The sequence below is a fragment of the Cebus imitator genome, unplaced genomic scaffold (assembly GCF_001604975.1).
Source record: "Cebus imitator isolate Cc_AM_T3 unplaced genomic scaffold, Cebus_imitator-1.0 Scaffold20, whole genome shotgun sequence".
Classification (NCBI taxonomy): Eukaryota; Metazoa; Chordata; class Mammalia; order Primates; family Cebidae; genus Cebus; species Cebus imitator.
The window spans coordinates 8,153,418-8,224,481 of NW_016107335.1; the positions used below are offsets into that span (position 1 = coordinate 8,153,418).

The following is a 71,064-nucleotide window of genomic DNA, read 5'->3' on the forward strand; positions in this document are numbered from 1 at the left end:
AGAGTTTGATTATTAAATGCCTTGAGGTAGTCTTCTTTGGGTTAAATGTGCTTGGTGTTCTATAACCTTCTTGTACTCAGATCTTGATATTTTTCTCTAGTTTTGGGAAGTTCTCTGTTACTATCCCTTTGAATAAACTGTCTACCCCATCTCTTTCTCAACTTCCTCTTTGAGGCTAATAACTCTTAGATCTGCCCTTTTGAGGCTATTTTCTAGATCCTGTAGATATGCGTCATTCTTTTTTATTTTTTGTCTCTTCTGACTATGTGTTTTCAAATAGCCTATCTATTCTTACTAGTTCTTTCTTCTGCTTGAGCAATTCTGCTGTTAAGAGACTCTGATGCATTCTTCAGTATGTCAGTTGAAACTTTCAACTCCAGAATTTGTTTGATTCTTTTTAATTATTTCAATCTCTGTTAAATTTATCTGACAGGATTCTGAATTCTTTCTCTGTGTTATCTTGAATTTCTTTGCGTATCCTCAAAACAGCTATTTTTTTTTTTTGAGATGGAGTCTCACTCTGTTGCCCAGGCTGGAATGCAGTGGTACAATCTTGGCTCACTGCAACCCCCGTCTCCCAGGTTCAGCAATTCTCCTGCCTTAGTCTCTGGAGTAGCTGGGATTACAGGTATGTGCCACCACGCCTGGTTAACTTTTTTGTATTTTAGTAGAGATGGGGTTTCACCATGTTGGCCAGGCTGGTTTCCAACTCCTGACCTCGTGATCCGCCTGCCTCGGCCTCCCAAAGTGCTGGGATTACAGGTGTGAGCCACTGCACCCGGCCAAAACAGCTATTTTGAATTCTTTGTCTGAAAGGTCACGTATCTCTGTTTCTCCAGGTTGGTCCCTGGTGCCTTACTTAGTTCATTTGATGAGGTCTTGTTTTCCTGGATGGTTTTGATGTTTGTGGATGTTTGTCAGTGTTTGAGCATTGAAGAGTTAGGTATTTATTGTAGTGCTTGCAGTCTGGGTTTGTTTGTGCCTGCCCTCCTTGGGAACACTTTCCAGCCTGGGCAACAGAGCGAGACTCTGTCTCAAAACAACAACAACAACAAACAACACCAAAGACTGCAATTTCCCTCAAGATAGAGCAATCAGCCTCTTGTCAGCACCTAACTGGCTTTGAAGCTCTTGTTGTAATTCCTAAATAGCTCTGGATTTCTCTCTAGCCTCACAATCTATACTCTCCAGGTATTCAAAAGGACTTGGGTGCTATGATCTAAGCTGTATCTGTTTTAGTGGGCACCCCAAGCCCAGTAACACTGTGGTTCTTGCACAATTGTAGACGTACCACCTTGGTGGTCTTTGATAAGATCTGGAAGAGTTCTCTGGATTACCAAGCAAAGACACTTTTTTATTCCCTTACTTTCTCCCAAACAAATGGAGTCTCTCTCTTTCCCTGCGTTGAGCTGTCTGGAGCCAGAGGTAGAGTAACACAAGCACCCCTGTGGCCACCGCCACTGGGACCGCGCTGGATCAGATATGGAGTCCACACAGCACTGGGTCTTGCCCAAGGCCTGCTGTAACCACTACCTGGCTACTGTCTATTTGTTCAAGGCGCTAGGGCTCTACAATCAGCAGATGGTGAAGCCAGCCAGGCTTGAGTTCTTCCCTTCAGGTTGATGAGTTCCCCTAGGTCCTGGGCAGGTCCAGAGATGCCATCTGGAGCTACGGATGGAAGTCTAAAACCTTAGAAATCTATCTGCTTCTATTCTACTGCACCTGAGCTGGCATTCAAACCACAAGATGCAGTCCTTCTCATTCTTACCTCCCCTTCCTGCAGGCAGAGGAGCCTTACCAGGCCCATGGGGAGTACTGCTTGTCTACCACTGATGTTCCATTAAGGACCAAAGGAACTTCAGTCAGCTTAAAGTGAATGTTGCCAGGCATAGGAACTCATCCTTCAAGGCAGTGGGCTCCCTTGTGGCCCGTGATGTGTCCAGAAATGTTGTCCAGGAGCTAGAACCTGGAATGGGGGCCTCACAGCCCTTATCAGTGCCCTAGCATACTGTGGCTGAGCTGGTATCCAAAATCAAGACCAAGTCCTTTTTACTCTTTCCACTCCTCTCCTCAAGCAGAAGGAAGAGGTCCCTTTTGGAGCTGTGTGCTGTGCTGCCTGAGATTGGTGGGAAGTGGCGCAAGCACTTCCTTAGACACCACAGCTGGAGTCTCCTGTGCCCCACCAGTTCACTAACTCCAATCCCAGCTCAGCACTAGGACTTGTCTAAGAATTGCAGTCCTTGTGGCCTGGACTGCTCCTCAAGTTCACACAGTGTCCCAAAGCACTCTAGCCGGTAGGGCGAGGCTTACTGGAACTCATGTTCTGATTGCTGGGCTGGGTGAGTCCTCTCTGGCCAGGACTTGTCCAAATGTTCCCCCTGTGGGTGGATGTCAGCTCATTTTTGTTTTCTGCTGTGACAGAGCAGCACTGAGTTCAATGCAAAGCCTCACAATCATTGCACTGTCCCCCTCCCAAGTGTATATAGATTCTCTGTGCCATGTGGCCACTGCCAGGGGATGGGAGAGGGGTGGCATCAGCAATTCAAGACTCTCCTTCTCACCCTCGAGTGCCTCTTTCAGCAGTATGAAGTCAAAACCAGACACAGTGAGTGCTCACTTGATTTTTGGTTCCTATGAAAGTGTTCCTTTTGTGTCGATAGTTGTCAGACTTGGTGTTCTTGCTTGGGGGTGGGGATATTTGGTAGAGTCCTTTATTCTGCCATCTTGCCCTGCCCCTAGGGTAAAGAAGTTATTTTTTTTAAACCTCAGTTTTCTCATTGCATAATAATAGATGATGAAGGTGTGACAAAATTACTGGGATCAGATGAGGTAAAAGGTATGCAAAGCACCTAACTAATGTTTCTGACACATAGAAATCACTCAATAAATGCTAGCTATGATGATGATGATGGTTACAGTTGGCAAAGTGTGAATGTGGGTAATATAGAGGACTCCAGGGGCCCTGAGATGCAGCACGTCTGTGTGAGGGCTCCTTGACTTTTCTCCTTCCCCTGCTCCATAAGATCAGAGATTCATTTAGTTCACATCTGTCTTAGTAACAAACCAGTTTCCCTAAAGCCTTCTCATTCACCCCCATCTCTTTTCAAAGCTCTTATTTTTCTTTCCAAGTGTTCTTTTCCTTCTACATGTGAGTGAGTTGTTGGCCATCTCAGGAATCAAAGCTTCCAGAACCAGCTGGGTTTGTAGCCAGCCCTGGGCTTGGACCTGGTCACTCACCAAGCTGGTACCCTTCAGCTCCCTGTACTGATAAGGTGGCCCTGTCAATCTTCAATTTATCACAGGTACCACTGGTAAGAAATTAACCCAAAAGCATAATGAACCTGGGAGGTCAAAGCGGAAGTGAGCTGTGATGGTCCCACTATACTCCAGCCTGGGCAACAGAGTAAGACCCCGTCTCAAAACAACAACAAACAACACCAAAGACTGCAATTTCCTTCAAGATAGAGCAATTGGCCTCTTGTCAGCATCTAACTGGCTTTGAAGCTCTTTCTTTTCTAATTCCTAAATAGCTCTGGATTTCTCTCCAGCCTCACAATCTTTATTATCATTGTCTACATCAAGGATTTTCCACCTTGGCACCATTCATAGTTTGAGCCTGACCATGCATATGGGCTTGTCCTGTGTGTGGCAGGACATCTAATAGCATCTCTGGCCTCAACCTGCTAGAGGCCAGAAGCAGCCACTTGTCCCTTCGGGACAACCAAAATTGTCTTCAGACATCATTAGTCATTTCCCGGGAGGCAAAACTGCTGCCCCGTTAAGAACTTCCAGTCTACATTTAAGCCCTTGTGATTTGACCTGGAAACTGCAATTGCCTCCAGACTCCCTAACTCTCTTCCCAAGCACCTCCAATCTGTCCTTCATGCTTTTGCTGGAATATAGATCTGACCATCTCCCCTTCCTCCCTCTGGTGGGGTCTAGTTGCCTATTGGATAAAATATAAACTATTCAGTTTGGCATCAAAACCCTTTTACAGCCTAGCTCCAATTTTCCTTTTGTTCTTGGTACACTAACACCCTCTCACCCTATGATTAGCCATTTCCAATCATGCCAGGTTCACTGGGGGCACCTGGCCTTTGCCGGCTTTGTTCCCTTCTCTGCAAGGCTCTCTGTCTTCTTATTCTGGGAACAAGCTCTTGCTTCAAGACTCAGCACCAACTACTCCCTACCTCTGTTGTCCCAACCCTCTTCACATCTTCCACATAGCTGTCTTGTCCTCTCTGGTTCCAGGGCCCTTGCCCGTCTCCCTTATTGCACGCACCATATGGCTTTGTAATTATCTGTTCACAAGTCTGTCTCTTCTATTGCTTCCTTGAGGTCAGGGATTCTATCTTAATTTATTCAAAACCAGAGACCAACACAGTGCCTGGCATACAGTGGGTGCTCATTTTTGGTTTTTGGAGTGAATGAATAAACAGGTGACATGGACAAGGAAGATGGAAGAGGTGTTAGGTACCTAAATGTCAGATGTTTTAATTTCCATGTGCCATTTTACGAAAAAAACATGCTAGGTAACCTGGTTTCAAAGGATGCTGTTAACTCTCAACTCAAGGGAAGAGGTTTTTTTTTTTGAGATGGAGCCTTGCTCTGTCTATCAGGCTGGAGTGCAGTGGTGCAGTTTCAACTCGCTGTAACCTCTGCCTGCTGGGTTCAAGCGATTCTTCTGCCTCATCCTCCCGAGTAGCTGGGACTACAAGCACCTGCCACCATGCCCAGCTAATTTTTGTATTTTTAGTAGAGATGGGGTGTCACCATATTGACCAGGCTGGTCTCGAACTCCTGACCTTGTGATCTACCTCTCTCGGCCTCCCAATGTGCTGGGATTACAGGCATGAGCCACCGCACCTGGCCAAGGGAAGAGTTTATACAACATCGCAGTCTCCATAGGCCTTGGGAGTGGTTTGAGTCAGCATCAGCTCCTGGCCATGCGGCTGTGCAGTCTCCCAGGGTCTCAGTCTCAGAAGGGCTCTCTACTTTGCTTAATGCCCTGCTGCTCTTTAGAGTCTTAACTTTTGAACAAGGGGCCCAACATTTTCACTTTATACTGGGCTTTGCAATTTATGTAGCTGGTCTTGGCTTGGGTTGAGAAGCTGGGGGAGGGGGAACAGGGCAGTGGGCAGTGAGACTAGCCATTGCAGGGAATGAAGTTAGATGAATAGGTTGATAGGATGAGAGCTGCCAGGCCAGTTATCAGCAGGCATCAGGAAGAGAGGCACCAGGCAGAATGGTGGCGGGAGTAAAAATGTAACAGGTAATTGAGGCCAAAGTCTCAGATGGCTGGTTCTGAGCTTAACCCTTGCTGGCTCCAGTTCCTTCTGGTTATGATTTTCTCTTTTAGCCCCATTCCTCCTCTACAACTTCCTACTGGCAGAAGGAATGAGTGCTAGATGGGGGCTAGTTTCTTTAAAAGCAAATACCTCTTTGCAGTGACACTGCACCTGGGTCTGGAGAGAGGTTGAGGACTGCAGAAACAAAATTGAAGAGGCTGGTTGACATTTGCATCTATGTGAGCACTAGAGGAAGCGCTGAGGCTATTTTAAAATCTACCTCCAGGCTGCAAGTAGCACCATGAAAAATTAGGAGAGCCTGGCAGCTTCTTATCACTGGAATGGTGCCCCAGGGGCTCTTTCTCCAGTTTAGGGACTTAATTTTTTCATTAAAGGATGTAGGATTTTATAAATAGCAAGGAAAAAAACCACTGTATTACCATGCATCATCTACCAGAGTAGAGGGATGGATGGGGCCCAGGCAAGTAGTTAGGTCAGTAGCCAGCCACTGAATTGGGGTTTAGGGCGGGGAGGGGGTGGGCTTGGAGAACATCATGAGATGAAGCTTTGAGAGCTGCAAGCCAGGTTCCAACCTTGCTCTCCATTTGATTTGTGCCCTGCTAGGGTCTGGTAACATTTGGCTTTAGAAGTTTCAGTCTGTGTGAACTGTGCTGAGGAGAAGTGAGGTTGTGCCCTGTGTCCATGTTAACTGAAGGCAGGCTTTGCAGGCAGGTGACACTCAGGGGGACCTGTGGAGGCCGCTGGTCAGTTATTCTCTACAGTTAGGAGAGTCCTCTTCACATTAACTTGGGAAATTCTGGGTTTGGCTAAGGAATGACCAACAATGACCAAGCCTGCCATCCACTGATGGCCCTGATGCCCCTGTGCTGGGGACTTGTGCACACAATCTTGTTCAATCCTAGAGATGACTCTACATAGTTGGCATCGTGTCAGCTAGTTAGTGGCACAGCCAGGTCTCTCTGGCTCCCAAACCTACAGCAATATCACGAAGGACATTGCTTCCCTGTGGCAGGTGGTGCCAAGATGTACAAGGGGCATTTGTTTTAAGGGGTTGTGGGGGCAAATGAGAACTTTTCTCTGCCAATGAGTTATGTCCTGAGCCCTCAATTTTCTTTGTACCTTTCACTGGTGTAGGCAGCCCTTCGAGATCTGCTCCTGGAAAGGGGCTTTAGTGTCTATGCTAGGATGTGTGTTTGAGAAAAAAGACCCACTGTGCCAGGAATATGCCATGCTTATGTGTGTGTCCATGTAAATTTTTTTTTTTTTGAGATGGAGTCTGTCACCCAGGCTGGAGTGCAGCAGCACCATCTCAGCTCACTGCAACCTCTACTTCCTGGGCTCAAGCTATTCTCCTGCCTCAGCATCCTGAGTAACTGGAATTACAGGCGTGCACCACCATGCCCGGCTAATTTTTATATTTCACCATGTTGGCCAGGCTGGTCTCAAACTCCTGGCCTCAAGTGATCCTCCCACCTCAGCCTCCCAAAGTGTTGGGATTACAGGCGTGATCTACCACGCCCGGCCCATGTAAGTATTTTTACATAACTTAAAAAAATCTTCAAACAAATATTAGAAACTTTTACCATCTCAATGGCATTATAACTTATTCTAGAAGGCAGGGTTCAAGTATGATAAATTAGCTTTTAGTAGGGCTTAAAAATGTTTTGCGCCCCAAGAGTTGTGCTATCTCTGCTGTGAAGCCATTGGAATCTGTCCTGTATCAACCCCAATTCTATGCACTGGAAGTCTCTTCTTAAAGCCTAGACCCTTTCTACCCGGTGGCCCCATCAGGTGGGTTTGATGAGCCCTCAAGCCCTGGAGAAGTTTATTTGGTGAAGGGGCACCCCAGGCCCACTCTGAGCAACCTCAAAGCCCCAGAGAGAGGAAAACTGAGATAACGTCTCTGATAATACTTACGGAGCTCATATGGGGGCATGACTGTGACCACCAGGCCAACACAGACTCCACTGCTCATGACACAGACCCCATTTTAAGTGCTTTATGTGTGTTATCTCATTTCACCTTCCCAATAATCTTCTAAGAAAGGTGTTTTGCAAATGAGAAACCCATCCCTGAAACATGTAATTGTTTTTCGTCTGCACCAGATCCTGGGCCAGCCACACCCAGAGTCCCTGGAGAAGAACCCCGTTTTCTACAGCATAGGTGTCTTGACTAAGCCCTTGCTCCACCTCATTACTAAGTGATTTTCCAGCGCCCTGGGGATACAAGGACAATAAGGGCTCGAGCTATCTAAGACAGTGAGCCTTATGCCCAATTTGAGAAAGAAGAGGCTTTATTCTCTCAGCGGTAGGGTCCTGGGGTAGTGGAGCAGCTTGTGCTGTATCTGATCCCTATTTTGGATATGAGTCTTCAGCAGAAGAGCTTCTCAACACTGGAGGTTTAAAGGTGCACTGGAAGGAACCCCTGGTGGTTTTGGACACCAAGGAGTTTCCTTACTTAAGCTGGTCTGCTGGACTTCCACCAAGTCCCCTGAGGGACGACGCTGACTGCACAGTGCAGGAGGAGAATGGACACTGCCCAGCATGAGCATCCAAGTGCCTTGGCAGGTTGTCTTTGCTGTGGATGTGATTCAGGGCTTCTCCCGGGTGATAGAAGGAGCTGATGAGCTGGTGTTGGCTTAGGAGATTTGTGAGCACTCAGAGTAGGAGGGCCTCTGCCATGGGGCTCCAAAACTTTCCACAGAAGCAGGGCCTTGGCTAGGCTGTGCCTCTGGGTTATTAGGTTGGCTCATCCCACTTAGCTTCCTGTGTCACCAGTGTCCCCCTCAGTTGCTGATCACTGGCCTTTTCTGTTGCTCTAGGGATGGGCCATGATGCTGGTTCTCCTGGTTTTTCCTGTCTGTGACTGATGCCCTGAGGTTGCTCTGAGGTGTGAGCTCCACAATGTTCCTGGGTCTCACAAGCATCCAACTGCTTGCTTTGTCCTATAGGCCCTTCGCTGTGTCCCTGTTCTATATGGTGTTGGTTTGTAAGGGAGGCAGCCACAGCCTGGAAGCCCTTCTCCAGCTTTCACTGCCTGGGAGATGCTGACTGAAGGGAATCATGCAGATCCTAAGGAACCTCAGTAGAGGCCCTGTGGAGCCCCTGCAAAGCCCCCGTAGCCCCACGCCCTGGACCAGAGCCACCGTGGGCTGCTCTCCCCGCTGGCTGCATGTTGGAATCAATCAGGCAATGTTCCTAACTAATGATGCCCTGGGGTCCCACCTCCGGTTTCTGATTTAGTTAGGGGGACCTGGGCTTGTAGGTTTTTTTTTAAAAAGCTCCCCAGTTGATTCCAAGGTGCAGGCAAGACTCAGGGTAGCTGAGTCTTAGAGCAGCTCCACTGATAAAAAAGATCTCAAAGCAGGCACTGATAGTGCTTGGAGAAATCTGCTTTGCTTTTTTTTCGTCTTTTTTTTTTTTTAACTTGACATAACTTGTATGTTTTTATTGTGTATAACATGATGTTTTGATATACATATACATTGTAGAATGGTTAAGTCTAGCTAATTAACAAATGTATTACTTCACATAGTTATCACTTTTGTGGTAAGAGCACATAATATCCATTTTCTACATTTTCCAAAAAGAGAATATATCGTTATTCACTATAATCACCTTGCTATACAACAGATCTCTTGAAATGTATTTCTTCTAACTAGCTGTAATTATGTATCCTTTGACTGACATCTCCCCATATCCCAGTCTTTTCTAACCAATCTAGCTTCTACCTCTATGAGTATAGGGTTTTTTAGATTCCACATGAATCTTGATGAGTGGGATGATATGGTATTTATCTTTCTGTGCCTGGCTTATTTCACTTACAGAATGTCCTCCAAGTTCATCCTGTTATCACAAATGGCAGGATTTTTTTATGGCTGAGTAGCATTCCATATGTGTAAATACAACACATTTTCTTTATCATTTATCCTTTGATGGACATTTAGGTTGATACCATATTTTGGTTATTGTGCATAGTGCTGTGATAAATATGGGAGTGCAAATATCTCTTCAACATACTGATTTCAAATCCTTTGAATATATACCCAGTAGTGGGGTTGCTGGATCATACTGTAGTTCTATTTTAATTTTTTGATGAAACTTCATACTGGTTTCCATGATGGCTGTACTAATTTGCATTCCCACCAACAATATATAATTTCCCTTTTCTCCACAGCTTTTATGGCACTTGTTATCTTTTGCCTTTTTGATAATGGCCATTCTTTCTGGAGCGAGGTAATATCTCCTTGTGCTTTTTCTATTTGCATTTTCCTGATGATTAGTGATGTTGAGCATTTCTTCATACACCTGTTGGGCATTTGGGCATTCGTGTGTCTTCTTCTGCAAAATGTCTATCCAAGTTTTTTGCCAATTTTTCATTGGGTTATTTATTTATTTATTTTTTGCTATTGAGTTGTTTGGGTTCCTTATATATTTTGGATATTAACTGATTGTCAGAGGTACAGTTTGCAAATATTTTCTCCCATTCTTTGGGTTGTCTTTTTTGCTGTTGGTTGTTTCCTTTATTGTGCAGAAGCTTTTTAGTTTGATGTAATTTCATTTGGCTCTTTTTGCTTTTGTTGCCCATGCTTTTAAAGTTTTATATAGAAAAATTATTGCCCAGACCAATTTCATGGAGCTTTCCCCCATGACTTCTTCTAGTAGTTTAATAATTTTGGGTCTTGCATTTAAGTCTTTAATCTATTTTGAGTTGAATATGATAAGATATAAAGGTTTAATTTCGTTTTTCTGCTTGTGGATATCCAGTTTTTTTAACACCAGTTTATTGAAGAAATTGTCCTTTTTTCCTTGTGCTATCTTGGCACCTCTGTTGAAAATCAGTTGGCTGTGAATGTGTGGATTTATTTCTGGGCTCTCTATCCTGTTCCATTGGTTTATGTGTCTTTTTATGCCAGTACCATGCTGTTTTGGTTATTATTGCTTTGCAGTATACTTTGAGGCCAGGAAGTGTGGTGCCTGTACCTTTGTTCTTTTTGCTCAAGATTATTTCAGCCTTTAAAAAATTTTTTTTCTTTAAATTATGGGGTACATGTAGATCTTGCAGGATTGTTACATAGGTATACATGTGCCATGGTGGTTTGCTGCCTCCATCCTTCCATCACCTACATTAGGTATTTCTCCTAATGTTATCCCTCCCCAATCTCTCCATCCCCCACTACCCCTCCCCTAGCTCCCCACCCCACAACAGACCTCAGCATGTGATGTTCCCCTCCCTGTGTCCATGTGTTCTCATTGTTCAACACCCATTTATGAGTAAGAACATGTGGTGTTTGGTTTTCTCTTCTTGTATCAGTTTGCTGAGAATTATGGTTTTTAGATTCATCCATGTCCCTGCAAAGGACATGAACTCATCCTTTTTTTATGGATGCATAGTATTTCATGGTGTATATGTGCCATATTTTCTTTATCCAGTCTATCATTGATGGGTATTTGGGTTGGTTTCAAGTCTTTGCTATTGTAAATAGTGCCTCAGTGAACATATGTGTGCATGTGTGTTTATAATACAAAGATTTATAGTCATTTGGGTCTATATCCAGTAATGGGATTGCTGGGTCAAATGGAATTTCTATTTCTATATCCTTGAGGAATCGACACACTGTCTTATACAATGGTTGAACTAATTTACACTCCCACCAACAGTGTAAAAGCATTCCTATTTCTCCACATCCTCTCCAGCATCTGTTGTCTTCAGATTTTTTAAATGATCTCCATTCTAACCATGAAGATGGTATCTCAACGTGAGATGGTGTCTCAAGGTGGTTTTCATTTGCATTTCTCTAATGACCAGTGATGATGAGCAGTTTTTCATATGTTTTTTGGCCACATAAATGTCTTATTTTGAGTAGTGTCTGTTCATATCTTTCATGTGTGTGTTTCCATACAAATCCCAGGATTACTTTTGTTATGTTGGTGAAGGATGCAATTGGTGTTTTGATATTCCTTGCTTTTAAAAGTTAAACAGCAGATTCTCATTAAGTTTTAAAGATTTTTCATCTTTAAAACACTTGATTATAAGGAGCTGAAATTTCCACTTGTTTCCAGCTGGAATTTCCACTTCCAAGCTGAAGTAAGTGGAAATTTCAGCTTGACCTCCACACCCAGGTCAAGATCAAGTATCAGCAGCTAGCAAAGCACTGTCATGGGCTGAATTGCATCCCCCCAATTTTTTATGTTGAAGCCATACCCCTACTACCTCAGAATGTGACTATATTTGGAAATAGGGTCTATAAAGAAGTAATTAAGTTAAAATGAGGTCATTAGGGTGAGTGTTAATCCAATATATCTGGTGTCTTTATGAGAAGGGGTAATTAGAACACAAACATGCACAGAGGGATGATCATGTGATGAGGAGAACACAGGGAGAACACAGGCATCTGCGAGCCAAGGAGAGGTCTCAGAGGGAACTAACCTCGCAGATGCCTTGGGCTCAGGCTTCTAGTATCCAGACTGTGAGAAATAAACGTGTGCTTTTTTTAGCCTTCCAGTTGTGGTACTTTGCTACGGCAGTTCTAGCAAATGAATACAGGCACCAACCAAATAACCCACTATCATAGTCACATGGAATCAAGGCTCAGATGAAAGGACCTGACAGGGATCTAGGAGGACTGGGAAGGGGGAGCAGGTAGGTCTTACCTGAATCTCTGCATCCCATACCACGTTGGCCAGTCCAATGCCTGGGCTTTGGTTTGTAAATCACCATCTCTGGAGTTATGTTTGCTGCCTTTGCTGCCTCTGAGGGTTAAGCAAAACTTACCTAGGCAGGATAAGCAGGTGAAGAATGAGGGTCCACGTGATCACCCAGTCTGGACTCTTGGGAACCTTCTCAGTTGGTAGGTCCAGAAGTTTTCTTCAATATAGCTTTTCCTTCAGTCCACCTTGGTCACACCATAGCCTGTAAAAAACTAGGCTTTTGGCTGGGCATGGTGGCTCATGCCTGCAATCCCAGCAATTTGGGAGGATGAAGCAGGTGGATCATGAGGTCAGGAGTTCAAGACCAGCCTGACCAACATAGTGAAACCCCACCTCTATTAAAAATACAAAAATTATCTGGGTGTGGTGGTGTGCACCTGTAATCCCAGCTACTCAGGAGTCTGAGACAGGAGAATTGCTTGAACCTGGGAGGCGGAGGTTGCAGTGAGCTGAGTTCATGCCAGTGCACTCCAGCTGGGAAGACAGAGTGAGACTCAATCTCAAACAAAAAAACAAAAACAAAAACAAAACAAAACTAGGCTTGTTGGACCAAGCAATCTAATTATTGGTATTTTTCCACTTGTGGAAAAAATGTGCATAATGCATTTGTATGTCAGTCTGTTTGTTTATCTATCTATCTATCTATCACTAGTGAAAAGATCATACAAAAATATTAACAATGATTATCTCTGTGGTATGAAATTATGGGTAATTTTTTGTCTTTTTGTTGTACTTTTCCATATTTCCCACTTTCCTCCAATGGGCATGTATTTATTTTTATAATCACAAAAAAGCAATAAAAAAGTCTATAACAAAAATATGATGTTCAAGAATCCCAAGTTCTTGACAAAAAAAGGTATCTAGTACATGGCAAAGATAGGGAGAAATTACTTCAAAATAGTCTTCTTAGTTGTTGCTGGATTGTTAACTTCTTTAGGCTCTAGATTAGCTCAGAATGAGAAAATTTAGAAACCTCAAGACCTATGTTTTGAGCTAGTTTCACAGTGCAGTCATAACCCTGACCCCAGGGCACAGCATAATCTTTGTGGTGAGAGGGAAACAATGGCACATATGTCCCAGAGAAAGAGATAGCTCATAATTCTTTTCCCTGGCAGCCTATTAAAGCTTCTCAGACATTGGACTAAATTCTGTCCTTCCTTCAAGAAGAAGTGGACTTCCGTGTCCTTGAACAAAACCCAAAATAAGTTATGGAGATAAGCCAGCAGCTCTTCTCACAGAGCCATGCATCACTACTTGTCTGTCCTCCACACCCAGGTCTGTTTTCAGAACAAAGCAGATTTCTCACTCCAACTGGAATGCAAAGAAACTAAGGCTTTGCTGGCCAAAGGCCATTGTGTCATTATTTAACAAATTCCTTCATCCATTTATGGCCCAATTGAACCAGATGCAGATTCTGTGCCCAGCACTGTGCTAAGTGCTTCACGTGTATACTTTATTCACTCCTCACAATGACCCTATGAGAGTCATCAGGTTACAGATAAAGAAGTGAGAACCAAGACCTCAACCCACTCTGGCAGTGGTTCCAGAGCTGCACAGCTCTACCACACTATACTGCCCTTGCTGTGGAGACACAGATACGAAAAGCCCTGGCTCTGCCATGGGGGACATGAACCTGAGTGAGGAGAGTAAGATCTTCTCAAGTAAGGGTCAAGTAAACAAGTAAGGGTCATTGAAAGCCAAGTGCAAAGAGCAAGGTATATACAGGGCATGGAGGAGGGAGTGATCCACTCACCCGGGGTGGGGCAGTGGTTTACGAAATGTTTCCCAGAGCAGGTGACCTTTGTACTGGGTCTAATGAGGCTGACAAGGGCAGCTATGTGTGAGGGGAATAGATGCTAGGGGTGAGGTTATTACAGGCCAAAGGTGCAATGTCAGCAGCAGGTTCGAAAGCACAAACATTAACCCCCACTCTCAGCATTGGACAAGTGTCATCTACACAGAAAATCAACAGAGACATTAGATTTAAACTCCACTATAGACCAAATGGACCTAACAATTTGCAGAACATTCTATCCAACACTGTAGAATATACATTCTTCTTATTGGCACATGGAGCATTCTCCAGGATAGACCATATGCTAGGCTTCAAAATAAGTCTCAACAAATTTCTAAAAATCATATCAATTATCTTCTTAGAGCACGATGGAATAAAATTATAAATCAATACAAAGGGAAAAACTGGAAACTATACAAATATGTGGAAATTAAACAACATGCTCCTGAATGACCACAGGATCAATAAGAAATTAAAATGGAAATTTGAAAAATTCCGTGAAAGAAATGAAAATGGAAACACAACATGCCAAAACCCGTGAAATACAGTAAAAGCTATGCTAAGAGGGAAATTTAGAGAAATAAATGCTTCCATCAAAAGGTAGAAACATTAAAATTAACAATCTAACAATGCACCTCGAGGAACTAGAAAAGCAAGAACAAACCAACCCAAAAGTAGTAGAAGAAAATAAATAATAAAGATCAGAGGAGAACTAAATGAAATAGACATTAAAAAACAATACAAAGCATTAATGAAACAAAAAGTTGTTTCTTTGAAAAGATAAACAAAATTGAAAAATTGCTAGCTAGATTAACCAAGGAGAGAGATGACCCAAATAAACAAAATCAGAAATGAAAAATGACATATTACAGCAGATATCACAGAAATACAAAAGATTATCAGAGGCTATTATGAACAACCATAGTCTTATAAATTGGAAAACCTAGAGGAAATGGATAAATCACTGGAAACATACAGGCTACTGAGTCAGGGAGAAACAGAAAACCTGAAAAGACCAATAAGTATTGAGACTGATTTGTTAATAAAAGGTATCCTAATAAAGCAAGATCCAGGACTGAATGGATTCACAGCTGGTTTTACCAAATGTGCAAAGAAGAACTAATGTCAACTGTCCTGAAATTATTCCAAAAAATTGAAGAGAAGGGACTTCTCTGGAACTCATTCTGTGAGGCTAGCATCACTCTGATACCAAAACCAGAACACAAAAACAAGAACAAAAAGAAAACTATAGGACAGTTTCCTTGATATAGACACAAAAATAGACATAGACACAAAAATTCTCAACAAAATACTAGGAAACCAAACCCAACAGCACATCAAAAATATAACATACCATATCAAGTGAGATTTATGCCAGGTATGCAACACAAATCAATAAATGTGATACATTACATCAGCAGAATGAAGAACAAAACCATATGATCATCTCTATAGATGCAGAAACAGTATTTGATAAAATTCAATATTTTTTTAGGATAAAAAACTCTCAACAAACTACGTATAGAAGGAACTTACTTAAAATAATAAAAACCAGCCGGGCGCGGTAACTGTAATCCCAGCACTTCAGGAGGCCGAGGAGGGCGGATCGTGAGGTCAGCAGTTTGAGACCAGCCTGGCCAATATGGTGAAACCCTGTGTCTACTAAAAATACAAAAATTATCTGGGTGTGGTGGTGTGCACCTGTAGTCCCAGCTATTTGGGAGGCTGAGGCAAAAGAATCCCTTGAACCTGGGAGACGGAGATTGAAGTGAGCAGAGATCGTGCCACTGTACTCCAGCCTGGGCAACAAAGCAAGACTCCATCTCAAAAATAATAATAATAATAAAGACCATACATGACAAACCTGTGTGAATGAAATCATGTCATTTGCAGCAACATGGATGGAACTAGAGGCCATTATCTTAAGTGAGATAAGTCAGGCACAAAAAGGCAAATATCACACATTCTCACTTATACGTGGGAGCCAAAAAATTTGATCATATGGAGGCTGAGAGTGGAAAGATGGAGAACAGAGACTGGGAAGTGTGATTCAGGGGAAATGGGGAGGATGAAGATAAGGCAGGCTAGGTAGTCGAGGAAGTAATTATGTCCTTGGGACTTTGCAATCTTGGTGACCTCAGGGTCAACACAATAAGCCCCAGCATTCACATTGCAGTAAAACTCATTCAAACAAAACTGTCTCCAGTAGAAAAGTTCCCCTGTAGAGGGCATGCACATTTTGATTTTATCTGGCCTCAGACTGACCCTTTGCTCACTATAATAATAAAAGACACCCCTGGTTGGAGATTTAAGATGGTAATGAGATATGGAATGTATGAACAAGCATGCACAGCCACTGCGCATGTGCACCCAGAGAACCAGCCAGAACATGCTTCCTAGCAACACTGTTTCCCACAACCTCATGAAAAATCAGGTAAGACTTCCATAAAGGGAATCTCCCTCAAGCGGGTCTTTACTGTCTCACCCTCATGGAAGCCCACCCCGACTCCTCTCGGGGTGTTCTGTCTATTCTGCAACTAAGTTTCTTCCTCTTTGCAATTGCTCTATGCTGCTGTGTCTCTTGTCTAAATTCTTTTAAACTAAGAAGACAAGAACTGGGTTCACAGCAACCATCAGCAAAGAGAAGTTGGTTAAAGCATATAAATATACAGTTAGATAGAAGAAATAAATTCAATTTTTGATAGCAGAGTAGGTGACTATACTTGAGTATAAATGTACAAGTATAAAATGTATTGTACTTGGGTGATGGACACTCGGAATACCCTGACTTGATCACAATACATTATACATAAGTAACAAGTTTTTTCAGGTTTACCCCATAGATTTGTACAAAAACAAAAAGCACAAAAACTGGAAGCAGCCTGGAGTCTGTCAAGAGGAGAATGGATGAATAAGGTAACTATCTGATTGTGACCTATTTATTGGATGAAATTATTACTCTGCAATAAAAAGGAACAGACTGCTCACACCTGTAATCCCAGCACTTTGGGAGGCCAAGGTGGGCGAATCATGAGGTCAAGAGATCGAGACCTTCCTGTCCAACATGGTGAAACCCCCGTCTCTACTAAAAATACAAAAATTAGCGGGGCGTGGTGGCATGTGCCTCTGGTCCCAGCTACTTGGGAGGCTGAAGCGGAAGAATCGTTTGAACCCAGGAGGTGGAGGTTGCAGTGAGCTGAGATTGCGTGACTGCACTCCAGTCTGGCGACAGAGCAAGACTCTGTCTCAAAAAAAAAAAAAAAAAAAAAAAAAAAAAAAAAAAAAAAAAAAAAAGGAACAGGCTGATACTGATACATGCAGCATAGATGAGTCTTTATGACATTGTGTCAAGTAAGAGAAGCCAGATTCAAAAGACGAAGTCCTTTCCTGAGCATTTACTACATGCCGGGCACTATACCAGGTCCTTTCCCGAGCGCTTACTGCATGCCGGGCACTATACCAGGTCCTTTCCCGAGCGCTTACTGCATGCCGGGCACTATACCAGGTCCTTTCCCGAGCGCTTACTGCATGCCGGGCACTATACCAGGTCCTTTCCTGAGCACTTACTACAAGCCGACCACAAACCAGGTACTTTCCAGGATTACTCCAGCTATAGGAAGTTCTGAAGGGGCAAAAAACCAGTGGCTGCCTCTTGGAGGTGAGGGTGACAGTGGGAACAGACTGAAAGGGACATGAGCGTGTTCTGGGGGTGATGGTAACGCTATCTTGTTGGGAGTTTGGGTCACACAAATGTATGCATTTGTAAAAACTCATTAAATGTGCATGTGATAGGCTGAACAATGGTTCTCCAAGAGGGCCACATGCTGATTCCTGGAAGAAGTGAATATGTTGCTTCACATGTCAAAAAGGACTCTGCAGATGCGATTAAACTGAGGATCTTGAGATGGGAGATTATCCTGCATTATCCATGTGGAACTGATGGATACAAAGTCTTTATAAGAAGAAGGCAAGGGATCAGAGTGAGTAGGAGATGTAACCACGAAAGCAAGAGGTTGGTGCTGTGAGGAAGGGGTCATGAGCCAACGAATGCTTTGGAAGGTGAAAAAGGCAAGGAAACAGATTGTCCCTTCAGAGATACCAGAAGGAGCCAGCCCTGATTACACCTTGACTCTGGCCCAGCCAGGCTGAAACTTTGGACTTCCAAGAGAATAAATTTATGTCATTTAAAGACACTATGTATGTGATGACTTGTTACCATAGCAAGAATACTAATTCGTGGCCCCTAATATTTGTGCATTTCATTGTATGTTAATTTTACATACAATGGGAAAAATTTCATTCTGTATTAATTTTACATACAAAATAAAAAAAGAACTAGTAACACATCTGGAACTCTAGTTAATAATATGCATGTTGAAGCACTTTGAAATGCATAAAAACGGGATGGATAAATGAATTGATACACGATAAAGCAAACAGAGGACTGTATTGTAGTGTCTAGATAGACAGGTATTCGCTGGTAAATTTTTTAAAGTTTATTTTTGAAAATGTTCATAGTAAAATGTTGAGGGGAAAAAGGCAGAGGCTTGACCCTTTGTGGTGTTTAGGAATTGTGAGTAGTTCTGCACAGTTGGGTTGTCTGTGTTGGGGTAAGAGTTGTTGGCTCTGTCAATCAGAATGCGGAGGAATAGGGAAGAAGATGTGGAGGGAATTTGGACTTTATCCTGAAGGCAACGGGAGCCAGTGAAATGCTTTAAGCAGGAAGGTAGAGAACAGGATTTGCATTTTCAACTCTCACTGCACAAGTCACATCCCCGACTGAATTCTTTGAACAGCTGCTTACTTGATTTGAAATGCAGATCATTCGAAGAGAAGTTAGAGGTTAATTTAGCATTAGTCAAAGGAATTCCTGTCTCTGTTTGCCTCATCATTGGTAGTGAGGAACAAATCTGGCGGTTCTCTCAGCAACAAGTGCAGATCTGAAAGCTGACAATTTGTAGGAAAATGACAGTTAATTCTACTCTCATCTTTTAGGCTTAACTGTTCTTGGGGGTAAACTACATGAAGGAAAAAATATAAAACCTTTGTATAGAACAAGTAACTGAGGTGTTTATTCAGTGAAATGATGAAGAAAAGGCCCAGAATCAGAAGTCAGAGCATCTGGATTCAAATCTCAGTTATGACATTTTCTAGCTGTGTGCACTTGGGCAAATTCTAAACTTCTCTGAGCCTTAGTTTCCTAGTTAAAAAATGGGGACAACACTAGTCAGGGCCTCACAGGGTTGCTGTGAGGATTCTAATAAAGGAGATCAAAGTATTCACCATGAAGTACCTTGTATAGTGCCTAGCATGTAGCAAGTACTCAAGAAATGTTCAGCATTTTCATTATTGTTCACTCACCTACTTCTCAAAAAGCATGGAAGCAGAAGCTTAGCATACTCCTGGCTTGTACCATTCCTCCACTGTCATGAAAATGATGCTCGAATGCCTGCCTTTAGTCTAGAAAATTCTGAGCTTCAGACCCATATTCCCATTTTCCTCATGGGCATTATTTGCCTAGCCCACAGGTACCTCATGCTCAACAAACTCCAAGCCGAACGTATTAAACCCCCGGTTTCTGTGCCTGCCTTATCATACCCCTACAGGTTTCTGTGCCTCCATTTTCATGGGGAATGCTACCATCAACCCCCAAATGCTCTAGCCAGGCATCTGAGAGTCCTGCCAGACTCATATTTCTTCCCCTCCCAGTCACACCCAGTACCCCAGCAAGTTCTATTTCCTGAGAATTGCTTCCTCTATCTCCTGCACTCTATTGCCTCCTGTACTGTTTTGGATTGTGCTCTTCTTATGCTTTACCTAAATTCCTACAGTAGACCCCTACTGGCCTTCCTGCTCCCAAACTTGCCTCCTCCAAATATAGTCTGCCTCTGCTAGAATGACCTTTCCACAGTGGGAATCTGACCATTTGCTACCCTGCCCCAGGTCTCCAGAGGCCGCCCACTGGGATATGTTGGCTTGTGTTTGTACCTCTAGGGTCTGACCTCTCATCAATCCCAGCGATAACAGCCCACCTAAGCTCCTATCTCTGCACACGCCCCTTCCCTGGAACACTCTGCCCCTTCCAACCTTTGTCTGGCTGCTGCTGACTCTCTGATGTCTCCCTTGATCATCTTCCTCTCCCTGTTGTGTCCCCATCTGGTGCTGACCTCCATCATAGCCTTGGTCTCCCAAGATATCCATGGACTGTAACCTTTGCCTCTTATCTCTGAATGGCCAATGCTTAGCGCAGCAGCTGGCAACTATAGATACTCTATTGTAATAGAGTATTTTGATTCCAGGATCAAAGCGGAGTAAAGTCGAAGAAAAAGAAAAGTCAGAAAAGCCAGTTAGGGTCCTGCTAGAAAACCGAATGCTGAGAAGGAGTGATGAGTTTAAAGAAGGGACTATTTACCAAGATGAGGCAGGGGCAAAGACATTACCAGGGGAGGTGAAGCGCCCTAAGGCTCGGCGCAGTTGGAAGCCATTTTCACTTTTAGCTAAGTGAGAAGAGGCAAGGAGAGGGCATGGCTAATAGATAGGGGGAGACTTGCAGGACACAGCCACCCGAACAGATCGGTGGCTTTTGGCAGAACAGTGACAAGCCAGACTGTAATCCGGCACAGAGGAAGCCAGGGGAACAGACACTTTGATCTCATTCCTTTCTCTTGTTTTTTGTCTTCAGGGCTGGCCACATACTACTGTTGGGAAGAAGGCTCAAAAATGAATCCTCTCAGGCATACCCACTTTTCTTTCCACTCCTCTATCCTGAGAACCCAAGCTCAACCCATGTGTCCTCCCTTTAGGCAGAAAATGTCAGAATCATAGGGAAGACTAAGCTGAAGAAAGAATTCGGAGTTCCAAAGGAATTCTGTGCCACCTGCCATCCGGCAATTCCCCTTCCCAGGTAGGCAATGACATGACAGTAAAGCCGCACCCTGTTCTGAATAGGCAGATAACCGGACTTAGCTTGAGGACTTAGGTTGAGATGGGTAATATTCGAAAAGACCCATTTGCTAGGGCATCTCAGGCAAGGGACAGAGGCCTTTGCAGGCGAGGCTGCAGGGAGCGGCAAACAGTCCTGATTCCAAGGGGTTACAATTGGTTGAGGAGGCAAGGCAGCCACAAAGAGAGCGCGGTATGTTCGGGCCAGGTGGGTGCTTCCTTAGAGAGGACAGCACTGCCTATTTGGGAAACAGGTGTAGAAACAGATGGGACAATCCTTGTCCATCGAGACGGAGTCGGAGTGATTGCACAAAAGAGTAGCTACCCTGTTACCTTGGCTGCCATCACTTGCCCTCCTTCCATGCCCACCAGGGACGGCGGAGGAGCTTGTCCTTTCTGCAGCCTGACCCTGGAGAGTAGGTGAGGCAGAGGGCTCCCAGAGGCCGCACTTGGAGGTCCTAGTGCAGCCGGGTGACCGGTGCAGGAGAGCCCCGGGAGTGGGGTTGGGGAGGGCCACTGGGTGGAGGTGCCCCTCGAGGCTGAGTCTCGTGGCGCTGGCTCCAGTTCCACTTCGGCTCCCGACCCTCAATTCCTGTCTGTGGCCCGGGGCCGAGGCCTTCCCCTCAGCCACCCTGCTGTCGGGCCCTGTTGTCCCCAGGTCAAGTTAATGAACCAAAGTGTGTAGTCCTCCCAGTCAGGGAGCCGCCATATCCTGGTATCCAATGGACAACCTGCTTGCCGCTCACTCTCTAATAGCCAATGATGAGGGAGACTTTTGCTAAGCCCCGCCTCCCCGCTCCATGAATGCGAACAGCGCCACCTCGTGTTCTGGTAGCGCAGCTTCAGGGAGTTTGGAAACACTCCTGGTTTGGGATTCACTCAGCAAATATGTAATGCGCGTGTGCTGTGCGTAAATAAAATGCCAGGTGCTGTCTTCCTCTATGTGGCAGGGATAGACGTGTTCCTCAAGCTCACTGGGTATAACATCGCCTAAGTTATTCTCATCTGTTACCGGGCCTTCAAACCCAGTGGTCCTTTTTTTTTTTTTAGATGGAGTCTTGCTCTGTCGCCCAGGCTGGAGTGTAATGGCGCGATCTTGGCTCACGGCAGCCTCCACCTCCAAGATTCAAGCCATTCTCCTGCCTCACCTTCCCGAGTACTGGGACTACAGGCACGTGCCACCGCACCTGACTAATTTTTGTATTTTTAGTAGAGACGGAGTTTCACCATGTTAGCCAGGATGGTCTTGAACTCCTGACCTTGTGATCCGACCGCCTCGGCCTCCCCAGGTGCTGGGATTATAGGCGTGAGCCACCGTGCCAGGCCCTAGTGGTCCTTTATGAATTCGGCTGTGGTATGGGAGTTAATGCTCTCAAGGCCTTTCTATTATTGCATTTCTTCATTTCATTCAGTGCTTAAGTCCAGCCTCAGCTTCCTTTTCTGCGTTTCCCACTCTTTCTGGCTTCAAGCTGTTGAAGTCAGAATAAAAATGTAGAGACTGGGCTCTAAATTAAATTGTTTATTTGGGAAGAAAGGATTGCCATTTGGGACACACATGCACACCGGAAGAACAAAGAGAAGGCTGGAGGTTTTACCGAATGTTACCCATTGCTCTTTAAGGCTCTGGCAAGCTGGCAAGTTCCAGCTGGTGGGCAATGACACTGGGCAAAATTAGTCCTAGAGCAACAAGTTATCTGTTTTTGTTGGGTATGACAAAAATGACCCAATTCATTTGATCAACTTTCGCAAACATTTCTGGAACTAGTGGCATCCCTGATGTTGGGGTGTTTATGTTTATTATCCCTGATGTTTATTTTGTTCTCCTTGCAAGTGTTACTGGATGATGTCATGCAGTTCCAGCATTTTGGTTCCCGAACAAGGAATTGGGCAAGATACACTCAGATAGCAAAGGAGCAAAAGTGTATGAAGCACAGTATTACAGTTTTGGAGATGGGAGAGTGGACTGACCTCTGTGAAATGAGATCAGCGTCAGTTTGGTGTACTTTGATTGCTTTTTGTATTTTTTCTCTTCTCTGCCCAAGACTGCGTAATCTCTAGCCAGTGTCTGCCTTTTGATAGGCAGGTGGGTTGCTTAGCTATTTAATACTTTGGCATTCATGTGCTTGTGAGTCACCTTCATCCCATATAGACTGTATGATATGCAGTCTATATGCCCGAACCTTAAATAGCTAATTACCATACAGGAACATTTTAAGGATACTTGTTCTGTCTAATGTGCATGTCCATCTCTGAGGAGCTTCCGCTGTCTGGTTTGGTCTGGATCTAGCGGGCCTTGAGGGCTCCTTACTCACTTTTTAAAAATCTAAGTTTTCTTTCAGCTGCTCAACCCTGCTTCTTACCTCACTTCTTGCTCATTTGCCCCTTCACCTTGCTTCTGCTGTCATGCTCTCACTTGTTCTGCCTTGTATCCGGTCTCTGGTTCCCTCTACTATCTCCTTCCTCAAAAGGGCTTCTCAGCATACAATTTCTCTTTTTAAGTTGTGGTTCATGATATTGGGAAATGAGTTTCCATCTTGCTGAACTTCTTAACTAGAGAATACGGTTGGGATGTGTCTGTACTATGTGACACTAATGGGACCCCCTGAATCCTATTTAGAGTCTAAAAGAGGCACTTTGTTACCTAAAGGAGGTGGTCGTTTAGCTGTGTCTTTTAGATTTGGTTCATATAATTTCTGATTTTCAAGCCAGATTATAATTGTAAACTCCTACCCAGGTCACTGCACCGCTTTGATGGAATTTTCATTTCCTTTATTCTTAAGATTCGTCTAAAGATATTTGACTTTGACAGAAGTTTGAGTTCTTTAGTTTTCTTTTTATATAAAAAATATATATATATATACAAATGAACATTAAGCATATATAGTTGTATGACTAATTATAAACAAACTTAATGTATAACCAAATCAAGGAATAGCTCATTACCCCAGAAGCATCCCCAATCCCCTAATAACAGCCCCTCCCTTTCTCCCTCCCTGCAGAAATGAGCCATATAATGACTCTTGTGCAAATTGCTTTTTTGCTTTTCTCTAGATTTGTATCCTTTTATGTAGGCGTTCCGAAAGGATATAAGTTGGTTTTGTCTGTTTTGAACTTTCTATAAAAGTTTTTGAACTTTCTATAAACAGAGTCTTACTGAAGATAATTTTTTTTCTTGTATATTTTTCTCAATTTTATGTAGTTGTAGGTTGTTGATTACTGTGTAATTTTCTCCTCTGGGAATTTGCAACAATGGATATATCCATTCTACTGATGATGGATATTGGTCTTGTTTCTAGTTTGGAGATATTATAAATAATATATTTATAATCCTTTTTGCACATATGGCCTTGGGAATTTGTGTATCTGGGTACACACCTTGAAATGCAATGGTGGAGTCACAACTCATATATTTAAACTTTGCTAGTTCATGCCTGTTTTTCAAAATGGTTGTACCAGTTTACATTTCTGCCAGCAGTGTACAAACATGGCTCCACATCCTTACCAGCACTTGGTAGTGCCAGACTTTAATTTTTGTGGAATATGGTGGATTTAGTTCATGTTGTCTTATTGAGGTTTTAATTTGACTACCTGGTTATTAAGTTGAACACATTTCTGATATTTATTAGCCGTTTGGGCCAATACAGTGTCAGATCTTTGGCAGTTTTTTCTGTTGTGTTGTCTGCCTTAATGATTTATAAGAATTATTCATATGAAATTGCTGGCACTTGAACATTTTTGACCTACAAAGAATGGCAGTTTCATATGGTTCAACTTAATACCTTTCAGATATTGGTCCTTTGTTAATTATGTTTTAACTAATATTTTATCATGTTATGTGGCTTATTTTCATTTTCTTCCTTCATTTTTTGAGAATCAGAAAGTTTTAATATTAGTGGATTTGGACTTATCAGTCCTTTTCTTTATGCCTTGTGCTTTTTATGTCTTGCTTAAGAAATCCTTGTCTTTGGGGCTAAAGGTGACACATTGTGCTGGGGGATTGGGGCTGTGTTCTCAGGGCATTCTACTTTGGATCCTGGGTCACATTGCTTCTGCTGGGGAGGGGGCAGATTTCTCTGTGACCCTAGACTTGGCTGGGTGGGGGAGGGAGGAGAGGCCACTCCTGGGCTCCTTGTGGGGTGGCACTCATGTTTCCAGGAAGATCCTTTCCTGCAGATTGCTTCCACACCATTCTTTTTAGTGGAGAGGATCTTCCCAATGGATCGGCAGCCCTGCATCTCACTGGGCCAGGGTTGGGGCAGGACTAGGCCAGCATCACTGTGGTTGCTCAGGTAGGGTGGGCTGTGACAGGGGTTGACTCCAGCTCAGAACTGGAAAACCTGTTTCCTGAATTATGTGTCCTAGAGCCGATGAGGTGGGTCTAGGAGAAACTGGCTGGAGACAGTGGAGCAGTAGGAAAAACCCTGCCTACCCTGTAATTCTGGGCCTGGGATGGCATGGTGTGATTCTGACCAGTTGGCTGGAGCAGAGCAGGTGGCCTGGGGAGTACCAGACGGAGGAGGGGAAAAGGTCATGACTTCTTGGCCCGCACTCCTCAACGTCACTGTGGGTTGGGGGAGGCAGGGGACTATCCAACCTGTTCACAGTTCCCTTTCCATTGCTGACAGTGCCTGCCACATGAGAAGTATTAGTACATATTTGTTCAACGAATGAATGAATGAATGCTTTTCAAAGAAATGCCTGTAAGAGTTTATGTTTTCTATTTTTTTCCTGGGGAAAACTTTTTGTTGCCCCTAGGTGGCAGAGTTAATCACATCTAGCTGGCTTGTAAGAGGATTCCGGTATGGAACCAGGCGTTTGCACTTAAAATTAATCTTGTTTTAATTCTGTTTTGAACTTTAATCATTAAGGTGAGAAAACATTGTCCTAAGAAACATTGGTAGAGTAAAACTGAAATAAAGACCTGGTAAATTACTTTCTCAGGCTAAAGATGGTATGAGTTTTTCTTCTAAGTGCTTCTAAATCAGTCCTTTAATGGTTAGATTGGAGGTAAATTCTTACCAATCTTCGCTCACATAAATGAATGTCCACCCAGCTTTTCCCTCTGCTCAAAAAGGGTCTTTTACTCTCAGAAGCTGGCAACCTCCTTTGTGTCTTGTGTCTGGAGGATCAGAGTCTGGGAAAGCAGCTCCCCTCTGCCCCAATCCTCAGGCTCTCCCTCAGTTTCCCTGCTTCTCTCCCCACAGCCACCCTGTCCCCTCCCCAGCTGCCTTGGAAAATCCTGTGTCTCCGGTTTTCACTTCTGTAGGAAATCAGATGTCCTGCCACTGCAACCTTTCATCCAAAATAAAAATTCAAAAGCAATTTGTGTATTTGAAAACACATCTAAAGCCATAGGCTTAAAGTTCCTATCTTGATGGGGACATGAATATTTACATCTGGAAATAACTTTGGGATGTTGATAGAGACAGGCAAATTCATCTCAAACTCATTATTATTTTGGATTCTTATCATTATCACTTACCACTATAGCAGAGCTGACCTTTTTTTCTGTGTACACTTCTGTGGATTTCAACATATATACAGACTCATGTAACCAACACCATGATCAGGATAAGGAACAGTATCGTCACCCCCCAAATCTTCCTTGGGCTGCCCCCTTCTCAGTCGCACCCTCTTCGCAGCACTAACCACAGGGAACCATTGAGTTGTTCTCCATCACTATAGTTTTTACTTTTTGAGAGTATCATATCAGTGGAATCATGCAGTACGTAACCTTTGGGGACTGGCCTCTTTCCCTCAGCATAATGACATTAAGATTCATTCATGTGATTGTGTGTATCAATAGTTTGTTCCTTTTATTGCTAGTGGTATTCTAGTGTGTGAATGTTCCTACATTTTATCCATTCACCCATGCGGGGACATTTGTGTTGCTTCTAGTTTTTGGTAATTATGAATGGAGCTGCTATAAACATTCACATACAGATTTTTGTGTAAACATGAGCTTTCATTTTCTAGGGTAACTATCCTGGAGTGTGATCACTGAGTCATATCATGTAGGCTTAAATTTAGAAGAAGCTGCCAAAGTGTTTTCTAGGTGGCGGTACCATTTTGCATTCTGGTCAACATCTGGTATTGCCTGAATTTTCTATTTTACTGACTCTGATTTCTGTGTAGTGGCATCTGATCATGGTTTTAATTTGTATTTACCTAATGTCTGGTGGTGTTGATCATCTTTTATTTATTTATTTATTTATTTATTTATTTATTTATTTTTTTGAGACGGAGTTATGGTCTTATTACCCAGGCTGGAGTGCAATGGCATGATCTCGGCTCACTGCAACCTCTGCCTCCTGGGTTCAAGCAATTCTCCTGCCTCAGCCTCCCGAGTAGCTGGGACTACAGGCACACACCACCATGCCCAGCTAATTTTTGTGTTTTTAGCAGAGACAGGGTTTCACCATGTTGACCAGGATGGTCTCGATCTCTTGACCTTGTGATCCACCTGCCTCGGCCTCCCAAAGTGCTGGGATTATAGGCGTGAGCCACCGCCCCCATCCCTTTTACTTATTTTTTAAAATTTATTTTATTTTATTTTGAAACAGAGTCTTGATCTGCTGCTCAGGCTGGAGTGCAGTGGCGCCATCTTGGCTCACCACAACTGCCCCCTCCTGGGTTCAAGCGATTCTCCTGCCTCAGCCTCCAGAGTAGCTGGGACTACAGGCCTGTGCCACCATGCCTGGCTAATTTTTGTATTTTTGGTAGAGACAGGGTTTCACTATGTTGGCCAGGCTGGTCTGGAACTTCTGACCTCGTGATCAGCCCGCCTCAGCCTCCCAAAGTGCTGGGATTACAGGCATGAGCCTCCGCATCTGGCCTTGATCATCTTTTCATGTACTTATTTGTGATCCGTATCTCTTCTTTGATGAAGTGTCTAAGTCTTCTGCTCATTTCTAAAACTTGGATTTAGAAATGAGTTTAGAAACTTGGGTTTAGCTTTCTTTCTGTTGAGTTTTGAGAGTTCTTTATATATTTTGGTTACAAGTTCTTTATCAGATATATGGTTTGCAAAATTTTTTTCCTCTCATATAGTTTGTCTTTTTTTTTTTTTGAGATGGAGTCTTGCTCTGTCTCCAGGCTGGAGTGCAGTGGTGCAATCTCGGCTCACTGCAACCTCCGCCTCCTGGGTTCAAGCGATTCTTTGCCTCAGCCGAGTGGCTGGGGCCACAGGCTCGTGCCACCACGCCAGGCTAATTTTTTTGTATTTTTAGTAGAGACGGGGTTTCACCGTGTTGGCCAGGATGGTCTGGATCTCTTGACCTCGTGATCCGCCCGCCTTGGCCTCCCAAAGTGCTAGTTTGCCTTTTAATGAAGTATTTTGTAGACCAACAGTTATTAATTTTGATGAAGTCAAATTTATCACTTTTTAAATGTTGTGAACTGTATTTTAGTGTCATGTCTGAGAACTTTTTGCCTAACCTCAGGTCATGAAGATTTTTTTCCTGTGTTTTCTTCTACAAGTTTCATGGATTCATATTCTACATTTAGGTCTATTATGCCTTCTATGTTAATTTTTCCATAAGCTGTGAGAAAAGCTGGGCATCTTTTTTTTTTTTTTTCCGTAAGCTGTGAGAACAACTGGACATCTATATGCAAAAAGTCAACCTGGACATAAAGTTGTTCTAACACCATTAGTGTTGGTGTCTTTCCTCATCGGCTCCAGGACACACAATTCAGGAAACAGGTTTTCCGCTTCTGAGCTGGAGTCAACCCCTGTTCACGTTAGTTGAAAGGACTATGCTTCTCCATTGAAGTGCTTTGGTACCTTTACCAAAAATCACTTGGCCAAGTTTGTGTGACTGTTTCAAGACTTTCTATCCTGTTCTACTGATGGACACGTGTCTCCCTCCACCAGTATGCAATGTGTTGGTTGCTGTAGATTTATAGCAGCTCCTAAAACATGCAGAGCATTTCCTCCAGTTTTATTCTTTGTCTTCAAAATTGTTTTAGCTGTTGAAGTTTATTTGCTTTTTCATATACATTTCAAAATCAGCCCCCCTCTCTTCCTCTCTCTCTTTTTCTGTATATATGTTTATACGTATATTTCGTATATTTATACATACATAAAATTTCTGCTGGGATTTTGGTATGAATTGTGCTAAATTTATAGAAAACTTTGGGGAGAATTGACATCTTTACTATGCTTAGTCTTCCAACCCATGAACACAGCATGTATCTCCATTTAGTAAGGTCTTCTTTGATACCTTTCATTAACATTTTGTCTTTTTCATCATACAGATCCTGTAATATTTTGTTAGATTTATATCTTAAGTATTTAATTTTTTGGAGCTGTTGTAAATATATTTTAATTTTGCTTGCCAATTTTACATTATGAGTATATTCAAGTACAGTTGATTTTTGTGTGTTGACTTGTATCCTGTGACCTTGATAAAGTAATTTATTAGTTGTAAGACGCGTTTATGTGTGTGTGCGTGTGCACAAATTCCTTGGGATTTTCTATATAGGCAATTATTGTCATCTAAAATAGGTTCAGTTTTTCTTTTTCTTGTTTAATCTATACCATTTTTATTTCTTACCTTACTGTACTGGCTAGGACCTCCAGTATGATATTGATTGGAAGTGGTGGGAGGACTCATTTTTTTTTTTCTTTTTCTCTATCTTAGGGACAAAGCATTCAGTCTTTCATCATTAAGTATAATGACAGCTGCAGGCTTCTGGTATATGCTCTTTATCAATTTGAGGAAGTTTCTCTCTATGTCTAGTTTACTGAGATTTTTTTTTAAACAGCATATTTTGAGGTTGAATTTTGTCAAATGATTTTTCTGCATTAATTGATAAGAGCATGTGGTCTTTCTTCTTTAGACTCTTATTAGAGGATGGTCTGTAGTTTTTCTTTTTTGTACTGTCTGATTTTGGTCTCAGGGTGACCAAAAAACCCTTAGAACCCATAACATAAGTTTGGAAACTTCCCTTTTCTATTTTCTGGAAGAGATTGTGTAGAATTAGTGTTATTTCTTGTTTAACTATTCGGTAGAATTATCTAGTAAAACCATCCAGGCCAGGAGATTTCTTTTTCAGAAGGTTTTTCACTATGAATTCAATTTATTTAATAGATAGAGCACCATTCATGTCATTTAATTCATATTGGATAAGTTAGTAGTTCATGGTTTTTGAGGAATTAGTTTATTTCATCTAAGTGGTTGAATTTCTAAGTACATAGAATTGTTCATAATATTCCCTTATTATCCTTTTAGTTTATGTGGGGCTTGTAGTGATATCCCCCATTTAATTCTGAATATTGGTAATTTGTGTAATTTCCCTTTTTCTTTTTTTTGGACAGTCTCACTCTGTTGCCCAGGCTGGAGTGCAGTGGTGCAGCTGTGGAACTCACTGCAGCTTCAACCTCCTGGGCTCAGGTGATCCTCCCACCTCAGCCTCCAGAGTAACTGGGAGTACAGATGTGCACCATCATGCCTGGATAATTTTTGTATTTTTTGTGGAGATGGGGTTTGCCACATTGCTCAGGCTGGTCTCAAACTCCTGGGCTCAAGCAATCCACCCATCTTGGCCTCCCAATGTCCTCAGATTAGAGGCATGAGCCACTATGCCTGGCCGGTTTCTCTTATTGTTATAATTTTTGTCACTCTTGCTAGAGGTTTTTCAATCTGTTCAACAAACCTGCATTTAGTTTCATCAATTTCCCTAATTTTTTCTATTTAATCAATTTCTTTCTTTAAAATTTTCTTTCTTCTATTTTGCTTTGAGGTAATTTTGCATTCATTTTGCTCTTCTTTTTTTAATTTCTTAGATAAAATTTTAGATTATTGATCTAAGAACTTTCTCATTCTTTTCTCATACAAATAATACTATGAATTTCTCTCTAAGCACTTCTTTAGCTGTATTTTACAAATTTTGTTAGGAAGAATTTTCATTTTTATTCTGTTCAAAATATTTTCTAATTCCCTTGAGACTTCTTTGATCCATGAATTATTTAGAAATATGTTGTTTGATTTTCAAGTTTTTGAAGATTTTCCCATTACTTTTCATTTGTTGATTTATAGTTCATTATGGTTTAGAGAATATACCTTATATGATTTTAATTCTTTTAAATTTTTGAGATTTGTTTCATAACCAAAGATATGGTCTGTCTTGGTGAATGTTCCATGAACACTTGAAAAGAATGTGTATTCTAATGTTATTGTGGATTGTATTATAAATGTAATGAGATCCAGTTGTTGATGGTGTGGTTCAGCTCTTCTCCATCCTTGCTAATTTCTGTCTGCTCATTCTACCTATTACTGGAAGAGGACTGTTGTCTCTCCAGCTGTAATTGTGGATTTGACAACTTCTTTCAGTTCTATCCACAGTTGTTACATGTACTTGGAAGCTCTGTTGTTAAGTGCATGCACATTTAGGATGATTCTTTCTGAGGTGAAAATTTATTAATTAGAGTTATGTCTGGCTGTGAGGGACAGAATATGCAAACAAACACGAACTTTCTTCATACATCCACATCTAGGCAGGCACCCCAGGATTAGTATGTTGTGCATGGGGCACACTCTCTATCCCACTGCTCTTCAGTGAATGGATATAATTCCCAAATCACCTCATGGCCCAAGATAGCTTGCTCTAGGTCCATTTTTTTTTTCCTAGATGGGATTTTGCTCTTGTTGACCCAGCTGGAGTGCAATGGCTCGATCTTGGCTCACTGTAACCTCCGCCTCCTGGGTTGAAGTGATTCTCCTGCCTCAGACTCCTGAGCAGCTGGGATGATAGGCATGCACCACCACGCGCAGCTGATTTTTGTATTTTTAGTAGAGCTAGCGTTTCTCCAGGTTGGCCAGGCTGGTATAGAACTCCAGACATCAGGTGATCCGCCCACCTTGGCCTCCCAAAGTACTGGGATTATAAGCATGAGCCACTATACCCGGCCGGTCCATGTTTTAAATGAAACTCTTAATTCAAAACAGCTTTTTTTCCATCAACTTGGCTGGTAGCTACTGTCCACAGCAGCTAACAGAGGCCTGGACAAAAGAGCACCAGCAGGACATCCACCTGCATGGGTCCCTTTGGGGAAGCCCTGCCATAGGGGTCAGAATTCTGACATGGCTTCAGTGACACAACCACAATGTGAAAGTTAAGAGATTTTAGTGATTGCAGACTCTGGGGGCCACATAGCATGCCTGGAGGTCAGGGAACACAGGCAGGGAGAGAGAGAACTGGACCCCTTTATTAGGTGCAGGACATGATCTAAATTGGTTTCCCACAGGGAATTTTGGTTGGTGGATTTAGAACAAGCAGGCATGAGTTCCACGCAAATGCAGAGATGGTCACTGCTGCATGTCTGCACAGGCCCTGCAGGGTGTGGGGGTCAGCAGGGCCAGTGGGGCAGGCTGTATCCAGTTGTTCCATAGTGAGCTGGTCACCAGGAGGCAGTTGTATAAGGCAGCCATCTGGATTGGCCACACAGAGGAATGGGTATGAAGTATAGAACTGGAAACTGTATTGAGGGTGACTGAGCCCTGCTGCTGGTATGGGAAAGTCCAGTTAATATTCAAAATTAATACTGAGACAAATAAAAGTATAAGCATTCATTATAGTGCTGCTATCACACCTGCACTCCAAGCATCAAAAAAGAGAATGGGGGCAAAGGGCACCTCTGTCTTAAAGGATGTTCCCAGGACATGCACGCACTACTTCCTCTTAAATCTCATTACCTAGAATTAAGTCACTAAAGGAGGCTGGGAAATCTAGTCTCCATTCCAAGAAGCTATGTGTCCAATTTTTATCCAGAGGACCTATTACAAAAAATAAAGGAAGCAAGAATGAATATTGGGCAACAACACCAGTCTCTGCCAAAGGCTACTTCATGCTGCTCCTGTGCACTGAGAACCACACCTTCTATGGTGTCTGTATGGTCAGTCCCACTGATGATGTATATAGCTCTGGTTTTCCTCATGCCCATTCCAGAAGTTTGAACAAAGGAGATTATATTCCATCTGGGGACTCTGTTATACTTCCTCTGAAGTAAGGAGGAAAGAGGATGTGGGGATTGGTGAGTACTTTCTGTTCTCCCCAATTTTTTGATAGTAATCCACATTTATTTGATGAATTCATACTGTAGGATATCCAGTTTTTAGACACTTCTAGAATTATAGGTATCGTTTGATCCTCACATTAGCCCTGGGTTTTTTTAAGATATAATTATCCACATTTTACAAATACAAAGATTGTTGCTCAGGAAGTTTTTGTAGCTGACCCAAGGTCAAGAAGCTAGGAAGTGAGAGTGCTGAGGTTTGTGCTTATGTCTCTGACTGCAAGTTCAGAACTCTTCCAGAGCACCATGCCAGCTTTATTCCCCTGTTGCTTGGGACAGCGCTGCCAACTGGGGCTATAGTCTGGTTTGACTCTTTGTATTGTCTATCTATTTATTTGGATTTCAGGGGACATGGAAATTTTCTTTGACATTCTTGATACTTTGATCCTCTGTTTCAACTTGAGAATTGGCCAATCAAATAATAAGAAAACTCTGGTGAGATGTTGGTTTTGATTCCATTGAATTTGCAGGAGATGCCATCTTTACAAAATGGAGTCCTCCCATCTATGAACATGGTATATGTCTTCTTATTTATTTAGGTATTCACTGATATTTTTCAATAAAGTTGTATGATTTTCTTTACCAATGTCTTGAGTATCCAGATTTATTTTTAAGTTCTTTACAGTTTTATTGCTATTGTAAATTTAAAAAATTCCTTTAAAAAAGCCAGCAAGGCATTTATTTTTTCTCATATAGAGCTGTTCATAGACGGGTGTTCAACAATGAGAACACATGGGCACAGGGAGGGGAACATCACACTCTGGGGTCTGTTGGGGAGTAGGGGGCTACGGGAGGGACAGCAGGGGATGGGGAGGTTGGGGAGGTTTAACACTGGGAGAAATGACTGATGTAGGTGATAGGGGGATGGAGGCAGCAAACCACCATGGCATGTGTGTACCTATGCAACAGTCCTGCAAGATCTGCACATGTACCCCAGAACTTAAAGTACAATTCAAAAAAAGGTAAGTATCCAGGATTGGTTGGGCATATTCAATTATGATGTTGAGGGTCCAGGCTCCTTAGTCTTTTGCATCATTTCCTGCCTGTGGCTGTTACTCGCTTGGCCACAAGATGGCTCCTCCAGTGTCAGGTAAGGGGTCCTGATTTCTGGCAGAAAGGGAGAAAGCAGAGGGGAGACAGTAGGGAAACCAGCCAATTCTTTCTGTTCCCATTGAATTCTCTCGACCCCTCATTGGCTGGGAGTGTGGGTTATCACAATCCTCAGTTGCAAGGAAGGCTGGGAGTAGCAATGGAAAACAAAACAAAACTGAGTTTCTGTTAGTAAGGAAGGAGGGAACAACTATGAGTGACCATGAGTGGCCTCTTTGTCTCCAGGAATGCTTGTAACCTTAAAGGCTGACTTTAATAGAGCCATACTAATTTGGTTGTATATCTTTTTCCCCATCTTTTTACTATTTTTCTGTATCTTTGCTTTAGTTGTGTTTCATGTAAATAGCATATGGATGAGTTTTATAAAAATAATAGTCTATATTGTATTTCAAATGGACCATTTTATCCATTTGTATTTATTGCAGTTACTCATAAACGTAATTTATAATCGTCATCCTTTTTTTTTGCTATGTCTCATTTTAAAAAGTATAGTCATGCAGATCTTTTAAGGACTTAGTTGAAGGTAAATTTCTCCAGGCAGAATTTGCATTTGTTTCTGACAGGTGTCAGGAGTCATTATCATCTTGAGGACCTTTAAATTATTTTCTCAGGGTTTGGGGGTTTGTCCAAGGAGTGAGAATTCCGTCCATTAAGTCCATGTTAGGGCCAGCTTATATTCATGAATCTTCATCTGACGCCTTTCACCAAGAGTTAACTTGTCATCTCTCTTGATGGAGTGGATTTTTCCCTCCAATTGTTCTCTGAAATTGGAGATTTATACTGGGTTCTTCACTGTGACTCTCCAGTTTAAGTGGTATTTACTGTCTTTCACATAGTTATTAAGTGCAGTTTTGGGTTGCAAGAGGTGGGCAGACGCCGTTAGGGCAGTGAGCAGGAAAGAGTTAACACAGGGGGCTGCCCTTTACCAGGTTTTGCTACCTTTTGCTGTCTTCTAGGAATTGGGCTTCTGGAATGTCCCTATGCTGATAAGGTGGTTTGTGTGCCTGTGTACTAAATTCCACTCTATCAGCTTGCCTGGACCGTACAATGTGATTTCAGATGGACACCTGCTTTTCTTCTGGGAGTCTGAAATTGCAGTAGCCGTGCAGGTGGAGAGGCTGCCTGTGTGGCCAGCTCTCAATCAAAACCCTGGTCTTGGAGTCCTAGGTGGGCTTCCCTGGGCAGAAACACTGCTGTGTTACTGTGCGGCCTCTCACTGTAGGAGGAAATAGGAAGCCTGTGCCTGGATTATTCTTCCAGAGTCCACCTGATGTGTTCCCTGCCCCCCCCACCTTGTGTATCCTTTTACTGTAATATAACTTAGCCATGAATGCAACTACATGCTGAGCCCTGCGTGCCCTTCAGGTGGAACACTGGGTACATGGGTGGTTGTGGGATGGATGCAGGCAGATACTGGCTTCTACTCTCTGAATTCTGGCTCCGACTTCTACTTTGGGCTTTGATGGCTTCCATCTTTTTATTGATAGTATAGTCATGAATTTAAAAATACATGATTCATATTTTATCCAGCAGTTTTAGGAATTTTTATGGGACAATTTGTAATGGTTTCTATCTTGCCATATTGTTGGATGTCCTTTCTTTATTGCTGGATGTGCTATAGGTTGTCTACTTAATCTTTTCAGACAGTCAAAATTAAAAAAAAAATTCTAATTCTTAAATTGCCAAGCATTCACCTTCTTAAATGTCAGTGATAGGGAGTGGGCTCAGAGTCTCAGCCCCCTTCATCCTTTATTTCTAGGCCTTTGAACCTACAGTCACCGGACCAGCCTCAAAGAGGGTCTAGCTCCAGGGCCAGCAACTCTAGCCTGAGGCAGGAGGTTGGGGAGCTAAGAGTGTCTGAGGTTTGCTGTCGGCTCCTTCTCCACTTCCTCCCCCAGCCAAGAGAAATTCCCGGGAATAACTAAGCAAGAACCTGGGCATGATAATGTGAGAGTTTATTATCACATGACTGCTTAGGAGGGGGCATGAAGCAGAGCAGGATGGGGAAGGGGTGCAAGGAATGGGCAAGCGCTGCTGGAGCAGGGCTGTGGCCGTGGTCCTAGGGGCAGGATAACTGGGGCTGTTGGAGAGTCTCTTTTCCCCAGTCGGGTTCTTCTTCCAGCAGTCAGATGCAGGGATGCCCAGTGCAGGCGCACCAGGTGCTATTATCAGGAGACGCATGGCTAGATTCCACTCATTCCAACATCTCCTTCTTGTCTCTTTTCTAAGCGGGGAGGAAGGGCAAGACAACTGTCAGGGGGAGAGAAAGGGTGGAGTCTCTCCTCCAGGGCAGCTTAGCTGTGAGCTACCAGAATCAGCTGCGTGGTACCTGATGCAAAGGCATAGCACGGATATGGACTTCCCTGGATTACTGGGCTCTTTGGCTTGGAGACCACTTGGTTGGGGACAGGGGCTTTCTGGACTGGGCCACCACTGGGGTAGAAAGACAGGCATGATAATACTTGGGATTTGTGTCATGGGCCCCTTTCTCCCCCCCAAGCTGTCAACTGTCCATTCCTGTCTCCTTTGAGCAGCTCCACTGCCCCAAACACACAGGCACACACTTGAGGAACTCACCTTTATGGCTGAGAATATTCTCCAGCAGTACAGCCCCAGAGGGGCCAGAGATGCCAGAAGCAGCAGAATCCAGACAGCCAAGAGCATGGCCTGAAGGGTAATAAAGAAGGCCTGGGGACAGAGGAGCCACGCTGTAAGCACCAGGATGACAGCTGCCTTCCTGCTCTGTCCCCATGCTCCTTGCTGATCTGGGTCAATCTCTATCCCTTTATCTCCAAGTTTGTGGCTTCAAGAGGTGAAGTCAATGCATCCAGTGTGCGGAACGCGGCTGGAAACCCCGCACACTGGGCCTGTGTCCTCATTTGCACAGTGACAGGTTTGGGCCATGGTTTGATTCCCTATAACCTCTAAGACTTGAGAGGACCAAGGGAAAACATGCATTTAACATCTTTGCACACTTACAGTATTGGTTCATTTATTCTTTTAATGCTTGTATTTCCCGCTAGTCTGTTAATACCCACAACTACAGGAGCCACTTCTGTTTTGTGTGATGCTTTGTCTTTGGTGACAATAATCAAGCTTGCTGTAACACCTATTTCTGGTGAAGAACCTGACTCTTGCCCCCAGCCTGGCCTGCCTGCAGGCCATCCCTGCCCCACCTGCTGCTGCCCTTCCCCTTGGCCACCTGCCTTCAGCATGTCCAGGAGGGAGGTACACAGTTGGAGCCTTCTGACTTCTTCTGGACTGTCAGTGGGGGCTGGGGTGTTGTACCAGTTACTGAAGGTAGAGATGTGGCACAAACTGTCGCCATAATAGTAGCCGTATTGGAAATCTTTGTTCCAAAGCTCGAGGGCAGCAATGGCTGTGGAGAAAGCTGCCAGCTCTAGCAGACTTCTCAGCAGAGACTGGGGAGGGAGGAGGCAGAGAGAAATCTTCGTGATTCTGTCTCTCCCAGAGTCCAGTCTGGGGAAAAGAGGGCAAGTCCCAGAGAAGCCTGTGATAGGGCTGGAGATTGGGGTGGCCTCCAGGCTGAGCCTGGTCCCCTCCCATGCCCTTCTCTGAACTCACCCAGTAGGTACCACCCCGTGTCTCGTAAATGAAGGCAGTAACTCCAGCCAGCACAGCCTGGGGAGAGATTGAGCCAGTAGGAGGCTTAGCACAGGGAATGCGAGCCCCCTCCCACGAAAGAGACTCTGTGCAGCAGGCCCTTCCCCAGCACACTCTGCTTGGGCCGGAGGTTTCATGCGAAGCCTTTTTATCCATGGTAATGTTAGCTGCTGAGAGGGTGGAGCCAGGATCCAACGCCGGAGGCCGCAGAAGGCCCTGCTTTAGTGATGCCTAAGAGCCTGTGGTCAAGCCAGGTGTGAGCCCCTCTTCCTTCTCTAACCCTTCCTTTTTAAACAACAGCAAGTGCTTTATCAAAGTTCCAGGGATGGTGGGATCTTGTAGATAAAGCCATAGGGTGCTGGAGAAGCTCTCAATAAAGGGTGAATCTGTACAGGGTGGGCACGTTTAGGTCTAGAAGCCTGTCCTAACAGTGCCCAACGATCCATTCAACTGGGCTTGAAGAACAGGAAATCTAGTATATCCCAGTGGACAGGTGGGCCTGAATCCTGTTTGGCTAATTCTGTAACTCATCCAGGTATTTTGCCATAGTTTGGGTGAAGGTGATTATCAGTAAATATGTGCGTTATACTGCTATTCTGAGGGTTTGGCACCATGACCAGTCCACCCAGCTCCTGTGCAAACTATACACACCCATCTATTGACAATAATTCCTGGATTCCTATTGTGTGCAGGGCCTGTGGAGGACAATGGGAATAACCAAGTGTGATGCTTCCTGGGCGCTTGCATACTATCTGCACATTCTGCCTCCGCCATCTCAACACAAGTATCCGGAGATGGGCAGGTCCTTAGATCCTTAGTTGACATTTACTGTTGAGGCGGGGAGAGGCAGGCAGCCTGATGGGAGCAGCACTGGGCAGGCGTTGGGAGAGCGGACAGTGTGACTAGGACACGCCGCCAGTGCCCTCCGCTGTTTGCTCATCTGTACAGGCAGGGAATGGGCCTAGATGATCAGATCTTTCTGACTGCCAGCATTCTGTGGTGCCATGTTGGAGGAGGGCAATCAGGAGAGCAATGTCCCCACACCTCCCACAGGTCATCGAGCACCAGCCTGCTCTACTCACCACTGCCCCTGTCCAGATGGCAGCTCCCGAGCTGACCAGGAGGGTGAACCTGCGCATGTACAGAAATCCTCCGAGGACCCCACTCAAGATCCCCAGCACGATCTGCACCACCTGAATGACAAAGGACCCAAGATCCTGGCTCCTAGGAGGACCTGCCCCTGCGGGGATTAACGGCTAAAACCCCAAAAAGAGAGGGTGGGGTGGGAGAGAGAGAGAGAAGAGAAAGAAGGAAGAGGAGGAGGAGGAGAAGGAAGATGGAGGTGGAGGAGAAAAGAGAAGGGAGAGGAAGGAGAGAGGAGAGTGGCCCATCTGGAGTTTGACCCAGAGGAGAGGATGGATTCAGGGCTCCACCAACTGGAACTCTCTGCATGGTCAGTGGCACCTCCACACCCCACTGAGCCCAGAGCCTCCCCTCCCCAGGCTCTTACTGAGAAGGCCAGAGAAGCACATCCCTAAGTTCAGAGGGAGGCTGGCAGAGGGTGCTGCTGCGGCAGGAGGGAGGCCCTTACATTGGTCTGCTGTGAGGGGACTAGGGAGTCCCTTCCGCAGCCCCATGAGGCAGGCCGCCACACTCACCCATGAGGCCACCAGCAGCCGGTTGCTGCCCCTGGCCTGGGTGGCTGGGGGCCGCAGCGCAGAGCAGCAGGTCAGCAGGAGCTTGGCCAGGGCAGATTCCTGGTGGATGTGCACATCAATGTGGGTGGGCTGTGGGGTCTCGGGGGCCATCTCACCACTGTCGGCTGTCCCCATGGTCAGGAATACCCTCTGTTAGGAAGGAAACACCAGGGAGGAAGGGCTGTCAGAAGACTTTTGTAGATTTCATTGGAGTTGGGGAGGCCAGGGGCCAGTGGGGCTCAGGGTCACCGAATGAATGGCTGTCCTGGTTACAGGGCCACACCTTGTCCCCCTCTCAAAGGGAGTGTGTGTAGCAGAGGGGGCTGATGACCATGATGGGGCTGTGGCGACTGTTGAGCCTGCGGGAACCTCCCCTTTTGCCCCAGATCTGCTCTGTCCCCAGCATCCTCCTCGAAGGGCTCTGGCGTCTGGGTCTAGCAGCGCCCCACGCCCCCACCCCTCACCCCCTCACCCCCTCCACCCGGGCTCTTCCTGTGGCCTCCCCTCCACAGCCTCCCCTTGGCTGCATGTGGAGCTCCTGTGGTTGCAGCCTCGCCCCAGCTGGGCCCCGGGTCCTCCACCCGCCACCCCACCGACCTCCCGCTCCAGGGATGGCTCCTCAGGCCCGACGGGTTCACGCTGCCCATTGCCCTGGGAAGGACCGCACGGCGGTGCAGAGGGAGGTCAGAGGCCGGGGCTGCACCCGGCCTACTCCGCAGCCCCCTTTTTGCAGTCTCATCCCCGGGTGGGGGGTCCCTCCTACCCTCCGCCAGCTGTGCGGAGGCAGCTCGGCGCGTGCTGAAGGAGGCCCGGGGGCCATCGGGAGTGGGGCGCCGCCTCACCTGCGCTCCTCGGGACCTTCGTGCGGGCGGCAGGAGGGCTGGGGCGGCGGCGGGAGGGAAAGTGTGTCCGGAGTCGGAGGGGTAGGCGGAGGCGGGGGTGGGGCTGAACTTCAGCCCCTCGGGTTCCCGGCAGGCGGCCGGCCCTGGGGTCCGTCTGAGGTTCTCTCGCTGCGCGTGGGTCACTGGGCTCTGGGGAGCTGGGAGGGTGCGCGGGCGGCCAGCGGGGTCATCCTCGCCCACAGCCCCACCCGGCCAGGGCTGGCGCGCAAGTGTGCGCGAGTGGGAACGCAGGGCGCGCGCGGGGGCTCGGCCTCCTCCCACCGGGTCCTCTCCTCCTGGCGGAACCCCCCTGCCGGGCCCCAGGCCGAAGCTGGTTTCGGGAAACCGTGCAGCCTGGGCGGGGCCGCAGCCCCCACCCCTGTCTCCGCCGTCCCCGCCCTCCCGCCGCTCCCCCCCTCTGGGTCAGCTCCTGCCGGCTCTGCTCGGCCGCTGGCTCCCCGAGGACGGCAGGTGAGGCAGGGGTGGGGCCGGGAGACCCTCTTGCCGCAGGACCCTCTGTCCCGAGGAGTCCCCAGGGCCATGCCCCCGACCCGTCCTGTCCACAGGACGCCTTTTTTCCTCCATCCTGGTTTCCCCGAGTACTCGCGTGGGAGGGTGCAGGAGGTGACCCCAGAAAAGCGACTGGAGAGCGGGAGGAGAGGCCTGGGCCTGGCGCGTCTCCTCCACCTTCCTCCTCCCCGAACTCTTGGCCCCTGGCTGGAGCCCTTCGGTGGGGTGGCTCCTGGGACGGGGCCAGGGTGTGGCGGGGCTGCCGGACGCTTTCCCTGGAGGGGGCGAGGCAGATCTAGGGGTTGACGTGGGGCGGGGGAAGCGGTGGTCCTGGGGGCCCGGAGGTAGCTGGAACCTGAGATACGCTCAGGGCAGGGCCCGGGCCTTCAAGGGAAGGTCTGGCTGGAATCTGGGGCTGGGCTTCCTTTTGTGGGAATCAGTCTGACTCTACTTTGTGCATTTGCGGAATTGTCAAACTCCTGTCCTTTCTAACCCCAAGGAGGCCAGGTGGGTGAAAGAGAGAAACGGCTCTGAAAAGTAAGTGGAGCACGAATGGGAGGTGTTATTCGAATTGTTAATAATATTGGATTTGAACTGTGATACTTAGCCAGGATGTCCATTAGAATTGCTTATGCAGGATTTATTTTAGAGCCAGGCAAGCTGATTCCAAAGTGCAGGTGAAGAAGTAAGCTAGCAAAAATGGCCATGACAATTCTGAAAGAAAAACCCCATGAGGGGATCATGAAACAGCCCCATTAGCTTTAAGTTCCATATTAAAATTGTGGTAATGATGCATAACCCATGAGACATGCCAACGGGCAGAATATAAAGACTAGGATAGGCCTACATTCCTAGGGGCGCTTCATTTTTGCTCAGGAGAGAATTTTAAATCAGTGAGGAAAAGAGGATGTATTTTCTACAAATGGAACATGTCCTTCAGAAGTTAAACATCTGAATGACAGCAACAGAGCTGGGATCCGTGTCTCCCAACGGCCAAGGTTGGGCTTCCAACTTCCAAATTCCAGATGGGTCAACATTTAAAAGTGAAAGCTGAAAGCGTAAAGCCACTTAGAAGAAAACATGGAAGAATTATTTTATAATCTTGAAACGGGGAAGTCCTTTAAAAGTATAAGAGCTAGACACCATAAATAGAATGAAACTTGAATTGTATGAAAATACAAGCAAGGTCAAAAAATAAACCACAAATTGTAAAGAAACATTTGAAACTCATATCACAGATGGTAATTTTTGTGAATAAAGAACTTCCATAAGAAACAAACAAACAAACAAAAACTTAGGATGTGAACGGGGAGCTCACAAAAGAAAAAATAAAAATGGCCCTTAATGTATGAAAAGACGATGAACCTCACTCATAATAAGAGAACTATGGGCCAGGCGTGGTGTCTCATGCCTGTAATCACAGCACTTTGGGAGACTGAAGTGGGAGGACTGCCTGAGTCCAGGAGTTTGAGATCAGCTTCGGCAACAAAGCAAGACCCCCAGCTCTCTCTCTAAAAAAGATAAAAGAGAACGGTGGATTAAAAATACGTGGGAATAAAGACTAAAAAAAATATATATGTGGAAATAGTTACAGAAAGCAGGTCGGTGGTTGCCTGTGGCCAGTGGTTGAGGGTATTTACTGGGGAGGGGCTTTAGGGAACACATTGCATTGTAGAAAAGTCCTATATCTTGATTGTAGCTGTAATTGCACAAATGTATAACTCTGTCAAAACTCATTAAGATATACATTTAAAATGGGACATCTTATTACATAGAATTGATGAAAATCTACAGTGGAATGCAATTTTCCCCATATAAATGAAAAAGATAAAAAGAGTTTGCCTCCTGCACATGAATTGCTACCACCTCCATGGAGGATAATTGACAATATCTACTAAAATTGCAAATGTACTTTCCTGTTGCCCTGCCAATTCCACATTGTCTGCAATGTAAAAGGATCAGAAATAACCTAAATGTCTACCACCAGGGAACCACTTAAATAAATTATGAGGAATTCATACTCTGGAAATGTAAGCAGTGACACAAATGACTGAAGAAGCTTTTGTGAAAGTTGTCAGAATCAGAATAGAGTCACTTGTGTTTTAAAAAAAAAAATCTGAAAATTAGAGCCTGGGAAGGCCCACAAGGCAGGATTCTCCTGTGTAAATACCTGGTAACAAAATCATCACAAAGAACTCTGTAAAATGATGAGCTTACATAAAGGCCATCACAATCTGACACAAAAAAGTGCTTCTGCAAGGACGTTCACCAGCAACTACCTGTCTCACCCTGGACTGGACTGTCTCACACTTGTTATTGGTCCTTATAGCCAGGGATAATCATCTCAAAGCAATTATGTAAGTCTCCCTGTTTTTTCTTTAAAACCTTTTGTCTTCCTTTACCTCCCTGAATGTGCACGTGATTTACTATGGCAAGCATATCCCCATTGCAATGCCCTATTCCTGAATAAATCTCATTTTCTTTTGGAGAGCCTCTCTCTGTTATTTAGGTTGACACTTTTTATGGATTCATGTAGGATTATTCTAAAAACATATGATGATGTGAACACAGCATCGTGCAAATCAATGTGTGTGGTATGCTGGTATTTGTGGGAAAAGTGGGGAGAAATACTTTTTCACACTTTTGTATGCAAAAATGTCATTGTAGGATTTATAAGAAACTGATAATATTACTTTCCATCTGCAAGACAAATAGTGTTTGAGGGAAAAAATGAGAGATAAGGTTTTAAAGGTATATATACCCTGTTGTATCTCTCAAATGTGTATGTGTAAAGTATTCTGTATGAAGATATATACACATATATACTGAATAACTGAGGTCACTGTGACATTGATATCTGTATTTCCAAAGGAAAGACTCGTTGGAGCTTGACAAAGACACTGTCTGTTTGTTTGTTTGTTTGCTTTTGAGACGGAATCTCGCTCTGTCACCCAGGCTAGAGTGCAGTGGCGTGTTCTTGGCTTGCGGCAACCTCAGCCTCCTGGGTTCAAGTGATTCTCCTGCCTTAGCCTCCTGAGTAGCTGGGACTACAGGTATGCACCACCATGCCCGGAGAAGTTCTGTATTTGTAGTAGAGAGGAGGTTTCGGCACATTAGCCAGGCTGGTCTTGAACTCCTGACCTCAAGTAATCTACCCGCTTTGGGCTCCCAAAGTGCTGGGATTACAGGCGTGAGCCACCGTGCCCGACTGGGATATTGACAAAGACACAGTTTCTCTCCTCTCACTCATGCCGTGTATTTTTCCCTCACCTGGTTCCCACACCTCACTTCTGTGTGTCTTCTCCCTGGCAGGCAGGATGGCCCAAAACATGGTGACCGTGAATGGTGTTGCTGTGTCCTCTACGCCATCCCAGCCCACCCACATCAATATCCACATCCACCAGGAATCAGCTTTGACACAACTGCTAAAAGCCGGAGATTCTCTGAAGCAGTTTCTTTTCCGTCCTGGCGACACTGTACCTTCCAGAGCCGGGATAAGTTATGAGCAGCTGGCTCTAGGGGTAAGAGTGGGCTGGTGGGGGGTTGGGGGTGCACATGAACTAGGTGATGAAGTCAATTAAAATATAGATCCAAATCTTCTAAATTAAAACATTTTACTTTAAGGAGAGAATTGCAATTTGGGATATACATACAGACCAGGTGGTCTCCAGTATGTCATTAGAACAAAGAGAAGGTCAGAGGTTCATAAAAAGGAGAAATGTTACATATTGCCCTCCAAGAAAGATCACTGGCTTTGGGGAGCTGGGCAAGCTCTGGTGGGTGAGCAATGGTGTGGGTAAAACTAGTCCTAGAGTTGTAGCAAGGAATCTCAGAAGCTGTAGGTAAAGCTGGTTTCGGGTTAGGGCAGGCAGCTGCAGCACCCTGGCTTGCAGAGAATTACATTTTGGGAGCAACATTTTGTGCCCTGAGTGCTTTTTGCCCCTGGTCTCTCGACTCTGTTTTAGTTGAGTGTGACAAGAATGATCCCATTTGCAGGCTCAGCTTTCATCATGGAAACTCTCCTCCGATAGGATGCACAAAAAGGAAAGTGGGTTGAATTCCCATGAAAGGGACATGAGAAATCACTATTTATATCTCATCTTGTGTAAGAAAAAGTTGTAAGTTTCCCCACAGAAATTTGGATGGAAAGGAAGAATCGACCTCTTCTTTGACACAGAGGAGTCGGTCTTAGCCAGAGGTGGGGCAACAGGAACAAGAGCCTAAAGGCTGTTAATTCAGTTTCATTTCCACATGGATTGAGAGCCTATAGGTGTAACACAATGTGTTTAGCACTTCAGGCCAAACTACAGAGACAATCCCTGGGCTGTACCTAAAAGTGCTCAGTGTCCTTCAGAAGGAACAGCAGCTATACCAATGGCTGGGACTAAAGTATATCAGGCGAGGGAAAAGCACATCTGATATCCTTGAGGCAGAAGAACCCTGAATGGAGAAGGAATAGGTATAGACAGAGCTGGAAGATGGACAAAAAAGAATTCCAGGTTAACGAATGGCAGGGGCAAAGGCAAAGAGGCCAGAAGGCGTAGGGCAAGATCTGTAATGGTTAAGGGTAGAGAGAATGGGCTTCATGATTGGGTGATTTGAGGCCATATTGCTGAGAACCTTGAAAGGCCAGGTGAGGAGTGTGTCCTGAATTAGCTTCGACAGAGAGAAGGTTGTAGATGGATTCTGAGCAGGAACCTGCTCAGAGTCAGGAGGCATCCAGACGAGAAGGATCAAGGGTCTGCACTCCCATAATCATACAGGAATGGTGAGGAGACAAAGAAGTCCCTGTCCTTTGTGGCTCTCCACGGCATGGGAGTGAAGGGGTTTGGGGCAGAAAGGCAGAAAGGCATCCACAACACGCAGAGGTTTGAGTGTGGGTGATTAGGAGATCAGAGCCCTGAAAGGAGAAGCAGAATTCGAGAGACGTGTGTGTGTGTGTGTGTGTGTGTGTGTGTGTGTGTGTGGTGGGGTGAAGGGGTGTGGGATTTGGATGTGACAAATCTGAGATGCCAGTAGGATGTGCAGGTGGTAATAGTTGGGTTCTCCAGGAAGGAGTTCTCTTCTGAGTCGGAGTTGGGTGTGTGAATGGCTTATTGGAGTCTGACACCTATAAAATGAGAAGGGGAGCATGATTGGTGAGGAAGAACTGTCAGGCTGCATTACAGACTCTGCCAGCCCAGCAGGGAGCTCCCAGGCAAAGGCTGCCCATTGCAGGTGCTCCACACGAGGTGGACATGGCCCTTGAGCCTCTGTCTTGCTTAATCATTGGCTGGGGGACCCTCCCCAGCGTGTGTCTTCAGCTTGAAAGATTAGGGTGACCTTGAAGGAGCTGACAACTATGCTTGCTCAGCAATCAATCACACAAGCCCTTTCTCGAAGGGGGTCTTAGCAGCACATCTTTGTGTCTGCCACAGAGCCTTCAAGAGTATTTGCTTGGATCTGAAGAGAAAAGATAGGGCAGAAGCTAAGGTCAGGCTGGGGGTTTGGATGGGACAATGGGACCTCTGAGGGAGAAAGGGAGAAAAAAGTGGGAATCTTCAGGTGGGATGAGAAAGTGTTGAAGTTGGGAAAAAGTGATGAAGGATAAATAGCCAAGCCTATGAGAAGGGTGAGGGGAGATCCAGGCCAGTGCTGCTTCGTGGATTTTAAGGGGACAGAACCTTCCAGAATCAGAGCTGCAGAGAGGTCAAGGCAAAGGAAAAGGAGAGGAAAGCTGCCTAGGTAGGAGCCAGGCAGTTGCTCCTGGGGCAGCTGGGGCACGGGGGCTCACAGGAGGGGCCTGGTTTCTCATCCTGTCTTGCAGATAACTCAGATATTGCTGGGGCTGGTGAGCTGTGTCCTTGGAGTGTGTTTCTGCTTGGGGCCCTGGACTGTGCTTCGTGCCTCAGGCTGTGCCTTCTGGGTGGGATCTGCGGTGAGTAAGGAACAGGCTGTGAGCCCTATGGGAGGCAAGTGGTGATGGGCAAGAAGGCGCTTATGGATCTAGGTTGGGGCTTTGGGGACGTGACCAAAGCCCCTGGGGCCAAATGGCCCTTGGCCATGAGGAAGCTTCCCTGGGGTGTGGATAAAACCCTGTCACTTCCATTGCTCTCTTGAAGACAGGTGGAAGGGGTGGGGCAGGTGTAGGTGGAGTCCCGTCTGTGTGTCAGAGTTCTTTGTCCCAGGGATCCTGCTTCACATTGACTGTCTGGGAACGTTGGTGGGAGGGTGGTAATAGATCAATTCAGAAGAGTAAACTGGAGGCCTTTTTCTGGTGTATTCTCTTTTCAGGCGATTGCAGCAGGAGCTGGGGCCATTGTCCATGAGAAGCGCCGGGGCAAACTTGCTGTGAGTCTTGGACACCCTCCCTCCTCCACCTTGTTCACTATCTCCCTCCTGAGTTCTGCTCTGTTATGTCTTATGCCTTTCGGTTGCCAATATCTCGGGGTCTTTCTTGGAGGGGAGGAGAGGGTTTCCTGGACAGGGGCTGCGGAAGAGGAGATGGGTTTGAGGCGGGAACCTCATGACTTTTCCACTGATTGAGAGTGCCTGTGTCTTGACCCTCCTTCTCTTCCAGGGCTACATATCCAGCCTGCTCACTCTGGCAGGCTTTGCTACAGCTGTGGCTGCTGTTGTTCTCTGTGTGAACAGCTTCATCTGGCAAACTAATGACCTTTCCTACATCGACACTGTGTGTGATTTCCCGGACCCTGTCATCCCTACCCCTGAGTACGGATGGATGCGACAAGCAAGTCAAGAGATCAGTTGGCAGAAGATAGACTGTAGAGATCACATGCAGTTGCTGAGGGTGAGCAGGAAGAGTCCGGTCTTCAGAGACCCACCACAGCTCTTTGCTCCCAGGGAGCTGGGGACGCTGGAGGATAGAGATGTAGGCACTTTGAGGTTGGACCTCATGCCAGGTCTTGTTCACAAGGTTTTAATGTAAGCTGCAGATATTTCTCAGACCTCATGACATGAAGATTCTCTGCATCAAAGAGGATGAAGAACAAAGAGGAGACATTTCATAGAGGAGCTAGTGGGCCACCCTTCTGGTTTTCCTGGTGTGTGGGTATCCCAGGTTTTCATTACTGAATTAAAAACCACCCCAAAATGTAGTGGCTTAAAATGACAACTTATTCTTTCTCACAGTACTGTGAGTTGGCTGGATTCAGATGGGCAGTCGTCACTTGCGGGTTTTCTCCTGCAGTTGCAGTCAGATGGGGGTGAAGTTATCCAAGCACTTGCCGAGGCTGGGGGTATGAGATGATGCAGCTGAATGACTCAGAGCTCGGCAGGGGTGTCAGTGAGAGCCTGTGATGGCTTCTCCATGTGGCTTGGGCTTCTCACAGCACGGAGACTGGGCTCCAATGGGGAGCACCCCAGTAGTGAGCATTTCAGGAGGCAGAAAGTGGAAGCTGCCAGGCCAGCTAAGGGCCACTACCCCTGTCACTGTATAGTGTCACTTTCACTGTGGCCAAAGCTGTCCTAGGCCCCTCCAGATTCTAGAGGTTGAAGGAATAGACTCCACTTCTTGACAGGGAGTGGTAAGGTCACTCTGCAGACAAGCCAGTGGGATGGAAGCTGTGGCTGGAAACACAGTCAGCTCTGGTGGGAGCTGCAGGCTGGAGAGAGTCAGCGCCTGGGTGGGTGGAGAGGGTGATGATGTGGGCAGCACTGGAGCAGCTGACAGCTGACTGTCTTTTTTCTTCCTTTATCTCCAGAGGTTGTTCACAGCAATCTGTGCCCTCTTCCTGGCTGTCTGTATCTTGAAGGTCATTGTGTCCTTGGCTTCCCTGGGAGTGGGTCTTCGAAACTTGTGTGGTTGGAGGAGCTCCCCACCCCTGGTGAGTTGTTGGGGAGAAGCCGCTGGGCAGTGCAGGTCTGGGTGTTGAGGGTGTGGGGCAGGTAGGAGTGCGGGGCCAGGGGCACCCGAACCCGAGGCTGGGCCTGGTCCCCCTCAGCTTCTTTCCATATGCAGCTCTCCCCTTTGCTGTCTGGGGAATGTGACAGTCACCAGCGTCCTGGGTCAACTCTTGCTGCCCTGTGCCTCTCTGCACCCTCCCCTGCCCTGATCTCCCCTGCACTCCCCTCGGCCCTGTCCCAGGTGTTATCCGACTCCCCTTCCTCTGCCACCTTGTTTTTTGCCTGATCTGCTTTCCTGTCACCTCTTCCTTTCCCTCCTCCTTTCCTCTTTCTGCTTTCTGAGTTCTGTGACTCTAACTCCGCCTGCATCCCTTTTCCCCTAAGGATTTCTTTTTCTTTTTTTTTTTTTCCAGGATGAGGAAGGATCAGAGAAGAGGCTATTGGGGGAGAATTCAGTGCCCCCCTCTCCCTCTAGGGAGCAGCCACCCCCTGCCATGGTCCTGTGAGCTGCCAAAGACCCCACCGGGTGCCTGCATGTCCCTGTCTGGGCCAGCCCAGGGCCCCCACTGCCTGGTTCCTCACACTGCCTCCTCTGTGGCCACTGTCCAGCCCCTGCTTTCTTCTCCCCACAGCATTGGCACCTGCTGTTCCCACTCTGCGGTTCTCAAGTCCAGTAACAGATATTGTCGCATTTTCCCCAATGCTGATTAAACATAAACAATCCAGAAAAGCAATTTTGCCCAGAAAGATGTGGTTTACACACGTTGTGTACTCTGAGAGGCCTTTCTTTGTGTCAATATGTATGAAGTTAAATGGGAGCTGATGTATCTCATGGAAACACGGTCCCAAGAAGACTAAATCTAATTATGTTCTGTTCCACATCCCAGGTAGCAAAACTCCCCTTTATGGTTTTCTTCAATTCAGGGTAAAATGGAAGGAAGTATATTGGGCCTGGAATCTCCTTACCTGCCAAGATTGTCTAGGGTCCTGCAGCCTCGGCCTGCAGACTTTAGAGAACTGTGTGGAGCATGGAATGGGACTTTGGCCCCCTCCTTCCCTGTCTTCTTTCCCTTCTCTTTTTTTGTTTTGTAGTAATTAGTGTTGGCTCCATCTCTTTTCTGTTCTCCACACACACATAAACACATTCTTAGTCTTCTTTTCTTTCATTGCAAATGATAACAAATTGATTTTGACTTTTTCCATTTTCTTTATATATGAAGATATAACAAATATATAGATGTAAGCGTTTCTGAAGGTCAGGAAAGCTGGGAGGGGCTTTGTGAAATCTCCATGAAGTCAGTTTCATTACTGAGCAGCCCCACAGGGAGGGTATTCAGATCCAAGCTGATAGACGGCAGGACCTGCCCCTTCCTCCTGGCAGAGCGGGTGCCACGGAGGCGCAGAGCTGCTGTGCTGGGTGAGACCCGCTCCCGCACAGGACTTGGAGTGGAGGCCTGTACCAAGGTCAGTGCTGCAGTGCTGCTCTCCCTGGGACCCTCAGCAGTCTGTGCTTTACGTAGAGGTTTGTTAAGAAGCCTTCGAGACAGAAGTGTGTTCAGAATATGGACAGGGTCAGCCGATTACAGCCTGAGGGGCAAATCCAGCCCGCCATCTAATTCTGTAAAGATAAGTTTATCGAAACACAACCATGCCCATTTGTTTCCACATTGTAGCTGTTTTTGTGCTACAAAGGCAGAACTTAGGAGTCTAAAGAGACTGGCCCACAAACCATAAAATATTTACTATGAGGCTTTTTACACACAAAGCTGGTCCTGATGTAGAAGCTTGCAGTGGAGGGAGTGTTTCATTCTGTTTCGTGGTTGAGGGGGTGGAATGCTCAAGAATCCCTCCCCAGAGGAGGCAACCTTGGATGAGCAGCAGGTGTGAAGCCAGCTGGTTTCCTCATTTTTCGGGGTCCAGAGCCCATAAATCATCACGTGGAAAAACTTGGGCTGAGAACCACTGCAGTTCCAATCCCCACCTTTAGCCCCCGGTAAAGAAGACATTAGAATCTCAGAGGAATTTAGAACCTCCTGAACCTCGACATTTATTTTACCCCCAGCAATGGCATCACGGAAGCTCCCAATTCTCTGCTAAACAGGCAAATGTAAAGTGGCTGAGCCCAGAAGCCACGCAGGGTTGAAGTGGATAATGTGGAAAGAGCCGCATTAGAAGGGCAAGTGCCTATCGGGCCCCACTTAGCCAGGCTCCAGGAAATGCTCAACCCATCAAAAAATGTGGATGGCTGCTTTTCTCCAGGTCTCATGTTTCCACACATCTCATGAGCAGTGGCACTGACTGGCTTTTCAAAGATGTTCGCACCTCCTAGTGGGCAGCCTTGGAAAATAGTGTCTCCTGGACCAATAGTGTTCAGGTATGATTGCCTGCTATAAAAGAATCAGGTTCCTTAAGCTCAGGGCTCCTCTTCTAGAACCCAGCCCACTGGGTGTGCTGGTGTCACCCGCAATGCCTCTTTGTCTTGCCTGTGGGAACTGGGGTTATTGAACCCATGCAAAAATGCTGCTACTGTGGCCACTGCTATTGCCATGTATAATGAATTGTTCTTTGTTACAACTCAGGGTTTTGTGGCTTCTACCAGCATCCATGCAACTGTGGTAGACTGACTTGCTGACCTACATGTACAGTTAGACCTCAGACCCTTCACTGTTCCTGACTACTGTGCCCTGCTGTGTGCAGGGTTATGATACACACAGACTTGAGACAGCTTCTGACACCAACAAGTTTACGGTCTGCTTAAGAGGCAAGGCATAAACCCTTTACTACAAAGAATGAATATTACTTGACTGCCAAGTTAGTGATGCATCAGGCAGGAAGGTGGTGTGCTTATGCTTGCTGAAGAACTGTAGGAAGACGAGCAACATGAGAAAGGAGAATGCAAAGCAGCAGACACTCAGGGGCAGAGCACCCTGAGCTTGCCATAGTTCATGTCATGGACAGCCATGAGAATGCAAAGTGAGCAGGGCTGCTCACACCTCAGTGTCCGTGGGTACATTTGACAGGACTGAGTCACTTGCCCACTCGCCACCCTGCCTCCAAGGAACAGTGGCCAAAGTTGGGCAGGGGGGTGTCTCTTAGTTGTCCCAAATATCGACATTCAGGACTCCATCTACAAAGATCTTAATCTACACTGTAGAATGGACAGAAGGCTGGCCCTCTGGCCTGGAGAGTACCAGAGCCCTTGAGACAGGGGGGAGACCATTCATTCTGTGCTTCTGGAGAAGGGTGGGAGGTGGTGGACGTGAGCGTGAGGGGCTGAATTTGTGTCCCTTCCAAATTCACATGCAGAAGCCCTAACCCCTAGTAGTTCAGAATGTGACTGTATTTGAGATCGGGTCTTGAAAGAGGTAATTAAGTGAAAATGAGGTCATTGGGGTGAGCCCTCATCCAATATGTCTGATGTCTTTATGAGGACAGGCAATTAGAATACTGACAAGCCCAGCGGGAAGGCCACAGGAGGACACAGGGAGAAGCCAAGGAGAGGCCTCGGAGGAACTCTGCTGGCACCTTCATCTTGGGCTTCGGCCTTCCAGTACTGTGAGGAAAGAAATTTCTGCTGTTGCTGGGCATGGTGGCACATGCCTGTAGTCCCAGCTAATTAGGAGGCTGAGGTGGGAGGATCGCCTGAACCCAGGAGTTTTGGGCTGTAGTGTGCTATGCCGATCTGGTGTCCATACTAAGTTCAGCATCAATATGGTGACCTCCTGGGAGTGGGACCACCAGTTTGCCTAAGGGGGTGGTGAACCAGCCCAGGTCGGAAACGGAGCAGGTCAAAATTCCCGTGCTGATCAGTAGTGGGATCGCCCCTGTGAATAGCCACTGCACCCCAGCCCGGGCAACAAGCGAGACGCCGTCTCTTAAAAAAATAATAACAATAATAAAAAAGAAATTTCTGCTGTTTAAGCCCCTCACTGGGTGCTTTGTTACAGGGGCCCTAGCAAACTCAGACACTAGGAGATGGGGACAGCTTGGGACAGCCTGGGAGGGGATCGGGTGTGCCACAGCACTGTGTTCTCAAAATCCCCTCCCTGTTTACTGTTGAGGAGCCCTTTGGGGAACCCCCGGGTTCCCCACAAAGGGGTGCCTCTCATGGTGTGGGACCACACCTGCCTTTGCCACAGCTGAGAGCTGCAGCTCCCAGGGGTTGGTGTTCCTGGCACATCACCCTGAGGTCTCATCACATCCTCAGGCCACCATTGCCTCGTGTTCCCCGATCCCGCCAGCCTCTCCCCTCCCTCCACATCTGACTCCTGAGGGTCTACAGGACATCTCCTCACTCCCTAAGTGCTGCCTGAAGGGGCACCCCACCACCTTTGTCCTCACAAAATACATCTCTTCTAGTGTCATCTCTATAATCACAGGCAATTCTAGCACAGTCTCTTCTAACATAATTTCCAGTAAATCTCCCAGGCTTTTCTGGTATAATCTCTTCCGGGAGCTCAGATGCTAACAAGCCAGGAAGAGCAGCTTCTGCTTTCTGCTTTGGATTTCAGCCAAAACTGTCAGAGGCAGAGAGAGGCTTCTGAAATGTCTTTCCATCGAGGGCCCAGCTATACGGTCAAAAAGAGGAAGTAGAAATACTTGGAAATCAAGAGCCACTTAAGTCTTCGTTATCTCGTCCTGATGACGTTCATAGCTCCTGCTGAGTGTCCTCTCTCCCCTGGAGCAGAGTGTCTCCTGCCACTCTCTTCTGAAATCTTGTCTTTCTGTTTCCACATAGGGCAGATGACTCTGCTACCATGGAGTGAGGCTTTGCAGGAGCTGCCCTATCTCAAACTGGGCATGTCTGTTCCTTGGGATGTGTCACTGGAACAGATGGGGTGAAGGAGGGAGAGACTGGCCAGGGAGAATGAAGGAGTAGTAGAAACTCTATCCTGCTCTCTCATTGTGAGGGCTTTGGGGGCAGGGCACAGGATTCTCTGTGCAGGTCACACCCCCCATGGGATGGCACAGTGCTGATCTGTTGGCACTAGCAGAGCAGGTAGTACGGGACACGCCTGGTCTAGGCTAGAGGGGAGGGAAGATGGCACAGTTTATGGGCCCATCATCCTGAGCTTCTCCATGGACTGGGGGAAGGCAGGGGCCATGTTTTTCTTGTATTCACCCTCCTAGGAGTTATTAATAAATATTCACTCAATAAGCAACAATTTTTTTAGAGACTAGGGAAAAAGTTGATTTTTTGTCACTTCTATATTCTGTAAAAGAAAAATTTGGACAGACAGTGGGTGGTCTCAATTCTTGCTGCTTAAGGTGTGATCCACTGGCCTGCCTGGGCAACCCTGGGAGCTGGCTAGAGATGCAAAGTCTCCTCGCCCCAGACCAGCCGAGTCAGAACCTGCATTTTCACAAGATCCTAGCACTATGTGTGCTCTGTACGTTTCAAGTGGCACTGGTATGACTATTACAGCAAGGTGGTTTGCAGGAGAGAATTCAGATACAGGATTAAATCTCTTTCATTCTTTTCATAAACTTGTTAACCTTGGAATTTTACAACAGAATTCTAGTGGTGGCCGGGCGCAGTGGCTCGTGCCTGTAATCCCAGCACTTTGGGAGGCCTAGGTGGGCAGATCACGAGGTCAAGAGATAGAGACCATCCTGGCCAACATGGTGAAACCCCATCTCTACTAAAAATACAAAAATTAGCTGGGTGTGGTGGCACATGCCTGTAGTCCCAGCTACTTGGGAGGCTGAGGCAGGAGAATCCCTTGAGCCTGGGAGGTGGAGGTTGCAGTGAGTTGAGATCATGCCACCGCACTCCAGCCTGGGCGACAGAGTGAGACTCTATCTCAAAAGAAAAAAAAAAAAAGAATTCTAGTAGTAAGAAACACTGAAATTAAAAGTAAAAAGTGGCATCTTTACTTATTTTCCTTAGCTGAAGATTGTATAATCTTGTACCTCAGTGCCTCTAAGTTACTCCTTTTGTGGGCAGATTCAGTAGTAATTCTTTTCCCTTTTTAAAATTCTGGTAGACAAATGTCACCTTGGTGGTTTTTTCTTTCCCGTCACTCCCTGGTTGCTGTTGCACAAAATGGCCTCTTTCTGCCTGGCAACTTCCGTGTTTTTCCCCTGGAGTTTCCAAGCTTCTGAGGGAAGATGGCCTCCCGTCTACCGACCTCTCTCCCGGCCCCATTCCTCTATTCCTATCTCCCCTGCCCTTCCTCTCCGGTCTCTCCTCCTGTGAATAGCCTTAGAAGTCTGAATCTTTATGCTCTGTAGAAAGCCAGATGTGGCACTCCTCCCTTCTGCTTCTGTTTACTTGGAAAAGCTGACAGCTATTTGTCTCTGTGCTCAGCTCATTCTTGGTGGTGAAACTGCACAGACACAGATGGCCATGATTTCATGGCCCTGGCACGAGGCCATGCGGATAATCTCAAGGCTATTGTGCAGCATATTTATTGAAGGATTTGAAACCATTCAGAGTATAAACAGGAAATGATTCTTTTTTCTTTTTCTTTTTTTTCCTAGTCACTGCTTTTAACTGTATTTTGTCAACTCACTAATTCCCCATTAGATCTTGGGTCCTTTAACATCAGGACCAGATTCTAGATTTCACAATTCAGTCATTACAGTGGGCTCACATTTAGTGTTCTAGGTCCAATCCTTTTCATGTTAAAAACGGCAGCTACCAGAGCCTAGCTTGCCTCTCTTTCCAGAGGAGACCCTGGTTGCTTGGACAGGGAGGAGCTGGGCAGGAACGTGCGGTCGGGGCTGACTCCTCTTCCCCGCTGCTTTCCCACTGGTCTTCTCGCCCCATTCCAGCTGAGACAAGGAAGAGAGATGCGGGGCACGGTTTCCAGGAGCGACTGGCTGCAGGAAAGCTGCAGAGGGAGTTGTGTTTGGGCTTCGTTCATCGCTTTTGCTCATGTGATGTGGGCGGTGGGTGGTGTCTAATTTTGTTGCTCAATGTGGGAGGCACTTGGGAATTTCCCTGCCTTTCGCTACCTTAGCTGCCTGGGTCAACCGGGAAAATCTCCCGGAAAAGTATTTCCAGAGGAGGGGAGTATGAAATGGCAGAAAGGAGAGGGCTTCTATCTTGGTTTATTTCATCCCCACAGATGAGATATTTTAACATACTCAATGTTTGTTTAGGTTTACTCATGTTTGTATTAAGAAAAAACATTTTTTTTTTCCTTCTGGTAGCTCAGGCCTTCTTTCTGATGTTGTGTTTCTTCTTTCTTAAGGTTTTTATAGGTTTTTTTAAAAGTAAAAATCTCTTAGCGGTAAATCTTCTCAGCTTTTGTCAGAATAGTCTTTATTACGTCTGGCTCAAGATAGATAGTCTCACTGAATGTACAATCCTAGCTTCTCAGTATTTTCTGTGAACACTTGAAGGATATTACTTAACTATGTACGTTTGGATTTCTTCTGTAGGAAATCTATCTTTTCTCTGGTTGCTTTAAAGATCTTCTTGTCTTTGATGTTTTGAAGATTTACTTTAAAATGTGTAGGTGTATGCGGCTTTATTTTTCCCCGAAAATTTTTTCTGAGGAATTATTTTGAAGAATTCTGAGTCTCAGAATTCACACTTTTCTTTTTCAATTCTGGAAAACTCTCTGAATTTTCCTTTTGAGTAGCTTTTTTCTTCTTCACTCTAACAGCTCATCCTGACATTCTGATTAGACATGTTAGATCTTCTTACTCTAGCTTCCATATCTCTTAATCCCTTTCAAATCATTCTTTTTTTAATCTTTTCATTTCTTTCTGTTATATTCTGTTTAAATTCTTTCGTAATTACTCTCCAAAGAACTTCATTAATTTCTCCCTTAGTTATGGGTAATCAGCCTTTAAACAATATTAAAATTTAAGTATTAAAATTTTTCTATATATTATTTTTGCTTCTTTTTCAAATCTTTCTGTTGTGTTTTGAAACTATCTTGTTCCGAAGTTAAAGCATTGAGAATCTATTTTATTTCTTTAAACTTACTATTTTATTTTATGTAGGAAAAATACCAAACTTTGAAATCTTTGCAGTTTTTTTCTACCAACTCTCATTAATAATGTTGTATTAATTATTATTTTTTATCTTTTAACCATTTTTTTTTTTTTTGAGACAGAATTTCGCTCTAGTTGCCCAGGCTGGAGTGCAATGCACGATCTTAGCATACTACAACCTCTGCCTCCCAAGTTCAAGTGATTCTCCTGCCTCACCCTCCCGAGTAGCTGGGATTAAAGGCATGCACCACCACACCCAGCTATTTTTCGTATTTTTAGTAGAGACGGGGTTTTGCCATGTTGGTCAGGCTGATCTTGAACTCCTGACCTCAGGTGCTCCACCCGCCTCAGCCTCCCAAAGTACTGGGATTACAGGCGTGAGCCACCATACCTGGCCTGTTTTAACCATTTTAAAGTGTATAGTTCAGTGGCATTAAGTTCATTTGCATTGTTGTGCAACCATCACCACTATTCATCTTCAGAACTTCCTCATTATCCCAAACTGGAATTTTGTAAACATTAAACAATAACTCCTTATTTTTCTCTTCTTCCAGCTCTTGTGTAACTATTATTCTATTTTATGTCTCTATGAATCTGACTACTCTAGGTACATCATATAAGTGGGATCGAAAAATATTTATTGTTTTGGAATTGGCTTATTTCAGTTAGTATAATGCCTTCAATGTTTGTTCATGTAGTAGCATATATCAGAATTTCACTCCTTTAATGTCTAGATAATATTCCATTGTATGTTCACATGAAATTTTGTTTATCTTCTGCCAATGGACATTTAGGTTGTTTCTACCTTTTGTCTATTGTGAATAATGTTGCTATAAATATTGGTGTAAAAATATCTGTTTGAGTCCCTGCCTTCTATTCTTTTGGGTATATTCTCAAAAATGAAATTATTAGATCATATAGCAATAATTCTGTGTTTAATTTTTTGAGGAACCATCATACCATTTTCCATAGCAGCTGTACTGTTTTACATTTCCACTATGCAAAATGTACAAGGGTTCCAGTGTCACCACATCCTTGCCATTGCTTTTTGTTGTTTTTGTTTGTTTGTGTTTATGTTTTTTTGTTAATAGTCAATCAAATGTCTATGAAATGGTATCTTATAGTTTTAATTTGTGTTTCCCTAATGATTAATAATGTCGATTGCTTTTCATGTACTTATTGGAAATTTGTATATCTTCTTTGGATAATGTTTATCCAAGCTTTTTCACCATTTCTTAATTAACTTGTTTTTTTGTTGTTGAGTTGTAGGAGTTCTCATGTATTTTGGTTATCAATTCCTTATCAGATACATGATTTGCAAATAGTTTCTCTGATTCTGTGGGTTGATTTAACACTGTCCTTTGATGCACAAAACTTTAAAATTTTGATGAAGTCCAATTTAACTATTTTTTTTGTTGCTGGTGCTTTTGATATCATAGCCTCCCCCAATCATAGTGAAATCCAATGTAGTGAAGCTTTTGATGTATCTTCTTCAAAGAGTTTTATAGTTTTAGCTGTTTAGCTATCTTTAAGCCTTTGATCCCTTTTGAGTTAAATATGGCATATAATGTTAGATAGACGCCTAACTCTGTTCTTTTGGAAGTAGGTACTTATTTTTCCCAGCACCGTTTGTTGAAAAGACTGTTCATTCTAGGCCGGTCATGGTGGCTTACGCCTGTAATTCCAGCACTTTGGGAGGCTGAGGCAGGTGGATCACAAGGTCAGGAGTTGGAGACCAGCCTGGTCAATATGATGAAACCCCATCTCTACTAAAAATACAAAAAAAATTAGCTGAGTGTGGTGGCGTGTGCCTGTGGTCCCAGCTACTTGGGAGGCTGAGGCAGAAGAATTGCTTGAACCCAGGAGGCAGAGGTTGCAGTGAGTCGAGAATGTGCCACTGCACTCCAGCCTGGGCGACAGAGCGAGACTGTCTCACACACACACAAAAAGACTGTTCTTTCTCTATGGAATGGTCTTAGCACCTTTGTCAAAAATCACATTTGGCCACATATGGAATGGTTTATTCTGGGCTCTATATTTTATTTCCTTGGGTCTATATGTCTGCCTTTATGTCAGTACCACAATGTTTTGATTTCTGTAGCTTTGTAGTAAGTTTTGAAATCAAGAAGTGTTTTAGTCCATTTTCTGTTGCTATAACTAAATATCTAAGATTGGGTAAATTACTTTTTAAAAAAGAAATTCTTACATTTTTGGTGGTTGGGAAGTCCCAAGTCAAGGAGTGGAGACTTTCTCCACAGTCCTGAGGCAGTGTATGGTATCACATGATGAGAGAGGTGCACTGAGAGCCAGACTGGCTTGGCTTTTATAACAGACCCACTCTCTTGATAAATAACCCACTCTGGTGGTAACTCATTCATTTATTAACCCATTCATCCATTAATCCCTAAATGTATTCATCTATTCACAAAGGCAGAGCCTTCATGACTCAATCACCTTTTAAAGACCCCATTTCTTAATACTATTACAATTCGGATTAAGTTCATGCGTGAATTCTGAAGGGGACAAACATTCAAACCATAGCAGGAAGTATACATCCTCCAAATTTATTTTTTTCAAGATTGTTTTGGCTATTTGAGATCCCTTGATATTTCATATGAGTTTTAGGATAGATTTTTCTATTTCAGCAAAAATCATTGATGTTTTGATGGGGATTGCATTGAATCTAAGGATCACTTTGAGTAGTGAACATCTTAACAATATTAGGCCTTCCAATCCATGAATGTGGGATGTTTTTTCACTTTATGTCTTTAAAAATTTTTTTCAAAAATGTTTTGTGGTTTTCAGTGTACAAGTCTTTACTGTTTTGTTAAAAGTTTTTCCTAAGTATTTTATTCTTGATAATACTATTGCAAATGGAATTTTTCTCTATTTCCTTTTGGGCTTGTTCATTGTTAGTGTATAGAATAGAAATGCAGCTGATTTTTTTTTTTAAGAGACAGAGTCTCACTCTGTTGCCCAGGCTAGAGTGCAATGGTGCAATAATAGCTCACCACAGCCTTGGATTCCTGGGTTGAAGTGGTCCTTCACCTTAACCTCCCAAAGTGCTGGGATTATAGGCATAAGCTATCATACCTGTCCCTGCAACTGATTTTTGAATATTGATTTTGTATCTTTCAACTTTGCTGAATTTGCTTATTAGTTCAAACAGTTTGTGTATGTGTGTGAGTTTGAAATCTTCAGGGTTTTCTACATATAAAATCATGTTGTCTGAGAACACAGATACTTTTGCTGCTGCTTTTATAGCTTGGATGCCTTTTATTTATTTTTCTTGCCTACTTGCTCTAGCTAGAACTTCCAGTACTATATAGAATTGAAGTGGTAAGAATAAGCCTCCTCATCTCATTTCAGGTATGAGCTAAAAAGCTTTCAGTCTTTCACTATTGATGTTAGTTGTGGGATTTTTATATAAAAATATTTTATTTAATTATATGTTTTGTGATTTTTTAAATTTTGAGCTCATGTTTGTTGCAACTTTATCTGTGTGATATATTTGGAACCTAGGTTGATGAATGTACTTTTTTCAGAGAAGATTTTAGCTTGTTTCTGCCAGAAACCTGGGGTCATTATGAGTTTAGGATTTAAAAAATTCCTAGATTGAAATTTTTTGGTATCATGTTTAGGCTATAAATTCTTCATGTTTTCCAAAAGATTTCTAATGGATTTGAGCCCATCGTGCACATGCTATTTTTTTCTCCCGTTCTTTCTCACTCTTTTAACTCCCTCACTTGTGATCTCCAGGATCATCTCCAAAATAAATTACCTGTATCCACATCCTTGCCATCGTCTGCTTTGGAGAAATCTAAACTGAGGCAGTCCCCAAAGCTACATGCAAGCTATTGTGCCCGCAGCTTCTCAGGAGAGTCTTTCCTTTCCGTCCAAAACCAAGGTAATGTCCTTGCCATCCTTGCCACAGTTTGTTATGGGCAAAATTCTTTTGGGGTTTATCTTTCTCTTGAAAATATAACTTTTTTTTTTTTTTTTTTTGAGACAGAGTTTTGCTCTGTCACCCAGGCTGGAGTACAATGGCATGTTTTTGGCTCACTGCAATTTTGCCTCCCAGGTTCAAATGATTCTCCTGCCTCAGCCTCTCCAGCAGCTGAGATTACAAGTGTACACCACCACACCCGGCTAATTTTTGTATTTTTAGTAGAGACGGGGTTTCACCATGTTGGCCAAGCTGATCTCGAACTCCTGACCTCAAGTGATCTCCCCACCTTGGCCTCCCAAAGTGCTGGAATTACAAGCCACTGCGCTCGGCCAGAAAATACAATAATTTGAATATCCCAGTTTCATATAAGCACCTAAATCTATTTTCCACCTATGTTGGTACTCAGTTCTTCTTCTGTCCTCTACATAGCCATGAAAACTCAAGTTTTTAACAAATTAACAGAAATTGACAATTGCTCTTAATGAATTTACAAAAATTTAAAGTAACTATTTGCATTCCAGAATTTTCTGCTTCTTGTAGTGAGTTTTTTTTTTTTTTTAAGACTTTTGGGCTACTGCGTTGCTAGAAAATAAATATTTGCATAACATTAGTTCTTATTATAATTTCTAATTTAATTACATCATTATGTTCAGATGATTTAGGCCTCTAGACCTCCATGTTTTTAGATTCGAAAGCCCAAGTCTCGCTTGAAAGTAACTGCTCTGGTAGCCGGCTGTTCTCCTCTTCACCAAACGTCTTCTCAGTGAGGACAGATAACTGCCAAGCGTGGCACTTCTGGAACTTTACCCTACTTTCTAGGCTTTTGTGCCCCCAGCACATGCCTGTTCCTGAAGCCAGCCCAGGAGCAGAGAGAAGCTTCTCTGGATCAGGTTCATGAGCCCGGGGAGCAGCATCTTATGATTCGTTTCACTCATTTGCTGATCTTTTCCACAGCCAAGAAAATGTCCTTGTGAAGTTAACAAAATCTGGGAGGCTGCATTCAGAAAAGATGACATGCACGCAGGCTGATGGTCGTGGAGATGAGGATGGGAGGGTGCGTGAGTGGCTTCAGTGGGTGATCGAGTCAGAGAAGGGTCTTTATGGTCACTGATGTGGGGCTACTTGAGATGTCCAGGGGGCTCCCACATCCTAACCCTGCACCAGTTCTATGTCTGTGGTTGTGGTCCTAGGAGTCAGATGCAGGGACATGTGGCCATGCTGAGTCTCCAAGAGTCAGGAATCCCAGGAGATGGGCCTTACCCTTCTTCAGCAAAGGTGGGACTAGATGCCTCTTGTTACAGTTACTTCTAGATCCTTTTGTAACTGGGAATGTGTGGAATTGGGGGTGGGTGAGAAGGATGAATCTTGAACACTGAGCTAGGGATAAAGGGCAAAAGTTGGTGAGCAGGCCTTGTGATAATCCGGGCAAGCGCTGATGCGCTTTGGACCATGATGGTGGCAATGGAAGTAGCAAGAAGTGATTGCCTTCTCAATATATTTGGGCAGCAGAACTTACAGGATTCTCTAATAAGATGAATGTGGATTATTAAAAAAGAAAAGGAGCAAGGGACAGCTTCCACATTTTTGGCTCAAAGTATTGTTAATTACCAAGACATGGAAGACTGTGGAGGCAACATTTTCAGATGACAGAAACCAGGAGTCCAATTTGGACATGTTAAATACGACAGGAGTTTTAGAGGTCAGGCTGAGATGTTGAGAAGGCATTTGGACATGTTAGTCTGGAGTTTAGGAGCATTTGGTATGTAAAAACTTGGAAGTCAGCAATAAATTGTAATGGTAAACAAATCTTCCTGCCTTGTATATACAACAGAGATATTAGAGGGAGTTGGGAGGACAGTTTCTAAATATTTGTTGGATGAATCAATAAATGGAATGAATTATTTTTTCCAGCTGTAGGTGGAGTTTGTTTAAGCCATCCACATTGAACAGTTGGCAACATGATAAACAGGACATATTTGGGTAATAATCGAGTAGGGCCGTGGTTCTTGGCGTGGGTTGGGAGAACATTCTCACTCGAGATACTGTGAAATCATCTAGGGGCTTTCTCAAGTTATACCACCATTCTTGGTTGAAATTTCTGTGGTGGGGAATTTTTTTTTGAGAACCGTTGAGTTAGTGTTAGCATAGAATCTCACACGAAATGGCCCTGCATCCATTCTCTCTTCTAATAACAGCCCCCAATTTCCACTTTGGATCTACCTTTTCCTTTTTATCAGGCTAAGTGTTCATGGTGGGACTCTGTCCCCTGTTTTGGGGATAAATCCTATGAACCAAACTTAAATCAAACTGCAGATCATTTTCCCAAGGCCGTGGAGATTGTTTTAAATGTGGGCACATGGCCTGAATGGGTAAATCAGAGCAAATCTTAGGGCTTCTGGGTTATGCCACCAGCACTGGCTCTTGCTTTTCCCATTGAACTTGAACCTAGATGGATGTAAGCAGCTGTCATTGCCCCACAAAAAGTCCATTTGGAGCCGCTAAAGACCACCCCAGGAGCTTATGAATGAAGACAACATGGAAGTCAGAGTTGAGAGGTGAGAAATAAAAAAACAACTCACACCTGATTATATTGCTTGAATTCTGAATTCAGCACTGCTTGAAGCCAGATTGAGTCTTGACCATTTTAGTATATGATCATTAAACAGTCTTTTGCTTAAGACACATGAAGTCAAAAGAGCCTCAATTTATAATAGACTGAGAGACTAGGTACAGTAACTAGCATTCAAGTGGGTTTTCTAGGAGTCTCTAGGGCCCAGATCTTTAGGTACAGTACCCAGAGGCTCCTGAGCAAGGTATGTGTCTGGGGTGACCCCGAGTGTACTTGCCAATCTGAACTATGAGGAAATGCCATGTATTGGGGAAGAGGTGAGTGTGGCAGGCATTCAGAGACTGGGGAAACTCACTTCAAGCAAATGTGCTGTTTCTTAAAAGGCTGCATATAAACTCAAGTTTTGTAAATTGATATATACATACACGTATATATACATATACATATACATATACATAAAATGTATAGTTTATGTGTCTTAGATAATTCACTCTGTAGACAAAATCCAGGTGGAATAACTTAGTGCCTGTAAGTGCTGAAGCCCCGAGAGTCTATCTTAGTGTCAGTGCTGGAGGAACAGAATCAAATCACGATTCTAGAACCCATTTACCTCTCAATACCTGCACTCTGAAGCTGTAAAAAAGAATGAAGAGGCTATTTATGTACTCATCTCATTAAAAATAAAAGCAAACACAGCACAGCGTGTAGAGTGTACTGTGATTTATTTTGAAAGTGTAGGTAGTGGTGGTGGGGAACAGCATGGACATTTCTGCTATAACATATATATATATATGGCTGAAAAATTCCTTTAAAATTTCATGTTCAAAACAACAAACTTATGAGAGACTTATGGTCAGATCACATTGTTGAAAATCAGTGCTTGTGAAGGACACTAAGAAAGGCAAAAAACCAGTCAATACAAATATGAGTACAATGAGAAAGAAGTTAAATTTCTTATAAATTTAGAAACGCCATAGTAAAAAGGAAAAAAGAAACCTTTTTACTTTTAGAAATAAGGTGAAGTTAGCTTGAGGAGAGCGCTGTAAGGAAGAGTGAAGTCATCTGCGTCATAGACACAAGTGCAAAATGCGCAAAGACTAGCTATGGAAAAGCACCTCCTAGGCAGAGAACTGATCCAAGAGAAAGGAGAGGGGAGAGGGCATCACGTACAGCCAGAGCGCGCCACCTGCCGGTAAGAGCTGAATAATGAGCTTCGTGCTTCTTGGGATAAAACATCGTATAATGTACAGTACTAGGAAAAAATCACATATGCACACATATGCACTAACGCTACCTCTACATTATAGTGCCATCATTCCCGTAAGTTATCACTCCCTTATGAGTAAATTTGGGTTACAAAAACTTGTGTAACACAACATTGTATATATTATTTGCAACGTATGCAAATACACACAAATATGTAAATATAGTTTGTTTGTATATGCATAGGATAGTTTCAGAAAGAAACACCCAGAGTAGCAACACTGACTGCCTCTAAGGAGGGAAACCAAGCATCTAGAAGCTGAGGTGTGTGTTTGTGGGGGGGGTACTTTTGAGGTGTGGCCCACCTGTATGTTTTTAATACTCCCTAACCAAAAAAACAATTTAAATAAAATCATTAAAATTTTTTAAAACTGAAGACTTCCTTTAGACCCTTTTTATCATCTTTAGCACCATTCTGGCTTTATGACTAAAGCAATCTGTTTTGGTCATTTTACTTCTTTAAAACAAGACAACCATTATGACATCCTAGGATTCATCAAATGACCTGGTACGCAAGAGAAACCAGAGTACAGTCAGGACAATGCAAAGAGCCCTTTTCTGGAAGAATTGGGCAGTCTATCTGGGGAGAGAGAAAGTTCAAATAGGGCTGTGATACTGCACAAAAAGTCCCCTTTTTTGGACGTTATGGGGGTTGAAACCCCTGCCTGACAGACTCATAGTCCTTAACCAGACTGCCCCCGGGGGAAGAAGGTACCAGGGGGGTTTCCATGGGGGCAAAGGCAGCACATGCCTGACTGCCTACTCCATTTGGAAGGATGAATGGAAAGCCAGAGCTCATCATATACGCAGACAGTAGAAGACTGCATGAGCCCACGGAAGAACAGACCCTGAGCGCAGCAGAAGAGGAGAAAGTCCAAATAGCATCTTCAGCGAGATTAACACTGTAGTATATGGCAGTGTCGTGCATCAATAAATAATAAGAACATGCTATATAGAGAGACAATGAGAAGACACGAGTCACTTAGAGATTAAAAATATAATTGCTGAAGTTAAAAAATCCCTTTATTGGCCAGGTGCAGTGGCTCACACCTGTAATCCTAGCACTTTGGGAGGCTGAGGCAGGCAGATCACTTGAGCCCAGGAGTTTGAGAACAGCCTGGTAACATAGGGAGACCCCTACAAAAAATTGCAAAAGTTAGCTGAGCCTGATGGCATGCGCCTGTAGTCCCAGCTACTTGGGAGGCATAGATGGTAGGATCACCTGGGCCGGGGGAGTTTGAGGCTGCAGTGAGCTGTGACTGCATCACTGCCCTCCAGCCTGGGCAACAGAGTGAGATTCTGTCTAAAAAAAAACAAAAACCAAACCAAACTAACCTCCTAACCCTTTACTTAGAAAGTGATGAAAAAGAGAAAGAGGCATAAAATATGAGGGAAAAGGTAACAATTCAAGAGGGCAATCTAAGAGACTGGACATTCACTGGCAGGCATCTCTGAGCGAGAACAGAAGAAAGAGGAAATAGGAAGGCAGGAACAGGGAGTTTGCAGAGTTAAGGAAGACTTTGGTTTGCAGGGTGAAAAAGGCTGCCTAATATAAGCACAATAAGTAGGAAAAAAATCCTCTCATTTAGACTCACATTTATGAAGTTCCAGAGCACCAGGGATAAGACTCCAAAACTGAAACAACAGCAACGATAATATCGACAGCTAGGCCGCTTACCAAGGTGTAAGAATCAGATTGGCGTCAGACCTAGCAGAGGCTGGATAACCAAGGGAGCCATGCCTTCAGAAATTTGAGAGAAAATAACTTTGGACTTGGATTTTAAATTTTTAAAATTTGCTCACGCTAGGTATGAAGGGGCAAAAAACTAAAAATTTAAAAATTGTAAAGAAAATCCCAAATAACTTAGAAATTGGAAACTTAAATTATGCATAAATAAGTTCCTAAGTTACATTGCTCTAGTGTGTACCAAGATTATCAATAGATAAATTGTTAATCTTTCTGGAACGACTTTAGTAAACATTGGTTGTTGTCACCGCTTTGCGTGTGTTCCGCTCCTTCCTGGAACTGGCCCCAATTTTTCTTTACCAGCATTATTCATCCACTTTTCAAAAGAAGACACGTATGAGGTCAGCAAACATATGAAAAAATGCTCATCGTCACTGATTCTCAGAGAAATGCAAATCAAAACCACATTGAGATACCACCTCACGCCAGTTAGAATGGCGATCATTAAAAATTCTGGAGACCACAGATGCTGGAGGGGATGTGGAGAAATAGGAACACTTTTACACTGTTGGTGGGAGTGTAAACTAGTTCAACCATTGTGGAAGACAGGGCGATGCTTCCTCAAGGACCTGGAAATAGAAATTCCATTTGACCCAGCAATCCCATTACTGGGGGAGTATAAACCCAAAGGATTATAAATCATTCTATTATAAAGACACATGCACACGTATGTTCATAGTGGCACTGTTTACAATAGGAAAGACCTGGAACCCAAATGCCCATCGACAATAGGCTGGACAAGGAAAATGTGGCACATATACACCATGGAATACTATGCAGCCACAAAAATGATGAGTTTGTGTCCTTTGTAGCGACATGGATGAATCTGGAAACCATCATTCTCAGCAAAGTGACACAAGAACAGAAAATCAAACACTTCACTTTCTCACTCATAAGCGTGTGTTGAACAATGAAAACACATGGACACAGGGAGGGGAGCATCACACACTGGGGTCTGTTGGGGGGACCAAGGGAGGGACAGCGGGGGGATGGGGAGGTTGGGGAGGGATAACATGGGGAGAAATGCCAGATGTAGGTGATGGGGGGATGAAGGCAGCAAACCACATTGCCATATGTGCCATATTTTTTTGTTTATATGCCATATATAAAACATCTTATGTTATATATATATATGATATATAACATGCTAACATATATATGTTTTATATACACATACACATGTGTATGTGTGTGTATATATAACATCTACATATTCACACACGGGCACACATACATAAAACATTTTCTTTACCTGCTCATTAGTTGATGAGCCCTTGGGTTTGTTTCGTATCTTTGCAGTTGTGAATTGTGCTGTAATAAACATATATGTGTAAGTGTCTTTTTGATATAATGACTTCTTTTCCTTTGGGTAGATACCCAGTAGTGGGATTGGTAGACTGAATGGTAGATCTACTTTTAGTTATTCGAGAAATTTCCATACTGTTTTCCATAGAGGTTATACGAATTTTCTTTCCCACTAGCAGTGTATAAGCATTCCCTTTTCACCACATCCATGCCAGAATCTATTGTTTCTTTTCCCCAACTTTTATTTTAGGATTAGGGATATGTGTGCAGGTTTGCTGTACAGGTAAACTGTGTGTCCTGGGGATTTGGTATACAGATTACTTTATTACCCATGCAGTAAGCACCGTACTCAATAGGTAGTTCTTTGATCCTCACCCTCTTCCCACCCTTCTCCCTCAGTAGGCCCCGGCATCTGTTGTTGCCTTCTTTGTGTCCATATGTACTCAGTGTTTAGCTCCCATTTGTAAGTGGGAACATGTGGTATTCGGTTTTCTGTTCCCGTGTTAGTTTGCTTAGGATAATGGCCTCCAGCTCCATCCATGTTGCCACAAAAGACATGATCTCATTTTTATAACTGTGTAGTATCCCATATGCAGGTATATATGTAGCAATTTTCTTTATTCAGTCTACCATGGATGACCATCTAGGTAGATCCCAGGTCTTTGCTATCACAAATAGTGCTGCAATGAACATATGCATGTGTACGTCTTTATGGTTGGATGATTTACATTCCTTTGCGTATATACTCAGTAATGGGATTGCTGGTTCAAACTGTTTTCTGTTATAAGTTCTTTGAGAAATCACCAAACTGCTTTCCACAGTGGCTGAGCTAATTACATTCCCACCATCAGGGTATAAGTGTTTCTTTTTTTTTTTTTTTTTGAGACGGAGTTTCGCTCTTGTTACCCAGGCTGGAGTGCAATGGCGCGATCTCGGCCCACCGCAACCTCCGCCTCCTGGGTTCAGGCAATTCTCCTGCCTCAGCCTCCTGGGTCGCTGGGATTACAGGCACGCGCCACCATGCCCAGCTAATTTTTTTTTGTATTTTTAGTAGAGACGGGGTTTCACCATGTTGACCAGGATGGTCTCGATCTCTTGACCTCGTGATCCACCTGCCTCGGCCTCCCACAGTGCTGGAAGTGTTTCTTTTTCTTAGCAATCTCACCAGCATCTGTTACTTTCTGACTTTTAATGATAGCCATTCTGACTGGTGTGAGATGGTATCTCATTGTGGGTTCAATTTGCATTTCTCTAATGATTAGTAATGTTGAGCATTTTTTCATAAGCTTGTTGGCCATGTATATGACTTCTTTTGAGAAGTGTCTGTTTATGTCCTTTGCCCATTTTTAAATGGGGTTGTTAGGTTTTTGCTTGTTAATTTGTTTAAATTCCTTATAGATTCTGAATATTACACTTCTGTTGGATGCATAGTGTGCAAATATTTTTTCCCATTCTGTAGGTTGTCTGTTTACTGTGTTGATAGTTTTATTTATTTATTTATTTTTTATTTTATTTATTTATTTATTTATTTATTTATTTGCTGTGCAGAGGCTTTTTAGTTTAATTAGGTCCCATTTGTCAATTTTTGTTTTAGTTGCAAGGGCTTTTGCCATCTTTTTCATAAAATCTTTGCCAGAGCCTATGTCCAGAAGGGTATTTCCTAGGTTTTCTTCTAGGATTTTGTAGTTTTAATTTTACATTTAAGTCTTCAATTCATCTTGGTTGATTTTTGTATATGGTAAAAGGAACAGGTCCAGTTTCAATCTTCTGCATATGGCTAACCAGTTATCCCAGCACCATTTATTGATTAGGATGTCCTTTCCCATTGCTTGTTTCTGTTGACTCTGTGGTAGATCAGATGGTTGTAGGTGTGTGGTTTCGTTTCTGGGCTCTCTGTTCTGTTCTATTGGTCTATGTTTCTGTTTATCTACCAATACCCTGCTGTTTTTGTTACTGTAGCCCTGTAGAAAACTTTGAAGCCAGGTAATGGGATGCCTCCGGCTTTGTTCTTTTTGCTTAGGATTGCTATGGCTATCTGGGCTCTTTATTGGATCCATATGAATTTTAGAATAGTTTCTTCTAATTCTTTGTAAAAGGTCATTGGTAATTTGATAAGAATAGCATTGAATCTGTAAATTGTTTTAGGCAGTGTGGCCATTTTAACAATATTGATTCTTCCTATATATGAGCATGAAATGTTTTTTCATTTGTTTCTGTCATCTCTAAATTCTTTGAGCAGTTTTTTAAAATTTTCATTGTAGATGTATTTCACCTCCCTGAGGGATGAGAATTACAAAACTCTCCTTAGTTAGGGAAGTGAAAGGTATTTTGTTGAAAGATATTTAAAAATGCGTATTTTATTTTGTGTGTGAGTGCCTGTTATAAATGGGCTTGCATTCTTGATTTGTCTCTCACCTTGGATGTTGTTTGTGTATAGAAATGCTACTAATTTTTGTACATTGAGTTTTTATTCTGAAACTTTTTTGAAGTTGTTTGTCTTGAAGCTGTGAGAGCTTTTGGGCAGAGACTATGAGGTTTTCTATATATAAAATCATACTTGACTTCCTCTCTTCCTATTTGGGTGCCTTTTATTTCTTTCTTTTGGCTGATTGCTCTGGCTAGTACTTCCAGTACTATGTTGAATAGGAGTGGTGAGAGTGGGCAGCCTTGTCTTATTCCAGTTTTCAAAGGGAGAGACAGGGAGAGAATGGGGAGAGAGGAGAGGAGGAGAGGAAGGAGGAAAGAAAGGAAGGGAGATGGGAAGAATGAGGAGAGGGAGCAGAGGGGAGGAGAGGTGGGAATGAGGGAGGCGGAGAAAAACAGTGGGGAGAGGGAAGGAGAAGAGGCAAAGGAAGGAGGAGAGGGAAGGAGGGAAGGGGAAGAGAGAAAAAGTCTGAGCCATGACTAAAACTAGGTAAAATCTTTGGACTTTGGTCATGTGATGAATTGCCTTTTTGGCTTAGGCTCAATAGAAGTTGAGCTTCTGTTACCGGAAACAGAAAGCATCCTCACTGATTCAATAGCTTACCTAGACCTAGGGACAAAACTGTAAACGTTACAAAAATGTTGCCAAGCAGTCAGAACCAGCAACGCTGACTGTAATTGCTGCAAGTGGACCAAAAGCCACACAACATTTATAAAAGCATTCCAGGGCTCAGAAAGTTATCCAAAGATATCCCTTCCTGATTCTGGGATTGGACATAATGGCTGAAAGTTTCATAAAACTCCCTAGAACAGCAGCCATGATGAACAAGTTCTAAAAACGTGTAAAACCAATAACCGAAATGAGTGATTTTAACATTTTTTCACATTTTTACTGTGGACGTTTAATATTTGATTTTATTTTTAGTGCAGTATTTTCCCTCTTTTTCTTTCTTTAATTTTTTTTTTATTTTTTAAAATTTGTGCAAATTTATGGAGTACATGTGATATTTTGTTACATGTATATAACATGCAATGAACAAGTCAGGGCATTTAGGGTGTCCATCTCATGAGTACAATATATTTTTGTTTCACTATAATCACTTTGCTCTTAAACATTGAATTTATTCCTCTAAGTGCATATTTGTACCATTTAACCCACTTCTCTTCACCTTTTCTAACTTTGTCTTTCCTTCCACCACCCTCACCCCACACTCACCTCCCAATTTTCAAGTAATTTGTCTTAATAACTTATGCCTGTTTAGAATCTTTTCTTTACTAATTTAATTACACTTTGTGTGTGTATGTATTTTTATTGAGGTATAATTGACATACAATGAACTATATACATATATTTAAAG

At 44.2% G+C, this 71,064-nt stretch overlaps 2 protein-coding genes across 12 annotated transcripts; one reads left to right on the forward strand and one right to left on the reverse strand.

Annotated features, from left to right (window-relative positions):
• The first annotated feature begins 21,153 nt into the window (after positions 1-21,153).
• Positions 21,154-49,246, forward strand: TMEM176B (transmembrane protein 176B). Of its 11 annotated transcripts, none has more exons than XM_017520587.2 (7): positions 21,154-21,176; positions 43,967-44,175; positions 46,461-46,571; positions 46,928-46,984; positions 47,214-47,444; positions 48,358-48,480; positions 48,913-49,246. In XM_017520587.2, the coding sequence occupies exons 2-7, from the start codon at positions 43,972-43,974 to the stop codon at positions 49,003-49,005; spliced, it is 819 nt and encodes a 272-aa protein (XP_017376076.1). In that variant the 5' UTR covers positions 21,154-21,176; positions 43,967-43,971; the 3' UTR covers positions 49,006-49,246. The 11 variants fall into 11 exon arrangements, with proteins under 11 accessions (XP_017376076.1, XP_037591605.1, XP_037591609.1 ...); XM_037735677.1 differs by lacking the exon at positions 21,154-21,176 and adding an exon at positions 39,849-39,946; XM_037735681.1 differs by lacking the exon at positions 21,154-21,176 and adding an exon at positions 40,165-40,186.
• TMEM176A (transmembrane protein 176A) lies at positions 35,873-40,193 on the reverse strand. Its single transcript, XM_017520537.2, has 7 exons — positions 40,106-40,193; positions 39,225-39,413; positions 38,649-38,759; positions 37,528-37,584; positions 37,149-37,364; positions 36,520-36,630; positions 35,873-36,166 (listed from the first exon to the last, which is right to left on the reverse strand). Exons 2-7 carry the CDS (start codon positions 39,396-39,398, stop codon positions 36,137-36,139), a joined length of 699 nt encoding a protein of 232 aa, XP_017376026.1. The 5' UTR covers positions 39,399-39,413; positions 40,106-40,193; the 3' UTR covers positions 35,873-36,136.
• Positions 49,247-71,064: the final 21,818 nt, after the last annotated feature.

Bases quoted from the DNA above. Each gene is read 5' to 3' on its own strand.
- TMEM176A (XM_017520537.2), bottom strand. From the start codon at position 39,398: ATGGGGACAGCCGACAGTGGTGAGATGGCCCCCGAGACCCCACAGCCC. The intron at 37,365-37,527 runs GTGAGTTCAGAG...CTCCCTCCCCAG, and splicing joins CACGGGGTGGTACCTACTGG to TCTCTGCTGAGAAGTCTGCT. The intron at 36,167-36,519 runs GTGAGTTCCTCA...CTCCCCGCTTAG, and splicing joins GAATATTCTCAGCCATAAAG to AAAAGAGACAAGAAGGAGAT.
- TMEM176B (XM_017520545.2), top strand. From the start codon at position 41,610: ATGACAGCAACAGAGCTGGGATCCGTGTCTCCCAACGGCCAAGGTTGG. The intron at 46,572-46,927 runs GTGAGTAAGGAA...TTCTCTTTTCAG, and splicing joins CCTTCTGGGTGGGATCTGCG to GCGATTGCAGCAGGAGCTGG. The intron at 48,481-48,912 runs GTGAGTTGTTGG...TTTTTTTTCCAG, and splicing joins GGAGGAGCTCCCCACCCCTG to GATGAGGAAGGATCAGAGAA.